At 45.1% G+C, this 72089-nt stretch overlaps 3 protein-coding genes across 4 annotated transcripts in view; 1 reads left to right on the top strand and 2 right to left on the bottom strand.

Annotated features, from left to right (window-relative positions):
- Positions 1 to 19423: 19423 nt before the first annotated feature.
- Positions 19424 to 44819, bottom strand: LOC119401295 (protein MEMO1). The gene is made up of 9 exons (XM_037667988.2): positions 44632 to 44819; positions 42490 to 42574; positions 42318 to 42386; positions 38626 to 38738; positions 36229 to 36340; positions 28744 to 28880; positions 26958 to 27034; positions 26098 to 26202; positions 19424 to 23490 (listed from the first exon to the last, which is right to left on the bottom strand). Exons 1-9 carry the CDS (start codon positions 44690 to 44692, stop codon positions 23353 to 23355), a joined length of 897 nt encoding a protein of 298 aa, XP_037523916.1. The 5' UTR covers positions 44693 to 44819; the 3' UTR covers positions 19424 to 23352.
- Positions 44820 to 45977: 1158 nt separating this feature from the next.
- On the bottom strand, positions 45978 to 49244 carry LOC119401292 (trifunctional purine biosynthetic protein adenosine-3-like). Its single transcript, XM_037667985.2, is given in 3 exon segments — positions 45978 to 47050; positions 47052 to 47504; positions 47506 to 49244. Coding segments are annotated over 3 exon segments (2985 nt in total). The 5' UTR covers positions 49009 to 49244; the 3' UTR covers positions 45978 to 46021.
- Positions 49245 to 55181: 5937 nt separating this feature from the next.
- Positions 55182 to 72089, top strand: part of LOC119401291 (uncharacterized) — a 51374-nt gene continuing 34466 nt past the window's right edge. For both annotated transcript variants that reach the window (XM_037667984.2, XM_037667983.2), the window contains exons 1-10: positions 55182 to 55407; positions 57258 to 57423; positions 58445 to 58642; positions 59619 to 59752; positions 61135 to 61261; positions 62029 to 62191; positions 64178 to 64461; positions 65805 to 66004; positions 68535 to 68817; positions 71519 to 71666. In XM_037667984.2, the coding sequence (XP_037523912.1) occupies positions 55258 to 55407; positions 57258 to 57423; positions 58445 to 58642; positions 59619 to 59752; positions 61135 to 61261; positions 62029 to 62191; positions 64178 to 64461; positions 65805 to 66004; positions 68535 to 68817; positions 71519 to 71666 (1853 nt within the window). In that variant the 5' untranslated portion in view covers positions 55182 to 55257. The remainder of the gene's footprint in view (positions 55408 to 57257; positions 57424 to 58444; positions 58643 to 59618; positions 59753 to 61134; positions 61262 to 62028; positions 62192 to 64177; positions 64462 to 65804; positions 66005 to 68534; positions 68818 to 71518; positions 71667 to 72089) is intronic.

Raw genomic sequence — 72089 nt, 5'->3', positions numbered from 1 at the left:
ATAATCTGAACGTATAATACATTCTTCATATGCTCACCTATGTTTTGAAACGAAGATAAAGTTACGGAGGCGTAGCACCTCAATGTAGTCTGAAAGTAGTCTACCGTCCCTGCAGTCTCATAGGGATGTTGCACAACTCTGCTTACTACACAAAATAATATACAGTCACCGTCAGGCCACACTGCCTCTTATAAGACCACATCGCTCCTCAAGCCGTTTAAATAATGGCGCGAGTTATCAACGACTATCTGGTCGAACGCATGAGTTTAATCATTCCGCTTTGCCGCGAGGGATTAAACTTTGGAGCAGGCTATAATATACGTGACCCAACAGTATTTAGAAGTGAGCTAACTCTTCCTTTTTCTGAATTGATCTCACGCATGTAGAATGCTACACAAATTTATCGCACCAACCTATTTCTACTATCACTAGTTTGTATAGCAAGAACTTTGTTTTTTACTAATATATTCATATTTATAAAGTGTATGCTTACATTATTTTGCTATACATCTATGCTGTCATACACATGTTCCTGTTCTCACTTGTTTCTTTCCGAGATTGTTTCGCTATCTTCATCTTTAATTTGTATACATTGTAATAAACCTCCTCACGAAATATTCTAGACATGTGAAGTATGTGTATAAGTGAATAGATAAGTAAATAACTTCGCCATTGTTTTCAATTTCGACATATACGAGATAAAAAGAGAACAGCGTAACTACGTGAACCCCCGCAGCCAAAGGGAACCCATTATAAAGATGCACTTATGCACGCAGCTTTTCTGGACACCAGCGGTTTAGTTCGCGTGAGCGACACCACGTGGTGTATCGACCTTAAAGAATTCAAAAGTCCCCACCGTAAGGTATGCAGTGACGCGGCACTAAATAAAAGAGAATCAAAAAGAAAGAGTACACACACCCTGAGACAGGTCGCTTCACCTCAGTACGCAGAAAAGGAGAGCGCTGTGTGTCGGCGTTATCTCGAAGGCGACGACTGGCAATGAAATGACAATTTTTCTAGACATTCTGTGCCAGACAGCTCGCCGCATTCCGCACGAGATGTCTGGCCGTGATAGCTGCACCCTCGATACTTCCAGTGAATCATTTCTTTATTTGTGCTTCATTCTTGGCTTCTGCACTGCCGTAGCGGCGGGATATTGCAACAGCGTGCTGCTTCCTTAGTTCTTTTGCAGAACCAGCGTGAAACATAATGTTCCGGTACGAACAAGATATTTTGTAGCAGAGTTCCTTGGGAAAACCAGTAAGGTGTTTGCGTGTTGCATTACATCAAAGTAAAGCTATGTAAATTAGAGAATGCTATGAGTGTGAGTAGAAAACCGGATTGCTAATACTGATGCTACAGGGTGCACTATGGCCAAGCGCTTGTTAATTTCCCGTATTTAGTGCTTTCGGGACAATTAGGAACATTGTAGCCACTTGCATGACGACCGTCTCATTTCATAGGGCACGAAATGGGCACAATACGGACTTTGAAGTCTCGAGATCATTGGGGCATCCCTATGGGAGGAACACTTATTGGCGGACCACTGTGGCGTGACCTTTAATGTTCGAAAGGAATCATGATATATCATTGCGCCTTTTTAACCGTATTTTGTAACGAGGTCTGAGTATTTTTTGTGTTTTCGATAAAGTCATTTGTCCGTGTGTGTATGTGTGTGCGTGTATATATATATATATATATATATATATATATATATATATATATATATATATATATATATATATATATATATATATATATATATATATATATATATATATATATGTGTGTGGTGTGTGTGTGTGTGTGTGTGTGTGTGTGTGTGTGTGTGTGTGTGTGTGTGTGTGTGTGTGTGTGTGTGTGTGTGCGCGCGCACGCGCTCTTTGGGCGGTTTTTTGGACTTCAAGGCAATACACCAGCTCAACCGATCCGGCCAACTTTTCAAAAGGTAATATCTAGCTATATCAGCTAACAACGCGCACAGGACACTGCCTCGTACGAGGAAATGCAACTACACTCAAAATATTTTCCCACGTAGCAAGCGTGAGTGGGGGCAATTTTTTGCACGCTTGTCCTAAACGTGGTGTACTTTCACGCTGAAAAATCACGCTTCCTGAGCATGACTTGCGGGGTGGATAACGCTTGCGAAGTGTGAGTGGGAGCGATTTTTTGCACGCTTGCTCTAAGCGTGGTGCGCTGCACGCTAAGCGCTCACGCTTGCCAACCGTGACTGGCGACCTCTCTAACGCTTAGAGAAGCTGTACGTAAGAGAGGAGTTTTCCTTACCTAATGCGGCATTCTCCCGCTCCTTGAGATGCCTTTCTGACCGTCAGAAATTACCCTAAAAAAGCTGTGCTGTATGGGCTTGGCGGCTGCTTGAAAAGTATGTATACTGATGCTCGGCATTAATTAGCTAATTGCGAAAATAAACTTTCACTTTTCATTTTAGACATGTGCAAACTATAGAATGCTACGCGGCGACAGCGTAAGATGAGCTTGCTAGCTGGAATATAAATATGGAATACGGTTTATAGTAAGTAAGCAAGAGATAAAAGACAAGCTTTCATTAATTCACATTCTACTCTTTCCATGTTGTACCTAAGGGCGCATATTGCGTGCCTACCCGCGGCTCAAGATCGGCAATGCATTCCGTATTTACGGTGCAGCTGGCGAGCTCATGTTACACTGTCGCAGTGGAATGTTCCACAGTTCACACATGCGCAAGATGAAAATTGAAAGTTGATTTTTTTAATTAAGTATTTAATGCCGGGCTCAGCATACATACCCTCGAAGCAGCCGCCAAGCAACAACAAATACTTGACATCTGTGTACTTGTTATCGCTTAGCGGCAGCATGCTCGCGCGTTCGATTTTTCATCCCCACTGAGTTCGTCAAAAGCTGTTGCAACAGCGTTGCCTTCCCCAGGATGAGAAAAAACGCTAAATGTTATTTACCGATGGTCCCACAATACTTGTCCTCCGACAGGGACACCGGGTCTATCGTCTATGAAACTCGGTTTTCATTCAGCACCTCCATAGGCGTGCGCATGGTCGGGCAAAGTTAGCCCCATACTTTCACTTAATAGGGGAGGAGGGGCGCTGCGATGAACCTCCCCCCCCCCTGAAGGGGAACCCTGCGCACGCCTATGAGTACCTCAGAACCAATGTCCCTGTAGAGCGAGGAGTCTGAAGAGGTCAACATGCAGAGAACAGGCGTGCAAAATAACCAAGTTTTGAGCCACTGAAATACGTGCGTTTAAAACCGCTCTAGCACGAAATGCCCGCACGTTTGTTATTAATACAGCCATTAAAGCGTTGCATATTTACAAATTTCATATTCGTACGAACGCAGGAAAAAGTACACACTTTCATGTTTCACCTAATATGCACTTTGTTTCGTCGACACAGGACCTCATTTTCTAAAAGCTTGTTATTGATAGCTTGTATGTTATATGTTAATGTATGTTATATGATAGCTTGTATGTTATATGTTATTGATAGCTTGTATATATATATATATATATATATATATATATATATATATATATATATATATATATATATATATATATATATATATATATACAACGTGCCAAAACTACGATATGATTACGACGCACGCAGTAGTCATAATACTTTAGTCAAAAATTAAAAAGGTATGGCATTCGCGGCATCCCACTATTCCTCTTGAAATCTTACTTTAAGTTCTTACTTTAAGTTCCGTTCGCAATATGCAAAAATTAACGATTAATTATCTTCTCTCCAGGCAATAACTACAGAGGTTCCGCAAGGTAGCATTTTATGCCACTACTTTTCAACGTATACATGCATGACATGGTCAAGATCAGTGATAAGCTTGAGTACATATTGTACGCAAATGACACTATAGTCTTTTCTTCACAGGTGACGATATGGATACCATGACCACACTTATAAGTACTTCGTAAGAAAGTTTAAACGCATAGAGTGAACGAAATTTCTTACTCATTAATGCAACAAAGACAAAAGCTGTTGTTTTCACTCGGGAAAACGCATTGCTTTTACTGACAGTAGATTACGTATAGGTAACGCGGCAACTGAAGTTGTAGGTGGCATAAGAACTTTAGGATTATTTTTTTAATTCCATAATGTCATGGGAACCTCAGATTAATAATCTAATTACTGATCTTTCAAAATGTGTGGGCATAATGAAGGGACAAGGGGGCAACGCTAAGACGAACACAAAGGACGAGATGAAGACAGGACATGCGCTGTAACTGTTCAGCGCATGTCCTGTCTTCATCTCGTCCTTTGTGTTCGTCTTGGCGCTGCCCCCTTGTCCATTCATCATGAACCCAAACCAACTCGCCCACCTATCTGTGATTCTGTGTGGGCATACTTGCACGAATGCGATTCTTTTTTCCAGTTTCTGTTACGCAAACACTTTATAACAGCTTGTTTTTGTCGCATGTCATTAATTGTCTCTTGGTTTTGGCAAGTACAACAGCAACCAACATTAATAAAATATACCGACTACAAAAGAAAGGGATTACGTATATAGCAAATGTCAACAACTAAGCAAACACGGATGAACTGTTTAGGCACTTTAATGTCGTCCCAATTCACAAACATGAGTAAACGATAATTCGGGCATTAATGAAACTGTCTATGTATACTGTACTTTGTGTTGATGTATGTCCTAAACTGTACTTTGCAAATTGGGTAGCAAGGAAGCCGTCGATGTATATTACGATTTGTGCGCATAACATTGTTGTTCATTTATACTGCATTTTTTGTTCCTGATAGTTTACATTGTACTTCGGAATCTGTGCAGTAAGAAACTGCTTACGTGTTTCACAGTTTATGTGTACAACATAGTTGGTCCTGCATGTTTTCACATGTACTGCGCAAAAACTTTCATAGTTTTTCGTTGATCCGTGAGCCATATGTCGTTGTTGCTTTTCATGTATCAGGGAAGCTCGCGTTCTCCTCAAGTGACAAACGTCACTTTTCTACCAAACCTGCCCTCATCCTTGAGATGAAATAAAATTGAATTGAATCGAATGACCTCGCGGCACATTGCAAACGATGTTCATGCACGCCGAAGTTGCTAGCACGTGGTGGCGACAAAGATACCAGAGAGATAAAAGAAGCCCTTTTCATCATAGCTGCAAAAGAGGAATGCATCAGCACACCCTCGTTACATTTAACGCAGGCAGGAATAAAATTCCTAGAAAGTGAACACTGATATGCTGAAAATTTGTCTGTGCTTGCAAAGGCATATGCTATATTCTTGCATCTTTGTTTTCATCTAGTCTTTTCGCGATGTCTCGCCCTTCACCTTATCCATCCTATCTGATTGTTAACCTTTATTTCACACTTCGCAAGATGTGAATATAGTTGTGAGAATTGCGCACCAGCTGTCCCCGTCTCGTCCTCGTCTCGTAATCCGAAGCGCCACAAGAAATCGTGAGCCAACTAGCCCAATTCATCGCTCTGCTAATCAAATGACGTCATCGTGTGATGTCATTATGACCAGTGTGTCGGAACAGAACGAAAACCAAGAACGAAAAACGAAAAAAAAACGATATTTTTGACCGGAACGAAAACGCAGCCGACACTTTATCATTATTTCGTTCCGGAGTGAAACCGCAATTTCTTAAATCGTTTATCGGTTCACGAGAAAACTTGGCAATCCGGCACAACTGAGCTCATGCAACGTGAGCAGTTATGCATAACTCAGGGCACAGTGTTAACGCGTACCTCAGGCAGGAATTCCAAAGCAAAGATATGTTCAAATTATCCGAAAAACGAAAACAGTGGCAACCAGAGATGTTTACATTAGCGCAAGTCGACTTTTGCGTGCCTGTCCCGCAGGCGAGCGTGGAGAGGGCATTCTCGGCGCTGAAGTCTGTAATAGCGAAAGCTGTTGTGAGATCACAACAGCAGATTTTGGCGCCATAGTTGTCCGCCACCGCCGGTGTCCGTAACCGCTATCGCGTGAAATAAGAAGAAATTAAATGAGAAACAAATTTCTAGGATGATATGGGATTTGAACCCGCGCTCTCTGCGTGGCAGTCGAGTATTCTACCACAGAGCCACGCTGGTGCTTGTAATGCCTTCGAAAAAACACTCTATACAGGCGTCATGTCAGGCAAGGAATCGTGTTAACATATGTAATATACCGTGGCAGAAAAGTAAAACAACAACCTGGCGTCACACAATGCGGATTGCGCAACAAGTCGGTCGTTAAATGCCTCCAACCCATTACAAAGGACTCAGCCATAATTCTCCATCGTCATCAGTCACAAAGTGCACATAATGCCTTACAGACGTGTAGCGGGTACCACGATTATCTGAAGAATGACGAAAAGTGGCATAGTCGGTGCTTCCCTACGTCAGAAAGACTACGATGATTTATAGCATAGTGGGCTGCTTGCATGCGACTTGTATTAGTTGCCCCAAGAGAGTCTACAACGGGCTCTAGAAAGGCCGCTCTTCCAGCCTTCGCTGCGACTGTGCTGCGTGCTCCGTGCAAGCCTGGCGATTTATTTATCAGAACAGCGGTCTCGCACATCAGAGAGTGCACTCAATGACATGCTGCTTCTGAGATCGTGCTCACTACCTTGACACAAAGCATTGAGCCCACAAAAAAAATTCTTCATTGGCTTTTGAGAAAATAAATACTATGAGTTTGAAGGGTACTGGTTTGTGCTGGTTGGTAGAATTCGTGGTACAGTTAATTCCGCTCCTCTGAAGAACGTGGGAAGAACGTGTTTTACCCCTGTCCCACTTTCTTAAGAGGAGCTGCGCAACTATACCCCAAATCCAATGTTTTTATGATTACTTTAACTTCAAATTCTTGCAGACAAATAAAAATCGTTACGAACTGCTACGGAACTTTTTTTTCGTTCCGGAGCAGAAACAGAACGGAACTCTTTGCGGTGAAACGAAACTAAAACCGAAACAAAAAAACATTTCTTTCCGACACCCTGATTGGACGGCGCATAAGATGGCGTCACGTAATGATGTCATCATAGAAAATCATGGCATGGTCAAAGACGTGCCGACTTCGGATGCAGCGCAAAACTGAGGCGCAGAAACCTTTCGGGGTGTTGAGGGCAAGGATCAACACACTGACTGACAAAAAACGAAGATGGTAGGCAGTTAATCACAAGTTTACAAACACAACCAGTGCGAGTGCCACTCTCAGAACCCTAAGTCTTGCATTAGGTTTGCGTTACCTTTTATCTTGATACACGTTTAAAAGGGCGCCTTACTGCGGTACGTTGAGGTCGGCTGCCAGAGCCTGCCAAAAGCTATTGGATTGCCGGACCTTAGGCTTTCATCCGCTAACGTCATATCACACGGACCTACTCGATGCAGCGCACAGCACTTTACGATGTTAAACAAAGAAAGCATGCTGACCTTCTTATGATCACATGCAACGATGAATATGACAACAGATGAATAACAGACGATTCAGATAAATAATGAAATAATAGGATTTGTAGAATATAACTTTTTTAACAGCAGGAATAGATCAAGATGGCTGCTAAACTGGTGGAAATCAGCGAAGCAGAGCATTAGGGATAGGATCAAAGGGGAACATTCAAAGGTTATGAGACACTTGTGTCAACTGCGAAAATTTCTAACTTTGGGATTTCATTCCTATGCCGCCTTTACAGTGGCTTCTATAGGCTTCGTTCACTGTACGTTGCTGGATTGTATATAGGAACCTGAGAAGAACACAGTGAAATCGTGAGAACTGAGAAATAAGTTTCAAACACAGTACGCGTACAGTTGTACGGAAAAATTTCTTTACGTAGACCAATTAATCGCGCGTTCTCCTCCTTAAGTTGTTTAAAAGGATAAAGCATAAATTATAAATCAGACCTCAACACCCTAGTACGTGCGGGGGTCTAAAAATACAAAATACAGTTCAGACCTCCCCCCCCCTTAATTTTTAGATTTTTGATGTGTGTAAATATGCAGGCACACATACAAACTCACTCGCGAATATACATAAAGGGGAGTCGGACCCTCCAATGCCCACCCCTGAAACAATTTTTCTGGCTACACGCCTGGTTTGCGCCGCGTTTCCTCGTCACCATGAACCAAAGCAATTACCCGTTTTGCATCTGCGTCTTGCATAATGCGATATCACAAGCTCCTTGCAGAAAGGTACAAAACACTAAAAAAAAGGGAAATTGCGTAGCAAGAACGCGGTCTTCATGGGCAATGAAACAACTTGGATGCACGGGTGCTGAGCCTCGCGTGATCCTGTGGTGACTTTGCATGCGACAGCCTTGCTGCTGACAGTGAGCATAGAAATTTAGAACCCTTCCCGCCACGGTGGTCTAGTGCATGGTTATGGCGCTCGACTGCTGACCCGAAGGTCGCGGGATCGAATCCCGGCCGCGGCGGCTGCATTTTCGATGGAGGCGAAAATGTTTGAGGCCCATGTACTTAGATTTAGGTGCACGTTAAAGAACCCCAGGTGGTCGAAATTTGCGGAGTCCTCCACTACGGCGTCCCTCATAATCATATCGTGGTTTTGGGACGTTAAAGGGACACTAAAGATAAACAATGAGTTGGTTTAGATTGATAAAGTGTGCTCGGAGAACTCTTGTGTAGTTTATTTCACCACCATAGGTTTATTATTAGAGGAGAAAACCGAGTTCAAAGTTTCATTTTTAAATTTCGCGCCGAACTTTGTAATTCGTGACGTAAAAGGCTTCAAAGAGCATTTAACGTATTTTGGCGCCATTGGCTCGACGAAATTTCCACAAACTCGTTATGTCAAGTCTCTGGCCCCCTCAGAGGACAATGTACTTCGATTTAACCGATTAGGAACTACGTAGGCCCAAGCAGGCGCCGTCAAAAATATGCGACGTCGCGGCAAATGGTGCGGGAATTCCAAGGTGGCGTCGCCACCTGTATTTTCTTTTTGCGCGTTTTCTCGCTTATTAAGCATCTTCTCGCAGCAAGCGTGGTGTTTTTGGCAGTGGCGTACCAACTCGTTTGCGAGTAGGGGGGCTGGCATATATATATATATATATATATATATATATATATATACCCACCGCCGAAACGTCGAAATAAACTGTGCTCCGTACGTCGTTTCAACACTGCCTGTTTTAAATCAAGGAAGAATATGCACAAACAGATTGTGCACGCTGGGCCGCTCTATACCGCGACAACATAGCAGTGTTTAATAACATTTTGGAAATATTACCGTGGAGTTTAAGAAGTACAATCAAATTTAACCTCATCATCTGAACATTGCGTCAGCAAACTTGCCAGTCTTTCTTTGGCGTTGTAGATACGATGAGTGTAAAGAACCTGCTATGACTCTAGTACCTTAAATTCTCACTTACTAAACAAAACATGTGGCTGACAAAGCAAGGTACTTCGCAGAAGTCTTCAGGATAAGCCGAGTGCCAATTTCGTTACTGTTAGAGGCCTCTAATATAGTCTTTTTCAAAAAGAAGACCAAGTTCAGTCGAATAATACTTAATCAAACCACATTTAGCTGCTCGTGTAGAGTTATAAGATTATAAATGACTACGAATTTATATACTAGGTGTCGTTCCTTGCCCTCCTACTTATCCCAGCTGGGGTGGGGGGTGGACGGAAAAGCGGTGAAGTGGCCCTTTACTCCTCCCCTCCGGTCCCTCCAAGTAAATAGCCTACGCAAACTGAGGAAGCTCAAATTTTCCTTGAAAAAATATGGGCGATTATAACGTTGAACTACTCCACGTTAGTGATTGGTCGAAATTTTCTGGGTCATGCTCACAGCACCTGCTCGTAAAACGACGCAACAAATGACGCATAAGTGATCCACCGCGTAATTACCACGCATGCATGACTGCCTTAAAAAATAATAATAATGAACTATTTTGAATACGGCGTATTGTTTGTCATTGATTCTTCGCTATTCGTCAAAAATTTCAATATGCCATAAAATCACCTCCTTGTTACGCGACGTCACAAGTCTGCGAAAAGTCGCGGCGTTACAATGAAGTGTGCACAATAAGCAGCACATTACTGTGCCGAACAATAACTCTTTTTTTTTTTGGAATAGCCAGACAGTGTCTCTTTCTGAACGTAATTTAAGACGGCGGCCCGCCAATCACATTGGCAGTGGCTGCTTATAGCAGCGGGCGAGATGGATTCATATTAATAGATACTTTCAGTTGTAGATACTTTCAGTTGTTTTTGCGCGTGTACAACTCTCTGTAAACTCATCGTTGCTGACAAAGAGGTAGAGAGAGAAATAAACATTATTAGGAACAGACACAATCTTTTGCAGGTAGGCAACCTTCTCAGTGAGGTAGATCAAGCAACGGGGTAAACTTGAAAGCTGGTCCTCTCAATGTGCTGAAGTCCACTGCCTTGTTACAAGCAGCCACGATCGCTGCAGGCTACCATATGATAAGCCATATGAAGCAGGCTAATGGGAGACTAAAGTGGGAATTTTAGCTGTCCTGGCTAGGCACAACTAAAATACTGGACACTTCTGCCCTCTCATCACCTCACAGCAGCTTGGATATGGAGCAGTGGCGATGCTATTCGTTTTCAAATAAGCTGAATTCCTGATAAAGGAGAGCGTTTGATCGGGCTATAAAAACGCCAGGCCTGCGCTGAAACCGCAGCACAGTCACAGCGAAAGCTGGAAGAGCGGCGTTTCTAGAGCCCGTTGTAAGCTCTCTTGGGGCTACAGTACAAGTACTCTAGAAAGGTACCCACCACGCCATAAATCACAATTTTTGTGAAGTTGGGAAGCACCTACTAAGCCATTATTCTTCATTCTGCGGAGAAGCGAGGCACCAAGTACACGTCTGTAAGGCATTATGTGCAGTTTGTTGACGCGACGACTGATGACGATGAAGAAATATGGCTCAGTCCTTTGTAATGGGTTGGAAGCTTTAAACGGCCCACCAGTTATGTAATTTGCATTGGGTGACGCTCGGTCGCTATTTCCCTATCCCGTCATGCTGTATAACATAAGTTGACGTGGGAGAGAGACGGAAGGGGGGGGGGGGGCGAAGAACTTTACTGAGGCCCCAAGGAAATGGATCATGCGCTTATGGGCTTTCTTGGCAACCAATACAAGTGCACTTACGAGGAACCCACTACGCTATAAATCATTGTAATTTTACTGAGACCCCGAGGAAATGGATCATGCGCTTATGAGCTTCATTGGCAACCAATACAAGTGCACTTGCGATGGACCTGCTACGCTTTAAATCATTGAAATTTTTGAGAAGTAGGGCAGCAGGCACTGTGCCATTTTTCGTCATTCTACGGAGAGCCGTGGTACCTGCTAAACGCATGTAAGGCATTATGCACACTTTGTTGATGCTGTGCCTGATGACGACGAAGAATTATGGCAGAGCCCTTTGTAATGGGTTGGAAGCATTCAACAACCTACTCGTTGCGCAATTCGCATTGTGTGACGCCTGGTTACCGAATTCGCGGTGTGCGACGCTTGGTGCTTATTTTACTCTTCTACCACGCCATATTGCATATGCTAATGTGGTTCCTTCCCGACATGAAGCCTGTATAGGACCTTTTTGCAAAGCGGTTTCAAGCACCAGCGTGGCTCAGACAAAAAGCGAATACTTAGAATCACCTCCTTGTTAGATTTTCTAATGCGTATCTGTTCTCAGTGTCACGTAAAAAGCTGTACAAAGATGTGTGTGATGCAATTTTACCCGTCCCTCTGTACAGAGCCATGCACAGTAGAGGCCAAGGGCAGGACGTGCTAAAAAGGGTTAAAAGAATGCAAGTGGCGCCTTCCACGAAGTCCTTCTTCTTTAAGCTTTACACAGGCACATTGCATTTCAAGGTATTTCTTGAGGAGCGTGGTTTTTTCTTACCTTGGGGCTCAGACTGCCTTATCTGTAATAAGCCAGAAACTATTGACCATGTTTTCTTACATTGCTGGGAGGGCGTGTACTTTTGGGATGTACTACAGAGGACAATCAAGAAGGAATTCCCGTTAGATCAATACGGTATCAGGTTTCTCCCAATAGATAATGAGAATGGATTGCCGTTAGACTTAATAATGTTAACCGGCCTCCACTGTCTATGGCGGGCTCGTATGGCAGGATTTCACCGCGATCCAGATGCAAGGCCCGCAAGAATGTACTTTCGAGAGTGTATGTCGAAATTTGTTGAATTGCAGAAAACGCAGGAGATTGTACCTGAGTGGTTATCGAGAGTGGAACCCTTGACAGTGCTCAAGGAATTTTAAAATTGATGTCTGTCCAGTAGGACGGACAACATTTGATGTTATTTATTCTATGTGTTTGTGATGTGGTTTATGTCTGGAAGCAGGCAATAAAGCAAAAAAAAAAAAACCGGCGTGGCTCAGAGGTTGAATACTGGGCTCCCACGCAGAGGGCCCAGGTTCAAACCTCGTTCCATCCTGGAATTTTTTTCTTCGTATTTTTTTTTTTCTTATTTCGAGCGATACTGGTTACGGACACCGGCGGCGGCGGCGGCGGCGGACAACTACGGCGCCAAAAACGGCCGGTGAAATTATCTCATAACAGCTTTCGCTCTAAAACGTTTACTGGTTCCTGCCCATATCTGCGTCGCCGATTACTTGAAAGGCAGAGCAAAATAAAATCATGACAGATTGCTGTAATGTTACAGAGCCCCTGTTGAGCGATAGCCTCCTCTGCAGTGCTCGAGCGCAAGACTCACAAGCGTGGAATAGGCAGCCCACACCGCAGGTAGCCTACAATGCGTGGTCATGACACACGGAGGACAGTCGTTACAGCAGAATCGTAAGACAAATTTTATTACAAAATTACGTTATTGTTGTGTTCAAGTAAAACTTTGCCTGAATTGTTACTTTCCCAGTCTGCAGCCGACAATAGCCACTGTCGAAAGTGAGGGGGCGGAGCCCCCCCAACATTTCTCAGTGGGGGGGCTCGCGCCCCCCTTGCCCCCCCCCCCCCCGGTAGATACGCCTATGGTTTTTGGTATCGTGGAAGACTACTTTACTAATGCGAGAAAAATTGTTTTGCTCTTTAGTGTCGGCTCGGATGACCATGCTCTTCCTGATGGACCATACACGCATAGCCGATAGGCTCCCAAACATCTTGAGGCCCAACCACCTTACGATAGACTAAATAAAAATGTTACCCATCCATAAATCGTGTAGTATTAATTAGGGCTGCAAAAAGATGAACAACACACCATAAACATTTACATATTTTGTACGCAGCCTATTGCTACAGCAAATTACAATCGGCACTCATGTTAGAAAGCTCTATCACTACACGCACAGTGCTAGTTTAGTAACGCGATAGCATTAAAGAGCTCGTTTCGCAGAAATTCCGGTGTCGGTGTCGGAGACGGCGTCGTTGGTTGTGAGCAAAACGTCAGCGTTGTCCATGAGCGAAAATTCGAGGTAGATGCAAGTGAAGTTATCATAGCAAAATCTTTTTCGAGTGAGACCGGGAATTCGAACTTGCGACCCCTCGCTCCGTGGCTCGATGCATTTAGCCGTTCGGCCACCACGCATACATCCTCTAGCATACTAACGGCGAGCGATTTATATACACCATTTACCCTTGGTGGTGCGCACATCCCGGAGGTGCTTCAGCGTGGCAGAGGCTTGACTATCACCCGCGAGATGGCGGAAAGGGTCCACGGGCACGCTTGAAACAGCATCGTCGCGCTGCATGCATGGATGTAGGAGCCGGAGGGCGTCCGCACTTTGGCTTTCCTTGTGGCACGATTTAGGTCTCCACCGAGAAGCGAAGCCCAGAGATGTGTAATGGATGTCTCCCCAACTAATGTACGTTGACTCTTGTGTGCGGCGAATGCGTGGTACACGGCCATTTTTGTATTTCACCCGCATGACAATGCAGCCGGTAATCGAGCCCGGGACTTCGTGCTCAGAACCGAAACGTCATAGCCACTGATACAAAGCTGAGGATCCACCATCTCAGACGAGCGGTTATGCGTCGCACGTTCGATTCCGCGGCCAAAAGAGCATTAAAGGGACACTAAAGAGCAATGCGATATTCCTCGCATTAGTAAAGTAGTCTTCCACAATAACAAAAACACCACGCTTGCTGCGAGAAGACGATTAATAAGCGAGAAAACGAGCAAAAAGAAAATACAGGTGGCGACGCCACCTTGGAATTCCCGCACCATTTGTCGTGACGTCACATATTTTTGACGGCACCTGCTTGGGCCTACGAGTTCCTAATCGGTTAAATCGAAGTACATTGTCCTCTGAGGGGGCCAGAGACTTTACATAACGAGCTTGTGGAAATTTCGTAGAGCCAGTGGCGCCAAAATACGTTAAATGCTCTTGGAAATCTTTTACGTCACGAATTACAAAGTTCGGCGCGAAATTTAAAAATGAAACTTTGAACTTGGTTTTCTCCTCTAATAAACCTATGGTGGTGAAATAAACTACACAAGAGTTCTCCGAGCACACTTTATCAATCTAAACCAATTCATTGTTTCTCTTTAGTGTCCCTTTAAAATCCATCATCTCGTAAAGGCCTTTGGCGATGCCTTCTACATCCTTCTAAAGGCCTTCGTCCTGCTGTTATATGTTTTGCACTCGATTATGGGCTGTATTATGTTTTGGAGAGAGGGGGGGTAGAGTATTGTTTTTTTTCCTCTTACAGCTATATTATGTGTTGCACTCTCCTATGAGCTGTATTATTTTTTTATCTGGGCAGGTTGGGCTGGTTTCTTTTAATGGTTCTAGATACACTAATACGTTTGCTTTGTTGTTGTTGTTGTTTTGTTTTTGTGAGCTTGTGTGCGTTGCGGCTTCTTTCGTGTATGTAACTTTGCAACTGTACAAACGGTTTCCCACCTGCATGGTCCTTCGTGACCGCAGTATACTGTAAATAAAATGAAAATAAAAGCTCCTTTGTAACAACTCTAGCTGTGAAGCGTTATCTTCCATCAACCGTTATCATCTGCTGCGAAACGAAGACCTGCCATTTCTTTATCCCGCTACACTCATTTGTAATCTATAACGCAATTCATCTCCCCGAAATCTTTTCCAGCAATACTCTTAGCATATTTATTTCATTCCCATTAGCCATAGCTAGATGCGTGCGCAATGGGGGGAGGGGGCACCTCCCTTTAATCACTTGAAGTGGGGCGCCAATTCAGCCCCATACCTTTACTCAGTCGGATCTTTCGCGCCATTTTTTATTGCGCAGGTCATGGCTACGCATGCTTTTTGACGGTCATGGCGACCGAGGATCCCTAACAATAATAATAATAATAATATCTGGGGTTTAACGTGCCAAAACCACAATATGATTATGAGAGACGCCGTAGTGGAGGGCTCCGGCAATTTCGACCACTTCGGGTTCTTTAACGTGCACCTAAATCTAAGTACACGGGCCTCAAACATTTTCGCCTCCATCGAAAATGCAGCCGCTGCGGCCGGGATTCGATCCCGCGACCTTCGGGTCAGCAGTCGAGCGCCATAACCACTAGACCACCGTGGTGGGGACCACCGAGGACTCCAGATGTTGAATTCAAAGAACGGTATACTTCCCACGTTTACCTGCGGAGAGCCGGGGGACCAATGACAGGTCGCTGTGAGAAGCACGTCATCGCTCCATTTTTATTTTGGCATTCGTGGCGGAGCTTGTTTTCTTTCGAACTCGACTAAAAGAGTCGAGGGCGCTGCGAACTTGTCCCGCTAATGGAGAACACTGCGCACGCCTATGATCCTAACGCAATTCGTATCCCCGAAAATCCTTTCGAACAATGCCTTTAGCCTACTTATATTCCATTCCTATTACCCACAGCCAAACTGGCGAGATGAAGCTGTTCGTATACCCGCAAATTACTCACGTTACTCACTTCGATGAGCTCGATGATCCAATAAGAAGAGTTGGAGAGCACTACGCCGAGCACAGTCCTATGTAGACGCAGGTGCGCAGGAACTGGTCTTTCCCGCCACTTAACGAACAGCGCAGACTTGCAAACACCGTCACGAGACTTCAATCGCAATACGGCGGAATTAAGGGGAGTATCAGCACCTTCGTAAGCAATAGGCGTACGTCGTCGAAAGGCGCGCTTGCAGAGAGCGATTGCTTACTGTCGGTACGCACTGGCGGATCGCACGACCCTCACGTGACCCTCGCTCTCGCAAACGACAGAACGGGCACCGCCATTATGGAGCCGGCGACGCATTCGATACTGGCCTATCGAATGGCGCGTCGCTTCTCGAAGGCTGCGGACAACACCAGGTTTGTGTCTCGGCGCGGGGACTGGCACCGCGTGCAGACATAATACTCGTGCCTTTCTGTCTTGGCGACGCATGGATGCCGTGAGACAGTCGGCATACGAAAGATATGTGAGACGCCTTAAAGTTACACTAAAGAGAAAAACGTTTCGTTTTTTTTTTTTTCTTATATTAGTAATATTACTCTTGCACAATTTCAAAATCACCACGCTCGCCACGAGAAGACGCGCGGTAAGCGAGAAACCTCGCGAAAAGAACATGCGGGTGGCGACGCCACCTTGCAACTCCCGCACCAAACGCCGTGACGTCATAGAAATTGACGGCGTCTACTAGGTCCTACGTAGTGAAAAATGAAGTACATGGCCCTCAGGGGGGGGGGGGGGGTCATACCTTACATACTAAGTTTCATGAAATTTCGTTGAGCCAATGTCGCCAAAATACGCTTTGAAATCAGTGATGTCGCGCGCGGAGATTTTGGCGCAAAATTTAAAAATGAACAAGACTGATTTGGGCGAGTTGGTACATGCTTAGCTGGGGAAAAACAGCGCAATAAAGGACGGAGACGCAGGAGCACAGTAGACTGGACGAGCGCAGAAGATCATCAGTAGCAGAAGAGTGGTAAGTTGGGATTTTTCAGTTTTGCTTGCGTATATATACACGCGCACATACAAACGCACGCACGAACATACATAAAGTATGGTTGAACCCCCCTCCCCCGAAAAAAATTTCTGGCTACGCCCCTGGCGAGTTGGTAATGATCTATTATCAAAGAGCGCGTGAACATGTTGAGGCCGCGCACATTCATAAGCAATCTGAGTATTGCGTCAGTGTTCCCTCTGTTGCTTTACATGAAAAAGAGTTATGTTATCTTGGTCCTGTATGACGGGCGTGCTATGGTTGATGTGCCCTGGGTTTTTGTTGATATGGGTCCCTCTTGGCTTTTCCTCCTCCCCCTTTGCCCTTTCTTGCCTGTATGCTGTCCTTTATATTGCCTTGTTCTTGCAATAAAGCTTCAGTTGATAGTCTGCGCCTGTTTGTGCTTTCCTCTCCTCTTGTGTCACCGTCCGTTTTTTGCGCAGTTACATAATGGATACTCAGTAGACTGGACGATCATCAGCGCTCGTCCAGTCTACTGTGTTCCTGCGTCCTTTATTGCGCTGTTTTTCCCCCAGTTGAAGCTTTTACCTCTATTTTATCATCTACTGATAAAAACAATTTTGAAATTCTAGTTTTCAGAGTACAACCTTAGCCGATTCATTGTTAAGCACCCCTTTAAATCGTTGTCGACAGTTCTCTACCACAACCGTGAGCTTCCATGTACTACGGCGAGGGGAAAGCTACGTATACCCACATTAAAGACATAAGCATGTCGACCACCTGCTTACATCAAATCTAAAGAAGAAGAAAACAGACCGCATGTTTTCTACATCGTGGAACAACGGTTCATTTGAACGCTGTCTTCGTTGCAGCATCGAAGGTTACGTTGGCAACTGATCCCGTCCTGCACACGATACCGTCGCTCCTCCGTCTCTAATCACAGAGCTTTCGCGCGACATGCGACGGACTGGGCACTTTTCAATTCAAATTACCACAAAGCCCATAGCAGCAGTTGTACACGAAGAGTCGTCCCGCACGGCTCAAGTCCTCGTGAAGATCACCTTTCGCAAATTAAGTGCCTAAATCCAGTAGCGTGGCCAGAAATTTTTCATCTCCGTGTGTGCGTTTGTATGTTTGCGTGTATATTACACATGCAAAATTGAAATATTTAAGTCCTGGCTACGCCAGGACTTAAAGCATATCACAGTCTACGTGCTGGCTGCTCTTCGTCTCGTCTAGCCAAACCGCCGTGGTAGCTTTAGAATGTAAGGTGTCGGGCTTCTGAGCTCGAGGGCGCGAGTTCGATTCCCGGCCATGGCGGCCGCCATGTGCTTAGACTTAGGTCACGTCAATGAAACGTAGATTGCAAAAAAATTAATTTGATGCCCCCCATTATGACGTGCCTGATCATAAGCCTAAGCAAGATTAGGCCTAAACATAGGCCTAATCTTGGCCGGCATTAGCCTTACGTCGAGAAATAGTGGTTATACACACTGGGCAGCACTGGTTGTGCCACATTCAAAGCAGTGAACTCTCACTGAGAGAGTTCATAGGATTGTAAGACCATTGTATTAGTTTCATTTCAAGCCCTGTAATTAAATCAATTGCTTCGTATGACGCAGTCACTCACACAGAGCACAATTAGAATTGATCAAGCACACAGAACTGGTAGAAAATTCTGCACCATTCCTTCATTTTTCTACACTCTTCGTGTCGTACAGGTCGTTCGAGCAGACAACCGCTTTTTTGGAATTGACAGCACACTTCGCACCCATACATACATTGAAAACAGAAATGCAAGCTTAGTGTAACTGTAAAACTGATGGTTATATCAGTGATGTAACAGGCTAAGATGCCTTCTAAATACAGAATATTTCTCCCCCCTCAAAAAAAAAAAAAAAAAGATAGGTTTATCCGTCACAGTGTGCCAATCACTTAAAGGAGTATTGACACATGTTTTCGAAGTTGCAGAATGTCTACCACACGCTTCTCACTTGAAAAATGATGACACTTAAAATAAAGGCAGCGACACCAAAGTTGGTCGATCCTAAACTTGGTCTCCGAATGCCAAGCCTGTCAACATTATTGTGACATCGTGACCCAAAGCAAGATTTCTTGATGTTGTGAAGCAGTAGTGGTAACTATGACGCTGCTACTCATAAAAAAATATAAACGAGAGTGCTGCATACGTTTTTTCTAGCTGCATATGCACGTGGCAGCTATCACAGGAACAGAACAAGCCGCTACGATAATGTCATGACACATCCACCTTTTGTATGCCGCAAGCGAAAATTGCTGGCAGATATATGTATGTGTTACAGTAAAAACACTCCAGCACTTGCCAGTATTTTTCCCAATTTTTGAAGTGTCTGGACTTTACCTTAATGCAAGATCAAAAAGAAAGCAAGTAGAAAATACTTCGTCAGTTCTTTTTTAATCTAACCGTAGTCGACAAAATAAACTTTAACATCAGTTCTGAAACACACGCTGCGATACTAGTTGATACATGACAGTAAATAACTAAATTTTAGCAAGAAACAGAAAACCACAAAGTGTACTGTACACAGAGATGAACAAATACTTTTCTTTAAACTTGTTTTTTCCTTTATCAAGTGCTTCTCCACAATACAGGAAACAAAATATACATGTAATTTTTCACACAAGCACGACACGCTGACCATTCATTTGTTATCACCGGTTCATTGTTCCATATTTACGTTCAGTACAGTCAATGACAAATACTTCAGACACCTTCACAATACATTTGTTTAGATGCAGAAACCCTTCCCAATTCTAGTTTCCGGCTTTTTGCAGTTATTGCAGGTTCGAAATCGCATTATTCAAAGTCACTACCGCTGACCTGTTCATTACATCGCAGCCTGCTAACAGCACTCTCATGTGACAATTTGCTTGCAGCTGTAGCAGTCCCCAATATTCAGCTTCACCGCAATGCAGATGTGTTATGCGGTCAAGAATATGCAACATATCGCAGTGAAGCATAGCAAGAATAGAGGGGCCGCTGTCACAGGAAACAGCATGTTCTTTCTTGTTTCTTTTTTTAATATTTATATACATGTGTGCAACTGCTGTCGTCTGTCACAGTACAAGCATCAAGATGCCTATAGTCGGATAGAACAAAGGTGGATGCACACAGGCTTGGCCCAATGGGCGAGCACTCTCTACAGTGACGTCATAAGCCGGGTGGCCGGTGACCCCGCCTTCGAAGAACGATGCCAGCTGCAAGAGCGGGACTATTTCTTCAGTCGCGGGGGCCATCGGCTGCCACGCTTCAATCATTTGAGCGGGGCCTCTCCGGACTTAAGTTGTATCCGACTATAGAAAATGACCGGCCTTGAGAACTATTTCGGACACAGCTGTGGCGACACAAGCCTTTGAGGGCGCTAAAAAGGTATGCGTCAAATTTTCTATGTACACAATTTCTCAAACTACTTCACAGCTCCTAGGAAGTCTAAAAATTGGACACTAACCACTGCATTTATTTACCATTACGTGTTTGATATTATCAACAAATGAGGACATACACATCACCCATGGCCGCCAATATTGTTAGCTGACCATTTTCTGCTCACCATGGCCAGTTAGAGGGCAGCACACAAAGGGTACCATATATTCACTAATACTGCCAGCATAACATAACAAAGTCTACTCTCTGACTCCAACAATTAAGTTCCTCAACTGCAAAACCTATCATAAGCTGCATTTGCTTCCACATCATCTTCAGCGACAAATTATGACGGACCTTCAGTTAATGTGTCGAACTTGTACTATGTTCCAAGGTACATCCAATACCAGCAAAAGAAAATCAAGGTAGAACAATATTTAGTTGTACACCTTCTAGTGCATCTCATAATTAAAGTAATTAAGCCCCTATTTACTTCACAATCACCAGTGTACGTCTTTTACACAATCACAGCCTCAATGGCCCTGCAAACGTTAATTACTGGCTACAAGGAACGACAGAAAGAAGCATTCCTTCATGCTGCTGACAGAACGTGATGCATCTAAAAAAAACAAGAGAATGCCTTCAGCAAAGGGGTCAGGTACAGCAATACTCTGCCCACTAGAGTGCAATGGAGCCACATTATCTCAACAGCAAAATCAATTGAACCACAGCTCATGCTTTTTTTTGTACATGTCTTCATTTATGCATTGCTGGACAAAATCTTGTTCATAAGTCGTGCACCCGACTACATATGCTGCGACTGAAGTAAATATTCAGATGCAACATAATTTCTTGTTTATTGACTAGTGTTAAATTTAGAGGACATGCAATTGCTTTAAAGACAAGTGTATGACACCCGAAAAATACATCAACTTCACATAAGTTACCAATTTACGTTGGCATAAAACATTTGGGTGGTCAGCACAATTTTAGAGAAAACGGTAGACGTTTCCTTTCATGGCATCATATTTGTTCTCCCATGAAAAGAGTGCTGCACTTCTTGGTACAACTGCTTTGACAAGTAGCTAAAATTAATTCACACCACTGCTGCTCCTTGTGTAGGTGAGTGTGAGCATAGCAGTGAACAAAAATCATTCTGCTAAAATTGTCTAACAGCACCCCTGTAAGAAAGTTATTATGGGATCAGATTTCTCATGCAGAATAAAAATTCAGAAAGGTAACCACGCCCTGGCCAACCAACATCCATCATCATCATCATCAGACTACTTCATGTCCACTGCAGGACGAAGGCCTCTGCCAATGATCTCCAATTCACCCTATCCCGCACAAAGAGATCCTATTCTATCTCTGCAAACTTTTTAATTTCCCTACCCTGCTTAACTCGCTGCCGTCCTCAGCCGAGTTTCCCATCCCTCGGTAACCATTAGGTTGCTCTAACTGACCACTGGTTGTCTGCCCTACTGTGTCACTGCGCCACTGTGTCAGAATATCCATTGATTTTATGAGGTTAAACTGTACCTTCAATGGGTCCAATGCCTGCTATAAGCATATGACAGTGAGAAAAAGCATAAATATAGATTGCTTTATGTGATGACTACTATTTTACATGGAAAACCATACAAGCTTGTCTGTTGTGGTTCCGATGCAAACATTAACAAATGATAGGGTTTTACATCCAAAATCTACACATAGTCTGTAGAGTGAGGAGTCAGATTAATTTTGATAACAAAGGATTCTCTAGTGTGCAGCTAAATTTTATTGCTCTAGCATATAGTACGAAGCTGTGGCTCCGGATCCCACCAATGGAAAGGGTGCTTTTTCGTCCACTGTAATTCCTTTCAACTTAGGTCATAACCAAAACACTACAGTTAAAAACAACAAATAACGTCCCCTATGCTTTCCTAGGCTTAACTGTCTATTAGTTTCATTTGTTGCACTAGCATACTAGCACTGTGACCACTCCCCCCTCCCCCCCCCCTTCAATTCAAAGTGTGGCTGCCAAGGTAAATGACTGGTAAATGGACCTGCAATCTTGTGCTCCGCAGTAGAATGCTTTAACCAGATCATTAAATTTATTCATTAACATCTTTCGGTTCTCATTTTATCTTTCATTTTCATTTTTCACACTAGTGTGTACAAGCCTACGCTTGCATACTGTACAATGGGAATGGCGATCTCTCTTATCCACAGCAATAGCAGACTTCTGATACATCACACACGCTCTTTCCTATACTAGGTAATCTACCGGAACACCACACTGACCTTTGGCCTACAGTTGTGGTCACTAGCAAACCACAAATACCAAGCTTGCAGCTTTCAGCGCATCACATGTTGTGTTCAACAATGCGAGTGTGCAGCAATACTTTGCTTGAATGAACAACAAGAGATCGAGAAAGCAGTTACTGCCGCACATTCAGCACACTTAACATATAAATTTGTAATATCAGCTTGAGTAACTTATTACAGTCATCAAAGTGAACTGCTACATTCAAATTGCTGTTTCCACGCCACTCCAACTGCCGAAGTGAAAGAGTACACTCTAATCAATAGCAACCCCATTGCGAGTCAATTCAGCATAAAATAGCTTCAGTGCACACAAATTTCCAAGCCCGAAATTGCAACTGGAGTCAAAGTAGTATCACAGGTTTGGGCACACGGGGAGGTTCAGCATGGCTGATGTTCAATCGCTCTCACAATTAACCATAAATTGTTTGTCTTTTTTATTTCAAGCTGCTGAACCAGTGAGGCACTAACAATCACTGCCTGTCAAAGCTGTTGCCTCTGTACCATCATCAGCAATGAGAATAGTAATTATTTCGCTCAGAGCTGTTTCAAATGAGACAAAATAACTAGTGTTCATTCAAGAAAGGTTTCACTGTGGTGATGTGGATATGACATGTTCAAATCACTCCTTCTCACAGGCCATCCACTCACACTGCGTGATTGCTCAGATATAAAAAAGTGAACAACACCCACCACACTAATCACGCATCCAAAATCCATCGTTAAATGAAAGATATTGTGGAAACCAACAGAAAAACAAACTGGTGAGTATAAGCGCGTGCACAAAGAAACAGAAAAACTTTGGCATTCAAATATCACTCGAGGCGGAGAGCCGCTGAAGCGTAGCTGACGGAAGAGTCGCTCATGCTCATACACTGACTGGACTGGGCATACTTCAGGAACTTGAGCGCCATCCTGTGGCCATTTCCAGAATTCTGGAGTGTGTCCACAGCCTGCAAAGACAGCAGTGTTAAAGGGGCGCTGCAACACTTTTCCAAGTAATGATCAAATGACTTCATTAAATGAGCTCATTGCCTCACGAATCGACTGCCGCATGCTTTAAATGCTCTCTCTCTCTCCTTTCATACCAGCGAGTGCGTTACACAGGGGTGATGTGCTACACAAGCGTGCTGAAAGCTACACAAGGGGGCAAGAAGCTATGTCCATTAGTCAGCACGCGTCATGATCTTGAGCAGTTTCTTTCCTCTTTTTTTTCTTTGGATGCGCGGCTTTCAGTTTGGCCAAGAGCGCGCACATGGGCACGTGGCAGCCTCTCGCAGAATCCGCGGTAACTATGCAGCTCACAATGCTCAAATGAGCCAATGGCTGTGGGTTTTGTACTTATGACGCTGTCGTTTTATTTGGTTGGTGCCGTCACCGTCACGTCCCGTATATGTATATGTATGTATATGTATGTATGTGTATATATATATATATATATATATATATATATATATATATATATATATATATATATATATATATATATATATGTATAAAAGCCACAAAATAATTCATAAGAAAAATTTCTTGAAGCACGAGACCAGGGATTGAGACCTGCGATCCCTTGCTCCGCAGCGCGCGGCGTTTAACGACTCGGCCACGGAGCATGCGTCCTCCAGCACACTAATGGTGAGCTATTTATATACACCATTTAGCGCTGACGGTACGCAGAGCTCGGAAGCGCTTCAGCGTGTTCTCTTTATCACCAATCACCAGCGAGATGGCGCGAAGGGCAACGTGGCCGTCCCGCTCATTGCTAGGGTGCTTGACGCACGTTTTATTCGAGGTGCACGCATCGAAGCACACTAGCTTGTTGCGATGTGCACGCGCCTTCTACCTCTACCGCCTGTACATTGCCCTACAGGGCGCGGTCACCCGAGCGCGTGCACTTATCTCGTGATGGGGGCGATTTGTATCTCTTATGCTTTCACCGCAATGTTTGCGTTGAAGTTAGAGAGTGCATGAAGGTCACTTCGCTCACTGCAGAGGCCACGTTTGCGAAAGGAGCATGCTGCTCAAACACAAAGATGTAACAACTGTGACAGTTGTTAGTTCGCGCTCGTCCTTTGTATACCTGTGCGTTCATTTCGTGCGTCCTTTGTGTTTGAGCAGCACGCTTTAAGTGTCAAGCTGTGACAATTGTTAGTTCGCGCTCGTTCTATGTGTGTTCCTTTTGTGCGTCCTTCGTGCTTGAGCAGCACGCTGCAAGTTTCAAGCTGCTGGCCGTTCTTTATGTGACATTCCAATTTGTTGCTATCGCTCTCATTGCTTCGTCCTTGTGGCGAAACTATGACTTTTTGGATTCTGGCATCATCTGTCGAGATAAGAGCGAAGGAAATGAGATGATTTTCAAGGGCTCGTTTTATCTTTGTTAGACACAATATTAAGGAGAACGAACAGACAATAACGCCAAGGAAAGTACAGGGGGTGTCATCTGTAGTATTTAGAATATAAATGTGAAGAAAGTAAAGTGGACGAAAAGATGACTTGCCGCCGGCAGGGACCGAACCTGCGACCTTCGAATAACGCGTCCCGATGCTCTACCACTGAGCTACGGCGGCGGTCATCCTCCCGTCCACTTTGTGGGGTATATATGTTGATTTAAACCTAGGAGTGTTGGTCAGCGCCAATCGCAGCCATGGCGGCGAGTGTGGAACACTCTTTCTTTGCCTATTGGCGTCACGTAGCGCGTGATCTTTTTACGAGCTGGCATTCACGTAGCGCGTGATCTTTTTACGAGCGAGCAATTTCTAGCTGACTTTAAGAATCAATTGTAAATTACAGGCCGCATGCTCACACGTTCGCAGGAGCCTCGAACACCAATCAGCAGCGTTTGCTGACCATGCTCAAAAAGTCTTGCATAGTCCCTTTAAAGCAATCATTCTTACCATCCCTACTTTGCACAACCACAGCATTGTCAGACTTCTGAAGACAAAAGTCTCGCTAGGCCTACTCCACCCTTATTCTGCAACATGATACAATCTCAGATTTATGACTAAATATACGCACCTGCCAAGACATGCTCCCACAGACACACCCTCAAGCAAGAGAAGAATATTCAAAGAAGAATATTCAAAGAAGAATATTCAGAGTAGGCTTAGTGCAATCCACTAACACTTCACACGCACAAACAACCAGCATGTGCACCTGGGGTTGCCTCGTTACACTCACATGATGGCTTGCCATGCCGACTGTTCTCGGTATTACATGCCAGTTTAAAGCTCCATAACAAAACTGCACAAGGGTAGACCAGGACAACGGTCAGAAACGGCAATTATGCGTACTGCACATTAACTCACATTGACTGATAGAGGACACCTTCCTTCTAGGAAAAGGTGAACAGACCTCAGGCTATAAGCTATCAATTAATCTGACAGTAATCTTAAGGTGCTGCATCGCAGTGTTAAATTGAAGCCAATATGTCGACAAGTCTAAGTGTTGGCTGCAGCAATGCAGCTTTTCATCACTTCAAGCCTTCACACTGCCCTGATCTTGTTTAAAACTGAGATGTGAAGTTGAGCTCCTTTAGAGATGCTGGGGTTTTCATGCAAGCTTACATTAAGCAGGACCCCAATGGGATGGCGGCCGCAGATGGTGTTTCCATACTTCTTGAGGTACGCGGTGAACGCAGTCGGAGAAAGCTCCTCGATTATGCTCATCCCCTAGGAATGCAAGAAATAAACGAGCACACAGCTTGAAGATATGCACCCTTGATGGTAGTGTACTTCCACAGCTGAGCGTTCACATGGCACATAAAACAACATGCTCATATCGAAAAAAATTACATGAACACTCCAGTCAACAACAAACACCCTGCTATAAAGGTGTCCTGAATCTAATGCAAGCACAATTTTCATGGTTTTAACATAAGCAAGCCATATGCACTGGAATTTAGTACACACCCAGTTTTTATTACTAGAACAAAGCAGCATGTCACAAGATTTTTGCAACAAGAGAAGAAAAATTACGTCTGGATATACTGTCAGAAAATAAATTTATTAGCACTTAAATGACCATCGTCATCATCATCATTATCACTGTCAGGCAGCACTTCGTCAGTGCGAACTTCTACTGTACCATCCTCCATGATGACCACTGCATTTTAAATTCTTAATTTCTTGAATGACCTCCACACAAAAGTTCTGAATGCGATGGTGGCCCATGTCTTGACCAACCTCTTCACCAGCTCAAACAGCAAAACACTTATGCAAGAAGTTTTTGAATATGAATATTTCATGGACTAAAACGTATGTTAACTTTTTATAGTTTATTAGTGCTTCTTAGGCTTCTTCTAGCTCATAACATTCATCACACCGCTTTTCTGCGCTTCTTTTTGGTCTGCAGTTGCCAAGCGATTATTTGGACGCATCACTGCGAGCAGAACAAAAGACAAGCAAATTATAATACAAGCACTTACCTGTTTGTCCAGCTTTTCAATGGACTGATGGATGTTGCCCCAGGACTTGTCGTAGAACTGATAGTGAAACCTAGCCCCTGCAAGCCATGCGAGAAAAGTAAGAAAAACAAGGCAACAGGAGCCCTGCAACAACATGCACCATACCACCCATTTCTGTGCAGTTTCTAAATAGCAGCATATGCAGTGAAACAATACAAATGGCATTACGCTGCAAAAAGCTACTTCAGTAGCATAACCAGTACAAAGCTACAATGTTGCGTAAGCAGTACAAACAACATCATCACCATAAAATTTCAGCTATCATAAATAAAGTAATTAGACACCGTTAAATTCTCTTGCGTTCCACAAAAACAACCTCACCTCAAGTAGCAAGCCAAGGTTCTAAAAAGAAGTCCAGACGTAACAAAGGACAGTGCTAGCAACAACATTTTATGCCTTCTGAATATCATTTTACACTGCATATTCACTTATGATAACTGCTAACAGCCATTCCTGTCTATGTTGCAGTGTATCGTTTCTTTCAGCGAGTAGTAACAGGTCAAAGCATATGCGTACTACAGCTCAGCCCAGCCTCTCTTCTTTTCTGGAAATAAACCTTTGTCACTCGCTCTCTTTCTAGAATAAAAGCAGAGCACAGTTTGATGGCTTCACATTTGTGCACCAGTGCCCATTCTAAATCTTTCAAGGGCAGGGGCGTAGGCAGAGCTTTTTTTTTTGGGGGGGGGGGGTCCTCCTTGATCTGGAGTGGGGGCCATGCAGGCAGATGTGGTCTAGTGTCATTTTGGGCTCTGTATGCCATGGCAAAAAAAAATTTCACGGGGAGGGGGGGCATTTTATTTTTTCCACAACCTCGATGCAATTGTAATCTTTTGATAAATATCAGCTAATTACTGGAAGCTAATTTTTACCTTCCAAGTTTGAAAATTATTTCTAATCAAGGAAATAGCTGTTCTGACATCTAATTTGCTTCAGCCTATGGGTTGGACCTTTTAGAAGCACATAGTACTGAAAAGTAACCTTTTGCATTGCAAGTTACCATAACGACCCGTAAAAAATTACCTACTTAAAACGTAGAAGTTTGTCATTACTTCCTTTCTAAATGAGATATCTAAAATCAGTTTGCAGATTTTAAATTGACATTCAATGATACACATGCATGCCAATTTTCATTAAGGTAGGATAATAAAGGACTTTTCCAAGACTGTCAGATAAAAAGGCCCGCTCCCAAAGACCATTGCTACGTTACTGCGCACCGCTTAGAGGATGAGGAATGAACAGCACAGACACGAGCGCAAACTTTCAACTGTATTTATTGGGTGAACAAACAATGCTTTTATATACATTGCATGTATGATGTATCTTGAATCGCTTCTTGACATACACATCTCTAATCATGGACACAACACCACACATACCCGTGTGGTCACTATAACATCGAAGCCTTTCACACATTTAAATAAACAACAAAATGAAGGAGGAATGGTATAATACTGAAAGCCACCCATTCCAAAGAAATGCACCTATCGCCTAGCTCTACATGATGAATTTCGATATGTAATTTCTTTCTGCGTCAGTTACAGAGAAGCCACGCTGACGCAGTCTTTCCCCAGGAAAATAATATCGGACACCTCAATGATTTCAGGCCTCGTCCGATTATTGTGCGCGGCCACTACCTTGCTTTCTGTCCTCTATGCGGTGTGCAATAACCTAGCAAGGAATAGATACCAACTACCCCAAACAATTAACCTCCCAGAGGCCATTTAGGAAGAAGATAGGGATGACCAACCCCAGTGGCAGAAGTCTGAGGATATGACGAAAAGGTTGTCCGCATCAGCAAGGTACTTGCTCAGCAGTCGGCCGTAAAAAGCCTCGTTTTCGGGACTCAGCGATCCCACAATGATGGGCACAATGGTGAACTCCTGGCTGGTTTCACAGAAAAAAAATACAAACAACCAAAACACTCAACATATCAGCAGAACAACTAACACAGTCTCATCATAAGCCACAGCCAAGAAAAAAAGCTGATTAAAAAAACCACATCCAGATAAAAAAAACCTTCATTACTCTATCTGATATTCGTTAAAGGGACACTAAAGTGAAATAATAAATTAGTGTAGACTGATAAATTGTACTCTAAAAACTACAGTGTCAATAATTTCGCGATCATAAGTTTAATTATAGAGGTGAAAATCGAGGTTAATGTTTCTAAATTTCGCGTCAAAATGTCCAGGCATGATGTCACAGATTTCAAAGTGTATTTGTTGTATTTTGGAGACATTGGCTCAACTTGGTATTCTAAGTCTATAGAACCCTCAGAGGTCAATGTACTTCATTTTCATCGATCAGGAACCACATAGGAGACAGAAGACGCAGTCGAAATCTATGGCATCACTATGTTTGTTGCAGGAAAGCAGATGATTTTTCACAATATTAATGAGAACGAACAGACAATAACGCCAAGGAAAGTACAGGGGGTGTCATCTGTAGTATTTAGAATATAAATGTGAAGAAAGTAAAGTGGACGAAAAGATGACTTGCCGCCGGCAGGGACCGAACCTGCGACCTTCGAATAACGCGTCCGATGCTCTACCACTGAGCTACGGCGGCGGTCATCCTCCCGTCCACTTTCTGGGGTATATATGTTGATTTAAACCTAGGAGTGTTAGTCAGCGCCAATCGCAGCCATGGCGGCGAGTGTGGAACACTCTTCTTTTTGCCTGTTGGCGTCACGTAGCACGTGATCTTTTTACGAGTTGGCAGCTGACCAATAATCCCTCGCATACTACCTGAAGGCATTAAGTCTGCCAGGACGAGACCCTCGCTATGAATGAAGGAAAGCAGATGATTTTTCAAGGGCTCGTTTATCTTTTGTTAGACACAATATTAATGAGAACGAACAGACAATAACGCCAAGGAAAGTACAGGGGGTGTCATCTGTAGTATTTAGAATATAATGTGAAGAAGTAAAGTGGACGAAAAGATGACTTGCCGCCGGCAGGGACCGAACCTGCGACCTTCGAATAACGCGTCCGATGCTCTACCACTGAGCTACGGCGGCGGTCATCCTCCGTCCACTTTCTGGGGTATATATGTTGATTTAAACCTAGGAGTGTTAGTCAGCGCCAATCGCAGCCATGGCGGCGAGTGTGGAACACTCTTCTTTTGCCTGTTGGCGTCACGTAGCACGTGATCTTTTTACGAGTTGGCAGCTGACCAATAATCCCTCGCATACTACCTGAAGGCATTAAGTCTGCCAGGACGAGACCCTCGCTATGAATGAAGGAAAGCAGATGATTTTTCAAGGGCTCGTTTATCTTTTGTTAGACACAATATTAATGAGAACGAACAGACAATAACGCCAAGGAAAGTACAGGGGGTGTCATCTGTAGTATTTAGAATATAAATGTGAAGAAAGTAAAGTGGACGAAAAGATGACTTGCCGCCGGCAGGGACCGAACCTGCGACCTTCGAATAACGCGTCCGATGCTCTACCACTGAGCTACGGCGGCGGTCATCCTCCCGTCCACTTTCTGGGGTATATATGTTGATTTAAACCTAGGAGTGTTAGTCAGCGCCAATCGCAGCCATGGCGGCGAGTGTGGAACACTCTTCTTTTTGCCTGTTGGCGTCACGTAGCACGTGATCTTTTTACGAGTTGGCAGCTGACCAATAATCCCTCGCATACTACCTGAAGGCATTAAGTCTGCCAGGACGAGACCCTCGCTATGAATGAAGGAAAGCAGATGATTTTTCAAGGGCTCGTTTATCTTTTGTTAGACACAATATTAATGAGAACGAACAGACAATAACGCCAAGGAAAGTACAGGGGGTGTCATCTGTAGTATTTAGAATATAAATGTGAAGAAAGTAAAGTGGACGAAAAGATGACTTGCCGCCGGCAGGGACCGAACCTGCGACCTTCGAATAACGCGTCCGATGCTCTACCACTGAGCTACGGCGGCGGTCATCCTCCCGTCCACTTTCTGGGGTATATATGTTGATTTAAACCTAGGAGTGTTAGTCAGCGCCAATCGCAGCCATGGCGGCGAGTGTGGAACACTCTTCTTTTTGCCTGTTGGCGTCACGTAGCACGTGATCTTTTTACGAGTTGGCAGCTGACCAATAATCCCTCGCATACTACCTGAAGGCATTAAGTCTGCCAGGACGAGACCCTCGCTATGAATGAAGGAAAGCAGATGATTTTTCAAGGGCTCGTTTATCTTTTGTTAGACACAATATTAATGAGAACGAACAGACAATAACGCCAAGGAAAGTACAGGGGGTGTCATCTGTAGTATTTAGAATATAAATGTGAAGAAAGTAAAGTGGACGAAAAGATGACTTGCCGCCGGCAGGGACCGAACCTGCGACCTTCGAATAACGCGTCCGATGCTCTACCACTGAGCTACGGCGGCGGTCATCCTCCCGTCCACTTTCTGGGGTATATATGTTGATTTAAACCTAGGAGTGTTAGTCAGCGCCAATCGCAGCCATGGCGGCGAGTGTGGAACACTCTTCTTTTTGCCTGTTGGCGTCACGTAGCACGTGATCTTTTTACGAGTTGGCAGCTGACCAATAATCCCTCGCATACTACCTGAAGGCATTAAGTCTGCCAGGACGAGACCCTCGCTATGAATGAAGGAAAGCAGATGATTTTTCAAGGGCTCGTTTATCTTTTGTTAGACACAATATTAATGAGAACGAACAGACAATAACGCCAAGGAAAGTACAGGGGGTGTCATCTGTAGTATTTAGAATATAAATGTGAAGAAAGTAAAGTGGACGAAAAAATGACTTGCCGCCGGCAGGGACCGAACCTGCGACCTTCGAATAACGCGTCCGATGCTCTACCACTGAGCTACGGCGGCGGTCATCCTCCCGTCCACTTTCTGGGGTATATATGTTGATTTAAACCTAGGAGTGTTAGTCAGCGCCAATCGCAGCCATGGCGGCGAGTGTGGAACACTCTTCTTTTTGCCTGTTGGCGTCACGTAGCACGTGATCTTTTTACGAGTTGGCAGCTGACCAATAATCCCTCGCATACTACCTGAAGGCATTAAGTCTGCCAGGACGAGACCCTCGCTATGAATGAAGGAAAGCAGATGATTTTTCAAGGGCTCGTTTATCTTTTGTTAGACACAATATTAATGAGAACGAACAGACAATAACGCCAAGGAAAGTACAGGGGGTGTCATCTGTAGTATTTAGAATATAAATGTGAAGAAAGTAAAGTGGACGAAAAGATGACTTGCCGCCGGCAGGGACCGAACCTGCGACCTTCGAATAACGCGTCCGATGCTCTACCACTGAGCTACGGCGGCGGTCATCCTCCCGTCCACTTTCTGGGGTATATATGTTGATTTAAACCTAGGAGTGTTAGTCAGCGCCAATCGCAGCCATGGCGGCGAGTGTGGAACACTCTTCTTTTTGCCTGTTGGCGTCACGTAGCACGTGATCTTTTTACGAGTTGGCAGCTGACCAATAATCCCTCGCATACTACCTGAAGGCATTAAGTCTGCCAGGACGAGACCCTCGCTATGAATGAAGGAAAGGTCGCAGGTTCGGTCCCTGCCGGCGGCAAGTCATCTTTTCGTCCACTTTACTTTCTTCACATTTATATTCTAAATACTACAGATGACACCCCCTGTACTTTCCTTGGCGTTATTGTCTGTTCGTTCTCATTAATATTGTGTCTAACAAAAGATAAACGAGCCCTTGAAAAATCATCGCTTTCCTTCATTCATAGCGAGGGTCTCGTCCTGGCAGACTTAATGCCTTCAGGTAGTATGCGAGGGATTATTGGTCAGCTGCCAACTCGTAAAAAGATCACGTGCTACGTGACGCCAACAGGCAAAAAGAAGAGTGTTCCACACTCGCCGCCATGGCTGCGATTGGCGCTGACTAACACTCCTAGGTTTAAATCAACATATATACCCCAGAAAGTGGACGGGAGGATGACCGCCGCCGTAGCTCAGTGGTAGAGCATCGGACGCGTTATTCGAAGGTCGCAGGTTCGGTCCCTGCCGGCGGCAAGTCATCTTTTCGTCCACTTTACTTTCTTCACATTTATATTCTAAATACTACAGATGACACCCCCTGTACTTTCCTTGGCGTTATTGTCTGTTCGTTCTCATTAATATTGTGTCTAACAAAAGATAAACGAGCCCTTGAAAAATCATCTGCTTTCCTTCATTCATAGCGAGGGTCTCGTCCTGGCAGACTTAATGCCTTCAGGTAGTATGCGAGGGATTATTGGTCAGCTGCCAACTCGTAAAAAGATCACGTGCTACGTGACGCCAACAGGCAAAAAGAAGAGTGTTCCACACTCGCCGCCATGGCTGCGATTGGCGCTGACTAACACTCCTAGGTTTAAATCAACATATATACCCCAGAAAGTGGACGGGAGGATGACCGCCGCCGTAGCTCAGTGGTAGAGCATCGGAAGCGTTATTCGAAGGTCGCAGGTTCGGTCCCTGCCGGCGGCAAGTCATCTTTCGTCCACTTTACTTTCTTCACATTTATATTCTAAATACTACAGATGACACCCCCTGTACTTTCCTTGGCGTTATTGTCTGTTCGTTCTCATTAATATTGTGTCTAACAAAAGATAAACGAGCCCTTGAAAAATCATCTGCTTTCCTTCATTCATAGCGAGGGTCTCGTCCTGGCAGACTTAATGCCTTCAGGTAGTATGCGAGGGATTATTGGTCAGCTGCCAACTCGTAAAAAGATCACGTGCTACGTGACGCCAACAGGCAAAAAGAAGAGTGTTCCACACTCGCCGCCATGGCTGCGATTGGCGCTGACTAACACTCCTAGGTTTAAATCAACATATATACCCCAGAAAGTGGACGGGAGGATGACCGCCGCCGTAGCTCAGTGGTAGAGCATCGGACGCGTTATTCGAAGGTCGCAGGTTCGGTCCCTGCCGGCGGCAAGTCATCTTTTCGTCCACTTTACTTTCTTCACATTTATATTCTAAATACTACAGATGACACCCCCTGTACTTTCCTTGGCGTTATTGTCTGTTCGTTCTCATTAATATTGTGTCTAACAAAAGATAAACGAGCCCCTGAAAAATCATCTGCTTTCCTTCATTCATAGCGAGGGTCTCGTCCTGGCTGACTTAATGCCTTCAGGTAGTATGCGAGGGATTATTGGTCAGCTGCCAACTCGTAAAAAGATCACGTGCTACGTGACGCCAACAGGCAAAAAGAAGAGTGTTCCACACTCGCCGCCATGGCTGCGATTGGCGCTGACTAACACTCCTAGGTTTAAATCAACATATATACCCCACAAAGTGGACGGGAGGATGACCGCCGCCGTAGCTCAGTGGTAGAGCATCGGACGCGTTATTCGAAGGTCGCAGGTTCGGTCCCTGCCGGCGGCAAGTCATCTTTTCGTCCACTTTACTTTCTTCACATTTATATTCTAAATACTACAGATGACACCCCCTGTACTTTCCTTGGCGTTATTGTCTGTTCGTTCTCATTAATATTATGTTTGTTGCAGTAATTTCAAGGTGGCATCGCAACCCACAATTTCTTTTTGCGTGTTTTGTCGCTTATCAAGTGTTTGCTCACAACAAGCGTGGTGCTTATGGAACTGTGAAAGAGCATTTACTAATACGAGAAAAATCTTTTTCCTCTTTAGTGTCCCCTTTAAACGCACACGTGCTCGTACCAGCAAGAAAAAAGGAAAAAAAACTAGTTTTTGGATTACCTTGTTATATCTTATAATTTGTTACATCTGTGCGTGTTGCATCGAGGTTGTACTGCATAAAGAAAACTCCGCAGATTTCTTCGCTGTCACCTCGAATGCACTGATCGCATATACATCGGCCATACTTTCCAACGTTCCATCCCATCTTTCATTCTTTATTGGCTCTTTGTTGTTGCCTTTAATGTGACTTGCACGTAGAAGCTTGTAAAGCATGGTAAATTAAGGAAATAAATAAACGTGAAGCCACATCTCTGATGGCCATCCTTCATATAACTCAACCAAGCGGTAAAGTTTTCTTTACAGATATCTCTGCTGAAGTAAGCATCAGTACTTATGGTATTTTAAGGCATGAAGCTGTGTGGCATCATGGGAGCAGCAATATTCAAAATGTGAATACACATAGAAAGGACTCTGCCCACAATGTTCATAATATTTTGATTGCGAGAATACAAATTTTGAATGTACATGGTCTGGCCTCTTCAACATGCATTAACCGTACATTGCCTTGACTAAACTAACTGTACACAATCAAAAAATTGTACACAAATCTGTATGCAAGCTGTGGCATAGTGTGCAAGCATAATGTATTATTTCATTAGTTCTTAATTTTTCACAGATTTTTATTTTTTTTTCTATTTTGCCCTTATTCTGTAATTTTGTCAGTTTATTGATTTTTCATGACTTCCTTTGTTCTAAAGCCATGTTAGGACCCCAACATCATGCACTCCGAGAAGAACCCACGTTTTCTTGTGACAGATTTTCCAGAGAACCTGCCATATTACTAAAATCACATGCAAGGTTCACTTGCTTAAAATGTACTTGTGGGCTAGTTGGTTGGTCATATTTACGATAAATGGCAGCACGCACTGAGTTGGGACACGTACACGAAACACAGAAAAAGGACGACACAAGCGCTGAACTTCAACTGATTTTTATTGATGACACATTTGCTTAAATAGCATTTTTTTGCGCATGCGTGCTGCATATGGCTAGAGCGTAATCCTAAGACAATCTTAAGAGCAATAAAAACCCAGGAGCCGCAATCAAAACACAATGCAAGAGCGAAAGGATTCAAGATAGCAAAAAAACCTAAAAAAACAAAAACCCAGAAAAACCAAAACCACATCACATGTTAATACCTAAAAACCTCCTCTCTTTTGAAGATACAGCGACCGATGGGCAGCTAATGCAGAAATTTTCGAGAGGAGGAAAGACTGCATTAGCCATGCTCTAGCCATATGCAACACGCATGCACAAGAAAATGCTATTTAAGCAAATGTGGTCATCAATAAAGATCAGGTGAAGTTCAGCGCTTGTGTCGTCCTTTTTTTGTGTTTCGTGTACGTGTCCCAACTCGGTGTGCGCTGCCATTTATCGTAAAGGTTCACTTTTTTTTTGTTCATAGATTATACACTTTAAAAATCAGTGAAGGAAACAGTAAACAGTAGACAAAGACACCATCAGAATTCTGTACTGTAGTTCTAATACAGTTGTTACATCAAGGAAATTAGACCTGTCGTTAGATGATAATTAGTTTTAGCATACTCACTTTTCCATGACCTTCGCAATGTAAGGCAGGTGCATTTCTAGACTGTGCTCATTCTCGTCAACATGAATCGATACCTCTTCAAATGCACCCGTCTCGTAAAGTTCTTCATAAACTGCAAACGTGAATGTGCATAATTACAGGCAGGTCAACACAGCGTTGGAATTCACGAGCAGCGCACTGATGCAAGAACCACTGACATATCAAAACCACTGTACCACTGCTCACGATGCTCCCATTTCAATTATTCTGCTGCCATCACGGTTAAGTCCAGCATAAATTTTTTAAAGTAATGTTACATTACTGTTACTCATTAATGTTACAAAACAGAATACAGAGACTACAAACACGCAGAAAAATTAATCACCTTGTATTACTACACAATACTCTTGCTGAGAAAAATATGGCGTTACACTCTTTTGTATGTCGGCTCACTACAAGACGAACAAGAAACAGTCATGAATATTTGTTTGTGAAAATTTAAGCCAGAACAAATGCTTACAAGCACAAATTTTTTTCCCTTGAATGGTGAGAGTGTGGAATTCCCTTTCCATTGATGCATTTGAGTTGAATGATTTCATGGCTGCTTTGAAACCGTTTTTGTGAATTTTAGCGATGTGGAAGTGTGATTCCTGCTTTTTGTATGCATTATGGTTATTTTATGCAGCATTGTTTATGCATGTTTGTATTTTCCTTTTTTTGCTGTAATGCCCCTCTTGCTTGGCCTGCAGTATTACTAAATAAATAAATAAAATGATGGTCCCAAGGTTCAGCACTGAGCAGACATGTTTTTTAACTTGAATCTTCTCCGTGTCACTGTACATCCAGATAAATTGTTGGAGCATGGTTATGGGAGCATAGACTGTGTGGGAGCGCTGGTTAGTTGTAAGAGATACCATAGCGGAGTGCTCCGAACTAAACTGGACTACTTGGCATACTTCAATGTGCACCCAATGCATGGTACGTAAGCAGGCTTGCATCCCCCCCCCCTACAGAATGCGGCTGGCGCAGCTTGGAATTGAGCCCACAACCTCGTACTCAGCAGCATGTGACAGCCACTGTGGCAGATGGTGATGAGTATCAAAGGGCCACTGCAAACATTGAACTCCAGTGACAGCTTATGGAAACATTAAATATCTATAGTCGAGTACTACTTAAGAAGGCAGGAGAGGCCCCACCCACATCAACCAAGAACGGCAGCTGATTGCCTCCGCTACTCAAGAAACAGCCTTGCTAACATTCTCAACCACATGGTGTGCGCCCATCGGTGCAGGCCTGTGTGCATTCACATTTCAGGTGGAAATGCTGATGCCTTCTAATACCCCTGTCACACGGCAAATTTAATGTCATTTACAGCAAATGCCATTCATTTGCAATGTCATTTGTTTGATGTCACACGGGGGAAGTAATACCATTCGATGAAAATGACATTTTCTATCGAATGAGTTCACAAAGCACATTCGCATTTGATTTCGGACCGAATGGGTAGTCTGAACGCCAGGGACCTTTTAAGGAGATCGCTACTGACTTATGTATATGTAACTTTTGTAATTAGTAAATCACTTATTTTTTACAATCGAGACTATAACTGCTGGTTTGATGACGTAATAACATGCACTAATGTTTCTAAAGAAGCTACTCTCAACTATAGCGGCTGGACGCCGGCCATGTTTCATTTGTGCTCTGTTGTCATTGTTGCCTGCATCGCGGCGTTGATCATCCAATTGCATGTGTTTTGGGGATCAAGGTGGTGACTGCACAAAGTAACTGCCACCATCTCATTTCCACAGCCCACGCTCCATCATGTCGTCGGCCATGTTGATTTTTGATTGGCTCTTGGCTTGACTAGCAGCTTGACTTCGCTTGTGTTGCGCAGCTGTCGCAAATTGTGTAAAACGGCTGCGCCTGTACTGTTGTAGCAGTTTTTAGTGATAAAAAATTATTTTCAAAGATACACGCCTGTTACGTGCAAATTTTGATATATTTTTGTTTTTTCCTAAGTCACGGCTCAGGAGGCCTGGCTAAGCTCATGGTCACCATTTTAAAATGATATTAGTTTTCGTCGTGTGATAGTAGGCAACTAAAATGACATTAAGTTCACCTAATGCCATTCGTTGCAAATGACGTCAGATTTGCCGTGTGACAGGGGTATCCCTACTATAGCTGCAAGGCCACCTGTGTTATGAACAGTAGCTACATTTGCCCAAAGTATTCTTTTGATATTCTGGCAAAAAAGCATATCTGCCATGTGGCCTCTCTCATACCCTCACACACATGCACACACCTAAGGTGAGTAACAATTAAGGGGCAAGAAATGAGACATCACAAACCTCATTTGTCTTGCACCTATCAAACTCGCGTTTGCCAATGAAACAACTAGCTCGCATGCAACGTACGCACCTTCCTGGTTTATGGTGAGATCGTACAATGGTGTTCTGTAGGATTTGGCTGGGGAAAGACCACATCCCCCGATGCGGGCATGGTGGGAAGGTCCCAGGATGAAGACACGTCGCCTGCAGGTTGCAAACATTACCCTTCAGTGCAAAGCAATGCATGCATATGCATCAGAAGGTAGGTTATTTAATGGTAGCCATCATGCAGCAAGTATCAGCATTTTCAAGATACAACAAGCAAGCTGGGAGAGTATGAAATGGGCCCTACAATATCTTCACAACTGAGAAAAAAGCACATTTCAGCATCTTTCATAGGATAAACTCCAGCCAAGGAACCTAAAAGTTGGAATATGAAGAGAGCAATGTTTACACTTTCAATTCATTGTGAACATGTTTTCGTCTACATTCAATAGCAATTCCCTCCCAGGCACTTCCTTCTTTCTTCTTTATGCAGCACACTTATGGTAACCATTTAATGGATACTGACACGGCTATTTTATTATTATTTTATTTGCAACTATTCCCTTTCTCTGTGAAAGGGACACTAAAGTGAAACAATGAACCGGTTTAGATTGATAAAATCGTACTCTGAAAACACTAACGTCGCTAATTTCACCATCATAGGAATATTAATAGAGGAGAAAATCAAGGTTAAATTTTAATTTCTAAGTCTCATGCCGAAATTTCCGCACGTGAGATCACGAATTTCAAAGTGAATTTTTCGTATTTTGGCAACATTGGCGCGACAAAATTCATTGAAACTTGGAATGTTATTTCTCTGGCCCTCTCAGACGACAATGTACTTAATTTTTAAAGACAAAAAACTACGTAGGCTGTAGTACACGCCAGGGGCGTAGCCAGAAATTTTTTTCGGGGGGGGTTCAACCATACTTTATGTATGTTCGTGCGTGCGTTTGTATGTGTGCGTGCCTATATACGCAAGGAAAACTGAAAAATTTTGGCGGGGTTTGAACCCCCCAACCCCCCCCTTGGCTACGCCCCTGGTACACGCCATCAAAATCTACGATGTCACGGCAATCGGTGCAGGAATTTCAAGCTGGTGTGGCCACCCATGTTTTCTTTTTTGCACGTTTTTTTGCTTACCAAGGATCTTCTTGCAGCAAGCGTGGCAATTTTGGTATTGTGAAAGAGTACTTTAATAATACGAGAAAAATAATTATTCTCTTTACTGTCTCTTCAAATGAAACTACAGGACCTCAAACCCACACAAAGAAATACTGCCAAGCCTCAGAGAGACGTGAATAATTTATATAGCTGTGTTTCTAATAGCAGTTTGCATTTTGAAACTGTATCATAATGCCATGACCCAGACAGGGATCGTGTGGGAGCAGCCCAAGTAGCATTGTGATATTCACTCTGGCTCACTCAATCAATGGCTACATCAGTCATCCCAAGTAAGAGCATAAAAGGTGATTAAGCGAGCCAGAGCGAGTATCCAAATGCTGCAACGAGCTGCTCCCACATGATCCCTATCTGGGTCACGATGTGACAGTACAGTGTAACCTCTGAAACCTAAAGTGGCTTTAGAAGCACAACTATATAAATTATTCAGAGCACTCCGAGGCCTGGCAATATTTTTTCTACGTGTTTGGGGTCCCTTCATTTAACATTGAAAAGGCATATTTTCAAGAAACGTCTCAGTACTCCTAAAAAGCTTCAATTTGAAGGAGTACTGACAAGCTTTCAATTTTCACTTCGCCTGTGTGTGTTTTTTTAAATAAAATCAGTTGACAGAGTCTACTCGTACTGCACTTTGTCTAGACAGAGGCAGACTAAGCTTTTGTCTATGGGTAGATGCCAATTTAGTCAAAAAATTCGGCAGATCCCACGTACCGTGGGAATCGATGTTATGCGAAGCATGCGCGGGAAAGTGACTATGGCGCAATTTTTCACATTGAGAAAAACGTGACTGAACGACGATAGAGAAATGTACAAATGGTATACACACAGACATATATGTTGAAAAATCGCACGTGTGTTATTAACCAGTTGTTTACAGTTGCGCAACGATGCCAACAGCTACATGGGAAGCTTATATGTAGTGCTTATAATCTTCAATATTGGATAGCATGGATTCGAACAGGACAAAGAAGGAACACAGATGCACAGGACAGGCGCTACGCGCAACTAAGCTATCTTAAGAAAAAATTCTCTAGATATATACACAGCCGAGTGGTATGCGCAGGCGCACTGCACGTACGTTACACTCACAGTTACAGTTGTTACAGTTGCGCTTCAGTTGATATGCTTATACTTGTCCCTTATGACGGACAACGCACGCACATTTCACGAACTCGTGTGCATGTGCGAAAGGGGTTTTTGACAGTTCTTGAACAAGGTCATCATCACCGTGATCAGTGAGCACCAGCAGCTGGACTGGACTTGTTATCGAATCCGTTCGTGATCGCGGCTACGAGGGGTCCAAGTGTAGTGAAGTGCAAGGTATAGTACAGCTGGTGGAAATCATGGATGCTTCTTACGAAGATGCCTCCTGTCCTGTACCTGGCAACGAGGTCTTGTGATGCCCTGTTCACATCCAAGCCGTCTTTCATGTAGTGTAAGAAGCAGGCGTTGTTGGGTTTTGATAAATCAATGTTCAAGTCCCCGTCAATGATGAGTGGCATGGTCCCCTCGGCAGAATTATTGTAGGAAGCACTGACCGTGATTTTTGTGCAATCCACGTAGTACACGTTGCGGACCACGTGAACGAGTGGATGGTAGTCGAGCGTCTTCCAGTGGTGTTTTGTCTTCAGCTCCCTCAATTTCGTTGCGTCCGCCGCGGTGGTGTAGCGGTTACGGTGCTCGGTTGATAAGCCGAAGGTCGCGGGTTCGATCCCGGCCGCGGTGGTTGCATTTCGATGGAGGCGGTATGATAAAGGCCCATGTGCTTTGCGATGTCAGTGCACGTTAAAGAACACTAATTAAACGCTGGTTAAAGTTGGTTATCACTTTCTTCGCGTGCCAATGTGTATGTTCGCGGTTTCTGTGTTGATTGAAACTCCGTATCACCTGTGGCACATACCCGCACAACATGAACTCTGGTATTCGGATATGTGCCACACGTGTCTGAGAGAAAGGGTTTCAAGACGTACGTGACAGGTATTTTGCGTTATTCATGTCATGACCAGTGAGCCGTGTTGTTCATGCATTGATCCTCTGCTAGGCCAATTTTGTTATATTACAACCTATGGAGGCGACCAGGAGTGCCCAGACGTAGGCGGCATATATATATATATATATATATATATATATATATATATATATATATATATATATATATATATATATATATATATATATATATATATATATATATATATATATATTATAAAGACGTTTATTAGCGGGCACTCGGCGACGATAAACGACTGCGACAGTCAAGGCGGGGTGCCGACTCTGAGCGCGAGGAGCGTGCTGTCTCAGAAGAGCGGAAGAGGACGACCCACTAGTAAGCGCTCGAGAGGGCGACCCATTAGAGGCTTCCAACGCTTCGCTACAATATATATATATATATATATATATATATATATATATATATATATATATATTTATACAGACAGACAGACAGACAGACAGACAGACAGACAGACAGATAGATAGATAGATAGATAGATAGATAGATAGAAACGGCCAAGGTGCCTGAGGTTCGCTAAGAAATGCTTCGCATTTGATACCCACACAGCAGTAGGGTCGACTTGCTTGTAGGCATGTGCGGCACAGGCACCACAGTACTGGTAGCCAGCATGCCTGCAACAAGGGACAACACATATGTTTACGTCACTGTTTTTCACTCAATGGGAGCTGAAATCTTCAATAAAATAGATTATATCGAACAGGACTCTGTACTTACGGTGCTATAATTGCCCTTGCTGGCCCAAATGTTGGTGGCCCCGCAGCCGAAAGCCAGTTTTCAAGCTGATACCTTAATTCTCGTGCTGAAAGACCAACAACAATGATCATCATCATCAGCCTCACTTATGTCCAATACAGGTCCAAGGACTGTCCCAACAATCTTCAATTAACCCTATTTTGTGCGTTCCACTCCATTTTATGCCTTCAAAAATTTTATCACTCTTTCTAACTCGCTGCCATCTTCCGCTGCATTTCCCATCTTTTGGGAAACATCTCATTCGTCTGACCACCAGTTGTCTGTCCTATGCAATGCATGGCCTTCGCAGGTTCCTTTTTTTGCTTAATTTCAACTAGATCTAGTTCATCACCTACCCCTGTTTGTTCTCCGATCTATTCTGCTGTTCTGTGATATGTTATGCCTGTCATTTTCCATTCCGTCGCACGTTGCACGGTTTTTAAACTCTTCTCAAGTTTCCTTGTTATTCACCAAGTTCTTGCCCCGTATGTTGGTTTACTGGCAAAATGCAATGGTCGTAGACTTTTTGCTTTTCGGACAGCGATGAGTTGATAAGTCGCGATTTGGAATGGCTGCCATATGCGCTCCAGCCCATCCTCATTTATTGGGTAAATTTCTTTTCCGAGTAGACTCCCCTGCTAGTGACTGGCCTTGATATACATACTCTCGTACAGATTCTAGGGGCTGGTCGCCAATCTTGAATTCTTGTTCACTCGCCAGGCTATTGAGAGATCAACTATTGAAAGATGAACAATAACAAAATAGTGACTCAGGAACACCAACAACAACACACATCTGTCACTGTAGAGTGTTTCACTTGTTTTTGCTTTTCGTCTCTTCTTTTTTTTTCTGCGGTTCTTAAATATTTGCAGACAGTGAGGACCAGCTAAACAAACTTAAATGCTGTACACAAAAATACTGTTTGTATGGGAAGTCAGTTTGCATAAATAAGGCTGAAACTTGAGCAACAGAACACACATATACCGCATATGCCTCATTATCATCATCCACTTATGCCCACTGCAGGACCTCTCCCAATGAGCTCCAATTTACCTTAGCTCTCCTTCAATTTTTAACCTGCAAACTTCCCGACTTTGTCATCGCCCATATCCCTTGGTATCCTTTCCGATGCTCTAATTGACCATCGGTTATCTGTCCTTTTCATGAAGTGACATGCACAGACCTATTTCTTTTTCTTAATATCTATTAGGATATTGGCTACCCCTGTTTGTTCTCTGATCCACTCTGCTGTCTTCACATCTCTTAGAGGTATGCTCATCATAAATACATACAAGCTAAAAAGGCTCACTCGTTTTTATTTCAGTAGCATCATTAACTAGAGAGGAGAAAACAAAAAGCGAGAGAGAAGTCATGATGAAATAGGGAGGTTAGCCAGGCAACATTTGGCTACCATGCGCTGGGAAAGGGGGCGAGGTGGAGAGAAGTTCGCACGTCGCACACGCACACGAAGCCGCGTTCATCTACCGGTTCGTCACAAGCGATCATACAGGAAGACATCTCATGGTCGAGTGCCAACGTTAAGGCCTGTCGGCGATAACGTTTAGTTGAAACGTCAAGAACGAGTACCAACGCTTCCCGCAATATATATCTTTTTTTCTTAGCACCTAATACTTGGCGAGAGTATGACCATAAAAGGCGTGCGCGAAACGCCCGTCAACGTTCTGTCACGTCTACATGAAACATGCTATGCCATAACATTGGCCTGTAAATAAAAACAGGCTGCAGCTATCCAATACACAGGATACGGTCCTTGCCGTGCGAAACCGAAACAGCAGACTAACCTTTCCTGACTTTGCTATTTTCCTCGCCAAATCATAATTGAGCTATGGCATTACGCGGAAGCTGTCAAACAGACGTCGCGAGGTGGTGCTAATTTTCCGAGCGGTAACCGTGACAGCGTTCCCGTTTTAAAACGCAGAATACAAGCGGCTTGCAAGGCGATCGAAATGGAAAGCGTTTTGCCAATGCTTAGGCCACTTACTCGTCCGATATATAATGAATGAATTGTCTTACTCAGCAAGAAATGCGCACTTAAGGAAACAAAAGCCTTTGTAGAAACAGCTGTGCCCGTTTAAAAGGCACGCGAGCACTAGTTTGTCTTACCCGAGTCGGTGTACCAACTACCAGCGTGCGACGCTTTTCTCACCAGGCGTTGAGATGACATTACAGTGCCAATTTTGGTAAACTGTGTTCCCTATAAATTAAAGTAGAGGGTAGTGGAAAAATGTCCCAATCGCGTACACCACAGATCCAAACAAAAACCAGCACGCTCGGCACAGACGCCCTCTCCTGGGAGATTCAGCGGAGACTGAAAACGAAACTGAATAGTATTTCGAGCAATGTCGTCGGGATAAGGGGAGTTTCACGACCAAAACAACACCACAACGAAAAAATTACATTCCAAGACAGATATGCTTAATAAGAACTTGTGTTCGCGCTATTCATCTTAGCGCTAAAAGGACAAAATAACGGAGAGCTGAGCTAGTTGGTAATTAAAAGACAGGGCATGCAAACACGGACACAAGAGAGAAGTCAAGGCGTTTGTGGTGTCTTGACTTCTCTCTTGTGTCCGTGTTTGCACGCCCTGTCTCTTTAACATGATAAGGACAAACACATGCCCTGTTGTCTCTCGTATGTTTGTCCTTTTAGTGCTAAAATGGAGATGTCAAAACTGACAAAACTGAGACATAATTTGAATTCTTGCAAAATGTCTCAGCAGCACAGTGATATGAAGCCTCCTGATAGAAGGCCCAAGGCAAGTGGACCTCGGAACATCCACCGGCTCCATAGAGAAGGAAAAAAAGTTTTCTTTTCTTTCTCTATGCCGGCTCTCTGTCGCAAATAATGGGTACCGTCATGGAGTATCATCATCATCATCTCGCGGGAATGCGACAGGCATGAGGTCGAACCAGCGACCTTCACCGACCACCACTGAAAGCTTCAACCTCCTGCTGCTTAAATTTGATGATGCGCCGATCTCGTGTTCCAGTAATGATTAAAACGTATCGTCATCTAACTCGGGCGGTTCGTACCCAAGGAGGTTTAAAGAATTTTTTTTTTAACCTCCTTGTTCGTACCCCATGCCACTTTTTCGCTGCTAGTTAACGTGCACGATACAACCTCGCAGCAGCTTAACGGCCAACGCTAAAAGCAAGTTGAAAGTAAATTTTTCTGCTAAAACACCCCCAGTGAGAGCTCATGTGGCTTTGAGCAGTGCAAACAAGTAAATGTACAAGAGGTAGGTCAACTCCTCCATTATCATTCTCAAGTAATGCTGGGAAGAGCAGGTCAATTTCAACTGTAATTGCATTCGTGCTGTATAGAGGATGAAACAAGCTTAAGCAAATAGCACTCCTCAGTAAAATAAAAGAAGGTTTACAACTTGATGTGTTTGGCAGACAAAGCTGCACTATTCTGCAAACAGATATAAACACCATTTTAGATAAAAGATTTAATTCATGTCATGTACTTGACTCACGAAGCACATACAACTTCAGTCATTTCTAGTGAAGACAATCTTGCCATCAGGTTGAAGGAAAACCTTGCCTTGTGCCACCATTTCCATAGCTTCTGGGAAAACTCTGTGCTCAACCTTCTTCACGCGCTCTTGCAAAGTTTCCTCAGTGTCGTCTATTTCCACAGTTGTTGCTCCCTGTGCAATTATTGCACCAGAATCAATTTCAGGCACCACAAAGTGAACGGTGCAGCCCGTAATCTTCACCCCAGCAGCCAAAACTTGCCTGTGAGCATCATGTCCCTTGAAGGAAGGCAGCAAAGATGGATGGATGTTGATGATCTTGCCAGGCCACTTGTTAATAAACTCTGCTGTTATGATCCTCATGAAACCTGCTAAGATAATGAATTCTACTCCTGCTGCTGTTAGTGCTTCATGCAGTTTCATGTCATACTCAGCCCTCACTTTATAACCCTTGTGGCTGATGACCTTAGTTGGGATTCCAGCTCTTTGAGCCCTACGAAGGCCTTCCACACCGTCCACATTTGAGATGACAAGGACAATTTCAGCTGCACTTCGCCCATTCATGTGCTCGATGTGATCAATAAGAGCCTGAAGGTTTGTTCCCGACCCTGAAATGAGCACTCCAAACTTTTTCTTCACAATTTTGTCAGCACGAGTGTTTAGAGATTCCTGAAAGTTTCGAACGTTAACCTTTGGAGAGCCCTCTTCAATGGCCAAGATCTGTCCAACAATACGTCCTTGTCCTTCAGACTCATCAATGATGGCTTGAGCATCTGACGGAGATGCAATGGCAACCATACCAATGCCACAGTTGAATGTTCTCAGCATTTCCTCATCACCAATGTTGCCTTCATTGGCAATCCACTTGAACACTGGCTGAATTACCCAGTTGTTGCAGTCCAAAAATGCACCATAGCCAGGTGGCAATACCCTTGGTATGTTTTCAGTGAGGCCACCACCAGTGATGTGAGCAAGGGCTTTGATATATCCTTTCTTCACAGCATTGAGCAGCATCTTGATGTAAATCTTCGTCGGTGTCAGCAGCTACTTCACCAAGCTTTTTTGATTCCTCAAAAGGCGCTCGGTCACCATAACGAAGGCCTGCACGCTCCACCACTTTGCGCACCAAGCTGTAGCCATTGCTATGGATACCAGATGATGGAAATCCAATGATGACATCACCATCCTTGATGTCACTTCTAGGGAGGACTCTGTCTCGTTCCACAGCTCCAACAGAAAATCCAGCCAAATCATAGTCACCAATGGCATACATTCCTGGCATTTCTGCCGTTTCACCACCAATCAATGAGCACTTGGCCTGCCTGCAACCTTCAGCGATTCCAGCAATCACTTGCTTGGCAACTCCAGGATCCAGCTTACCACAGGCAAAGTAATCCAGAAAGAACAGAGGCTCTGCACCCTGAGCTAGGATGTCATTTACACACATTGCAACAAGGTCAATACCAATTGTGTCATGGAAGTGAAAGCTCTGAGCAATTTTCAAGTTTTGTGCCAACGCCATCAGTGCCTGAGACAAGAATAGGATCTGTATAGCCTGCAGCTTTCAAGTCAAACAGTCCTCCAAATCCACCGATCGATCCCATTGTACCAGGCCGTTTGGTCGAATCGGTCAGCGCAGTGATGCTTTTTACCAGACGATCGCCAGCCGCAATGTCCACTCCAGACATTGAGTATGTCAGCGGATCTTTCTTTGACACACGGCCAATGGCCCTGAAGGCAATGTCATGCCGGAAGAACTTTCCTTCGAAGTGCACAATCTCTGCACCGAGCTGTGCAAGCTGCTTTGCAGTTCGGAGGTCACTGTGAGTAGCAAGGCAGACCATTACACGTCCACCAGATGTCACAATGTGATTCTCACTCTTTGTTGTGCCAGCATGAAATATCTGCACGCCATGCTCCCTGGCTTTCTCAAGGCCTGTGATGATCTTGCCTTTCGGATAGCTTTGAGGGTAGCCACCACTGGCAAGGACAACACCAACGGCATACAGGTTCTTCTTCCAAACGGGAAGAGCTCGTGGAAGGTTGCCTTCAGTGCAAGCTAGCATTGTCTCATAGAGGTCTGACTCAAGCAAAGGCAATACAGATTCCGTTTCGGGGTCTCCAAATCTACAGTTGAATTCCAGAACCTTGGGCCCAGACTTTGTCAGCATGATTCCGGCAAAAAGCACACCTACAAACTTTCTTCCATCTTTGCGCATGCCATCCAGGGTTCTTTGCACGACCTCGACTCTGATCTGCTCCATGACTTGATCGGAAACGAGTGGACAAGGACAGTACGCCCCCATCCCGCCAGTGTTAGGCCCCTGGTCGCCATCTTTGAGCCTCTTGTGGTCCTGGGCTGGTGGCATGACGGAGTAGTTGACGCCATCAGAAAAGACCAGCACGGAGATCTCGTCACCGTCGAGCAGCTCCTCGACTACGACGGTGTCCCCAGCTGACCCGAGGACCTTGTCCTTCATGATAGTGTCGATGGCAGCAATGGCTTCAGTCTTATCAGCAGCGACAATGACCCCTTTGCCGGCGGCCAGACCACTTGCCTTGACGACGAGAGCCGGGAAGTCGGCGTTTCGGATGTAGGTTTTGGCGCTCTCCGCATTCTCGAAGTTCTGGTACTGCGCTGTCGGGATGCCGTGCTTGGCCATGAAATCCTTCGAGAACGCCTTGCTCGCTTCGATTTCCGCTGCCTTGGCGCTGGGGCCGAAGCATTTGACACCGGCCGCTTCGAGATCATCCGCAAGACCGCGACACAGGTACTCCTCCGGGCCGATGGCTACGAGGGCGATGCCATTCGCTTTGCACCAATCGACGACCGTCTTATTGCTCTTCACGTCTATGTCGACGTTGACAGCCTTGGATTCGGTGCTGGTGCCGGCGTTTCCCGGTGCAACGTAGATGGTTTGGATGCGAGGCGACTGCGCGAGCTTCCACACGATGGCGTGCTCGCGGCCACCGTTCCCGATGACCAAGACCTTGTCGTACATGGCTGACGACGCTCGGCGTAGCTTCGCAAAAAGTTCGTAGTTGACCTCTTCCTCCACGCGACGCACTCGAAGGGGCACCGAGCGAAAGTGGCCAGTCTTCGCTTGCACCCTGTCGCCCGCTGCGTCTGGAATGATGGGAACCAGAGGGCAATTGAAGCGGCTCAGACCATACGTGATAAGATAGCGAGACGGCGGGCAGGCCCCCCGTGCATCGGCGGCCAACGCACGGACGTTTCACGAGTTTCACCACCGCGCGCTCCCAACCGCGCGGCCGCGCCACGCGATTACGCGATAACAACTTGGACCGGTAGCGCCATCCGGTGTCGGTATTGTCGTGCTAGTTGTAACCTAAACTGATTTCGCTGTAGCCACACCGAGAGCACTAGCGGCACATTAATTAAGCAGTACCCGTAGACGATACGCAGTGTTCGAGTGGTATAGGCTTCATGTGCAGGTTGTAAACCACCGAAGAAACGGACGACCGTGTGACGCGGTACTATTATGGATGTTTGCTTCTCCTCCGTTTTTCCCGCGTCCACGCGTATCGCAATGGCCTTGGGGCAAGGAGGAGAGGGAGAAAGCGGTCCGTCGGGGACATTTATTCCTCCGTGCCGTCGGGTACCTGCCAGGAATACGATACACGCGCGAGGAAGGCGAGAGCTTTGGCGCGCAGAAGACTACGCACTTCTGCGGGCACCTTGATGCGGTAGCCAATACGCGTATAATCAGCGCCCGAAGGAATAACGATTTCCACCTCGAATTATACCCCAGTGCCTTTGCTAACGATCCTGTTTGGCGGTACAGAGTAGGCAGCTCGATCCACTTGCGTCGATCGACATAACCGGTTGGCATTTCTTCTGTGCCATCCGTGAGAGCCATTGGCGTAGCCAAGTGGAACCGCCCCCCCCCCCCCCCCTTTTCCCCTTCGAAATTTCTCACTTTTGCAAGTGTATATGAACACACGCATGAACATACATAAAAGGTAGCCCCCCCCCCCCCCCCCCCACTACCACCACCACCACTACATTAAAAAAAGTATCCTGGCTACGCCCCTGGTGAAAACAGCGGCCCTTTGCAGTTCCTGTAAATTTTTCAAAAGTAGTCGAGCTGGATCTTGACAAAAACTGTTCAAAGCAGCAGTTACGGAAATCTTTCATTTTTCTAAATGCTGGTTGGGTTTATCGAAACTCCATAATGTGCGATACTTAACAGAATGTCGCAATCAGCTTCACGTATATAATCGAAAACGCACTGATGAAGTTCAACCGTCACTTGTGTTATAACAGATCGCATCGTTTTGTTTTCTTCCTGCATTTCTTTTTTTCTTATGCCGTGTCTCAGAGCCCTAGACGACGTCGGTATAGCATTGCAGCGATTGCCCAGCATGCGAGCCATTCATCCTGATAATATCGCGTAGTCTATACTCTACGAAGCAGCGCAACAGAGCAAGAAGACCGCTGTGTTTTTTCACCGTCCCTCCTTTCCCTCAACTACTTTTTTTTTTTCAGTCTTAAAATTTATGCACGTGCCATGGTAGCTTAGCAGGCAACGTAGCATATACGAGTCTCGCTGCTAGCTAAGCTCGAGGACTCGGGTGCGATTCCTGGTCACGGCGGCCGGATTTCGAAACGGGGCGAAATGCAGGGACATCTGTGTACCTAAATTCAACCAAATGCACGTTAAAGAACCTCAGGTGGTCAGAATTAATTCGGACTAATCCGGTGTAAATAGGATCACCTTGTGAAGTAAGATGCTTAGTTAATATGTTTGTTGTTGTATAGTTGCTTGGTAGCGTACATTGTATTACCCCAGTCTGCATAAGATTGCGTCTAGCGTTTGTGTAAGTTACATTGACGCAATTTATAAGTATTTAGTTTATAAACGACTCATGCGCTTGCGTGTACAGGTTCAACAAACTTTCCTTTGTGACAGACGCACAGAACAGACGTTTCGACCCGCTTCGTTTTCCGGTCAACGACCCTACATGATGCTCCAGTTGGCCCAACATTCAGCGTTTCTGGACATCATATATATCGTGGTTTGCAGGGGCGTAGCCAGAAATTTTTTTCGGGGGGGGGTTCAACCATACTTTATGTATGTTCGTGCGTGCGTTTGTATGTGTGCGTGTATATATACGCAAGCAAAACTGAAAAATTTCGGGGGGTAAAATATTGGTAAAATACCCACATTTTACCAATATTCCCATGTTCCACTTAAATTATCATTACATAGCAGATCTGCATGTTTAGATGATTTTTTTAAATGATTACACAACGAGAGAAACTACAATTTCGCACAGTTTCGATGTTGCAACTTGTATTGCAAGCAGCGCATGGAAGCTCATATAAGTTTAAATGACGAGAAACAGCGCCTTTGAAGGCTTCCAATCAAAGTGCTTGCTTGAAATGCGAGCGCTTAACGTAGACAAGGACTTAATGACACACGGGCAGGCGCTTACTACCAACTGAAGGTTTAATGGGAAAATGAGACACATATATACACATATATACTTCCAATCGAACGAGCGAATGTTACCGCAGGCGCGGGACAGGTACTACACGGGAAACGTTGCTTGTTTGCGTAACATAACAGTGTAGCAAAACGCTTTCTGTGTGCGGAATTTCAACTACTATAAGATGAATGTAAGTTGTATCCAATCCGTGCAGGGGCGCATTTAGCCAGCAATGTTTTTGATGGGCGGGTGCGTGTGTGTGTGGGGGGGGGGGGGGGGGGCTTAAAGCCCGCAAGCTACCCCCCCCCCCCCCCTCCCATTCCGCTACAACAACGTTTCAAGTGACGCGCGGACGCCGCGCCATATTTTCGTAGTGTTCGCTGCTCTTCTATACACAACAATGCTATCGAGGAGACATCAAGACAGCCGTTCGCTACAATACACGCAGACACAGCTGAGCTATCCGTGTTTTCTGATAGTGGCGACGCTGCCCTCCGCTCTTATCGTTATCTCCTGCAGACGGGCTCTTCACCGGCATCTGCTTTCGACGTCGCACGAGCAGAGATGACGGGACAGAATTTGTACGTGCCGCCGGGCGAGACAGCCGCCTGTAGATAATCAATTCGCCGGCATGGATGCTCTGACGTATGTGTCTACACTCCTACCGAACTCAAGCACACATTAACGAGAAAAACGATATTTCTCGCATTAGTTTAACTACTCTTTCACGATACCAAAATCACCGCGCTTGTTGCGGGAAGGCGCTTGGCAAAAAAAAAAAAAAAAAATACGCGCAAAAAGAAAATGCGGGTGGCGACGCCACCTTGAAGTTCCCGCAACAAACGCCGTGGCGTCATAGATTTTGACGGCGTCTACTAGGTGCTACGTAGTTCCTAATCTTTAAAAATGAAGTACATTGTCCTCGGAAGGGGCCATAGGCTTAACATAGCAAGTTTCGGGAGCTTTCGTAGAGCCAATGTCGCGAAAATACGAAAAATGCACCTTGAAATCCGTTACGTCATGCGCAGAGATTTCAGCGCGAAATTTGAAAATGAGACTATGATCTTGCTTTTCTCCACTATTAAAAGACCTATGATGGCGAAATAAACGACATCAGAGTTCTCAGGCTACAATTTATCATTCTGAACCGATTCACTGTTTCACTTTAGTGTCCCTTTAATGACCAGGGATGATTACATCGTGCAGTACATGGTGCCGTGTAATTTGTTACGATTAGTTCTCCTTCTCGGACAAAGCTTTTTTATTGAAAACCAATGAAATTTCTCGGTTTCTTCGATTGCGGGAGGTGACGAGACGGTTAGTCGGCCAGGAGTCCCTGCTTCATGGCGGCTGCTTCTGCCCGACCCGTGACCCAGACCTGCTCGTCTCGGTCGGAGCCAGGGTTGCCACTGACTTTCGAGTAAATGTCGCCAAACGACGAGCAGAAAGTCGCCAAAAGTCGCCATTTTTTTTTTACGAATTTCGCCAAAAAAGTCGCCATTCTAGTTATGTGCGGCATATCCTAGTAATAAGAATTTGCACTGATGTATAGCCCCGTAGAATACAGTGCCATTCAAAGCCCTTAAAGTATATTGACATTTCTCAATGCCAGGCGCATCGCCCCTTCACCATGGGAGTGCTTGGTGCACCTGGTTCTCCGACTAGCCGCAAGATGTGCGCGGAGGAGCAAGTATGAAAGGATAAAACGCTCATGATATCCTTTCATCCCTGTTCGCTCGTTTCAAAGGTAAAAGTGTGGTAAACCTTAGGCGAAAGCCGCGAAGGCGTTGTTTGTAGACAGCTTTACATCCCCTCATATGAAAAAAAGGATTAACAGGTTTATTCAAAGTAGTAAGACAGTATTGTTACAGGTATCGTTCATTAGTGAGTCTTATGCCTTTCAGTGTGAACTAATATGATACCGGACGCCACTGTCCCTTTCATATATAATGAAAGGGACAGTGGCGTCCTACCCGCGTCAATCCAGTGCGTTATAATTGAACAGGTAGACATTGTAAAATGTTATATAGCAATTGTTTTCATTGCACGCGCTCACCGAGAACAGTAGAAAATGCCTGAATAAATGATTTTTTATTGCATGAACACCCGCGTATCTGCCCATCTTCGCTATACGAGCTCGATTAGCGGATACTGCAGCGGTGAATAGGTCGTCAAGCTATTCAGAACAGTTGGAGCTTTGGCGGAACAAATGGCGGGAACACACGACCAACCCCTCATCCAGCCCCTTCAGAAGCGAAACTTTAGCGAAGCTCTGAAGCATCTAGATGAATCTAGATGAATTGAGTTAGAAGCATCTCGATGAATTGAGGAGATACACACGAGTTACAGGACGGACATACAGAACGGCGCGCAATGTGCACCTCAAAACCCAGAAAAATACAGAGAATAGTGCCGCTCATTCGTTGGGAAGGCACTGAGCTTAGGATGCATAACTCAGTGGAGACCTAAGCTGAAAATCGCCAAAAATTCGCCATGTCGCCATTCATAATTTTAGGTCGCCACGGGCCTCTCAAATTCGCCAATTTGGCGAAAAGTAGCCACCATTGGCAGCCCTGGTCGGAGCTGAGCGCTGTGGCCTCCTGTATGCTGCTGCTTCGGTCTGTGATGTAGCCTCGTTATCCGAGGAAAATCCTAGAGGATTGTGTGGCTTGTGAACCGATGAGGAAGGATGAAAACAGAGGAGCGCATAATTTTTACTGTCAGAACTTGCCTTGTGTAAATTTTTCGGGCTGTGATATTATCGTGCTTTTTCGAGCAGTCCGTGAAGTAAATGAGCGCGTTGCAGTATTTATTTATTTATTTATTTATTTATTTATTTATTTATTTATTTATTTATTTATTTATTTATTTATTTATTACTTTTTGCGGTTGCATTAAAGCTCGGCTAGCGAGAAAGGGTAGCTGGCCTCACTAATGATACCAACATCTACGCGCATATAAGCAAATGCAGGAAGCTTCACAGAAGCCCTGCCTCGACACGCCCTTCAAGTTGCTTGAGCCATGTTGAGGAAAATGTAGCACATCAGGGAACATGTGCAAGTGCATGGTAGGCATCAAGTTAACTTATGCTAATTGATAAACATTTACATATGCTCCACTGTACAGATTTGCGAAGATTTGCAAAGAGGAGCTGTGCACGGGGTTAAGTTCATCCTATCTTCAATGCATCCTTATAATATAGAAGAGTGCGTATAATTGTACGTTTATATTGCGTGTATACATACGCATGCAAAAGTGATAAATTTAGGGACCCCACCACCCCCCAGCTTCCCCTCCCCTGGCCACACCAGTGGCAATAAGCGCTGTATTCCCACGTACAACATTGCCTCCGTAAAATCATGTGTCGACCGCTATGTAAAAATAAAGAAATAGTGCAGGGCGGACCTTTTGCTTCCTCTTGTTATTTCATAACCACCGCACAAAAAAAAAAAGAAAATAGCTACTGTACACGCCCTCTAAAAGCAACAAAAAAGAAAAGCGATAAGAATTCACCGTAGTTTGGTTGCGGGGTGACGTCATCGGTGGCTCTTCATTCCAGACGGTGCCCTGATTCCCCTGGCTTGCGGTCATTGGCTGTCATAAGGGCCACGAGCTCACTTAAAAACTAGACGAGGGGCGTTGCTTGCCGTTTGCAACTCTGTTCAGCGTTGCGGCGGTGCTGTGCGACAGTCTTCCAGGACAGTGTCGCTGTTCTAGGAGACTCTGAACTCGCGCGCCAGCTCAAGAACATCGGAAGAACCGTTGTGCACGAGTGTACCAAAAAGAACTACGACAGAATGCTTGTTAAGAGAAAGCGAGACAGTCGCGTTGCTTCTGAAGCGGTCGCTGTTTCGACGAAGCCGAAGAGGCTGATGAGGATGGACAACCTGACGATATACGTGCTTGGAGCATTCCTGCAGGCGTGCTTGTGGGACTGTGGTGCAGCAGTGAGTAATTGAGTAAACATTGCCTTTTAGAAACTTTCCTCTGGCCTACCAGGCCTCCTGTCCGAAAGGCATAGCGTGGCTTTGTTAGCGTTGGTACTTGTTGATGCGCGTTTGTAGAGCTGCCTCAAGTTGTTTTATTTCTTTGCTCAGCTTACATTTCATGCGGTATGTCGTCTCCTTAAGTGTGCTCTACTGAACATTCTGCTGCAAGGTGCCTTGCTGTATCATGTGCTGCCTATATCTGTAGGCGTTGGACGTTTGCTTGATAGAACAACCGTGGTGATACGTACTGTTGCGTTGACGGCACACATTTCATTACTTTTTTCACTTGTGAGCTCTTGCTACAGTTCGAGTTCTGGTAACCAGATGAGTTAGTAAGCCCCGCCCATCTCTTCCGTCTTTCAAATACTTAGGTATAAAACTTGAGTATTAGTGAAGGCGTGCCCCAGACAAGACCCGCACACAAAGTATGTGGTGTTGGAACTTTGTGTTTATGGTCTTCGGCTTAAGCATAGCGCAGGCTAGGCGGCGACATGCAAAGTGCAATGTATTGACATTCTCCTGTCGCCGTTCAACCTGCGTTGTACAACCCGAAAGTGGACGTCTCTTGTGCTTGCCTCCCTTGTACAAAAGTGGTTACCACGACTATGCGTACCACTGCATGCTGTCTAGAGGCTATGCACATGGCGCGGTGGCTCAACGGCGCTCAGCAGTACTCGCGGATTGAAATGCGACAGTGGGAGTGCGTGGCAGCTGGTAAAAGGAGCACCGAAAATGGACGCCGGCAGAAGCAGGCTGTTGCATTATGGTATTCTTGGCGCATTCTTACTGTGTCCGGACTCCAGTGAGCAGTTATATATGGTTCACTGTGGGGTCAGCGACATGCGCTGCAAGCCTGGGGCGCTGCAAATGACTGTGCGCAATGCCGATCACTTCGGTCTATATGATGAGCGCACCAAGATTGCAGCGCACTGCTGGCGCTACGGCTCGATCATTCGAGAACGGAAGTATAGTAATCATGCGTCAAGCACACTCTCGCCTTCGCGCTATGCCACGATGCAACAACTTGGTTTTACTGGCGTCCACGCGCGACGTTCCCCGTACCAGCAGCCACGCGCTCATACTGTCGCATTTCAATCACTGATTATTGTACAGACCCTGTGCTTACATATGCTGAGCAGGTGACGGGTGCGATGCCCGGTAGCGGTCACTGCGCCTTGAAAATGGTATTAAAGAACGCCGGCTTACCTTGTTTTGAGTTGTCCGCGAGTTAGTTACGAACGAGTCCGACCTATCAAAATTAGTGCATAGCACTCCACTAATCCCTCGTAACCCGTATGATGCTGCCTTAGAACAATTCTACATCAAGGAAAACTAACTACTCGTTCACCTCACCAACCTGAGCAGTATTTGTAAGATAAGCATTAAATGTTATTGGTGCTTTTGCTTTATCTAGTAATTAGTCTGTTGGACTACCTGAAGAGTTGCTCTAGCGAATAAATATAGGCAGTGTGTTGGGTTTTAATTAAGTACCTGAACAAGAATTTTGATGCCCCAGAGCAGATTGGCATGAATGGCAAAAATTTTTTTCGGAGGGAGAGCGAGTTTAATTACGCTCTGTGTGTGTGCGCGCGTGTGTGTGTTTGTGTGTGTGTGCACACGACACATGCACTACTAATTTTCAAGGAGTTCGACCCCCCCCCCCCCCCCGCCCCCCGCCACCACCACCTGGCTATGCCAGTGGTGGGCACTACAAGGTTAACCTGTCAATCTAGCGCGTGAACTAGCAGCGTAAAATTGCTAGTAACACGTTCGAACAGCCATGTTACGTTTTCTTTATCGTCTCCTAGACTGTATTGCCCGCTGCGATGGAGTCCCGGCTGTCTCAGGCAGCGCTACAAGTCATTCGCAGCCACACGACATATCCGAGCTCTAGCCTGGTTCCGCAGTTCGTCAGCGACGAGCGGCTCATGCACTCAAACTTCAGGACCAAGTCCAGCATAGGAGACCGAGAAGGTAACTCACTTCAACACGGCTTTGTCATTTCTCACTGCAATTGCGGTTAATTCGTTTAACTGACATTTAATGTCGGACGTAATTACGACATTTAACAACGAAATGCGTAAGTTGTCACAATTTACATTTTCTTTAGTGGTCTAGCGAGCATTGACTGATTCTGTACGAACCACGTCGGAACCCTGTTCAATCGCTCAGTGGCAGTAGTTTGTCTAAATTAATCACCAACAAATATCTCTGCTGTATCAACCCCGTATTTTACGGCTTTAAGGCTAATCGTTGCGCAAATAAGTCGCTGACATATATTTTGAACAAAACTGGCCTAATGAGCGAATTCTGGGATACCCCCGTAAAAAAAGTGCATGCAGAAGACTCGGTCATTCAGCACGACAGTTCATAAACTACGCAGTTTTAACAATGAAGCATTGTGGTTTTCACGGTCGAAAGTTCGTATTCTGTAAGAATAATTCTACGACTATTTTATCACTTAGCACTTCAGTAATGTTTCGCGTTAGAAATTTTACAGCAGTAGCTGTTGATCTGCTTGATTGGAACCCATACTGGGGACGTCCTAGTAAATTAACTTCGTGCAACACGAAAACGGTCGCTCACCGTGAAAGAAGGCTAGCCAATACAGAACGAACTGGTGATACACCAGAACAATACACCAGAACAAAGAACTGGTGATAACGCCACCCTCGAGCTCCCGCCTCACCAATGACGTCATGGATCCTGACAGCTTTTTCCCGGTCCTACTTTTTTATCGGTGAAGACTAAATATGTTGCAGGCCAAAGGAGCCAACTGGTGTCACAATGACGTGGCAGCGTTGCCCTTCGATGTCAAATTTAAATATAGAACTTTGACCAACGTATTTCTCTTCTGCTAACCGACATATTACCTCAAGGTCAAGTATAATTTTTAGCGACTGCTTTATGGGTCTAAAGTGATCTCCTTTTTGTTGTCTTCTTAAGGAAACGTAAGTAAACGTTGCTTTCGCTGAATGCGTTTTTTTTTATCCAGAGCTGCAAGTGACGAAGCTTATGCTTTCTGGAGTGAAGACTGACGTGTACGGTGCCGTTCGCTGGACGCATCTTCATCACAACCACTCCGATCACGTCATGGCCGTGGCTCGAAACAACGTCCACCTCTGGCGATTCACCAACCCGAACGTGGAGCTCCTAACTAGGAACGCCATTTTCCGTTTCAGCTCTGGATCAGGTGAGAAAGCGTTCGAGAGCGCGATATTACGATACATTCATTTCCGCCCAGTACTATATTACACCCGCCACGGTGGTCAAGTGGTTATGGTGCTTGACTGCCGACCCGAAGGTCGCGGGAATCCCGGCCGCAGGCGGCCGCATTTCGATAGAGGCAAAATGCTAGAGGACCGTGTACTTAGATTTAGGTGCACGTTAAAGAACCCTAGGTGGTCGAAATTTCTGGAGCCCTCCACTACGGTGTCTCTCAGAATCATATCGGGGTTTTAGGACGTAAAACCCCAACAATTATCAATATATTTAAAAAAAGGGGGACAGGGGGTGAAAGCTCTTCACGAGGTTCCCACCCCTTTTAGAGCAGGAGATTGTGGTCTTGCATAAAAGCACATGGTCAGTTTAGTTCAACTTACAGTGTACAGTAATATATAAACGATAGTTGCGTATCGTCTTGGGCAGTTCACGAAAACACGAAAATATAAAAATATTGGAGCCATCCCACTCCTCGAATGTGGATGACTAGCGAAGCTGTGGTACATTACACAGGGTTAGACATTGGCACATGTATTTTCATAATTTGGTAATGGCAGTGACGATAGCTTTGTGATCACTGTTGTATATCAACAGGGAAATAAGCTTCAAGAGACGTTCAAACACATAGAGCATCAGTCTGCCGAAATTTGTTGCAATCACGTTAGAATATTTTTAATGCCTCGATCACAATTTCTGTACAAACTGATTTACTACGCACTCTGTTGCACTATTGCTAAAACTGTACTGCGGTTTATTTGTGCTCGTTTTAGTGTTTAGTTTGTCCACAGGTGCTTTTCTTTAACGCTTCGAACCTGTTCATGTAGTTCTCACGGTTATAAAGCCACCGCAGTGAAAACTGCGTAATATTTACTCCGCATTAGTCACATATATTTCGCAGGTCAATATTGTAATCACAGGCGTCGCCTCCTCTCGTGCACGCTTTTCAGATGACATCGTCGATGCCACCGTGTTCCTCCGCAACGAAAAGAACTTCCATACCATGTTCCTTGTCCTTATCATTCGCACTGGCCTCACTGCCAAGCTGGTCGCCTACGAAGTGGACGCCGCTGGAGAATCATTGGTCAGTTCTACAAGTTACAAGCACGCCCGGCATGTTCGCGCCCTGTTTGCTACGTGTGCCGAAATGGCGCTTCTAATCACGTTACCCATGACGTAATGCCGTTGCAGTTGCTAGGAAATTTTAGTGAGATGGAAACATTCTGTCGAACAGACAAATGACAGGTCTGGTTCGCTTCCGCTTCAGTTAAACTGGGGTTTTTGCCGGGATCACGACCGGAGTTAACTATTACGGCGTACTTTTGCCAGCCCTCGATGTTGCGGAAAAACTCCACAATTCCGCGTATCTGCGCGCCTATAAAAATATTGCAATATGAGAGTGAAACCGGGCGAGCTTGATAATCGATGAGCCCAGTTACATGCACTTCACTCCCGTTCGAATGATGAGGCGCTTACGTCAGAGGCGTAGCCAGAATTTTTCGGGGGGGGGGGGTTCAACCATACTTTATGTATGTTCGTGCGTGCGTTTGTATGTGTGCGTGTATATATACGCAAGCAAAATTGAAAAATATCGGGGGGGGGGGGGGGGGCTGAACCCCCCAACCCCCCCCCCCCCCCTGGCTTACGTGACACGTAACTGTTTTGCAAATATGTCTTGCCGGTGTGGTTGACTGGGGTGCTGTCGAGTCTGGCCGGTAAGCTTTAAATTCGTAAACATTTCTGGATACCTGGGCAAGTACCTCGCGAACACGGTGTCGGTAACGCGGAAAAGCGTGACACTTTGTACCCCGTAAGAATACATAGGGCTCCATAGAAAATGCACGGTAAAGCCCGTGTTGGGGACTGTGTCAACGTAAAGTTTTGTGGGTGTGCCAGCTTGAAATGTTTTCTCGATCGGATAGAAGCACGTGACATGAGTGCCATGAGGGCGCACATGCGTACAGCTAAGTGAGCGATTTTCGATCTGTAACTGTTCTCACACATCCATATAGCCCAACGAGTTGATATATAGCCCGGCGATTTTGTTCAACAGCCTTAAACTCTACCACTTAGCTACAAAGCTTTGCGTGAAGGCAGACATCTTGGGAGGCTGCATATGCGCATTCGCGTGACGGTTTGCACTTGTATGCCATGTCCTGTTTGTATATTATGAATTGGAGGTGATCATTTCTTCAGGTTCAGCTTGCTTTCATAACGCAGTTATAGAATTATAGACATGCGTTCTATACATGTCGTATGCATTTCAGTTGCAATGCTAGCTCGAATTTCCATCGCCGCCTGGCGTTACGCTTCTAGTCGCATTACATTTGTGAAAATACAGGACTAGCTACGTCAAATAAAACTCGGTCATCAAAAACATTACTGTGTGCTATGTTCCACTTGTAATTGTTTTAGATCTCCTCATAATGTCGTGTTCGTTTACCTCTCTCTCTCCCTGCCGGACAGCTCTACTCTCTGCAAATGAACGAGGTTCCCACCAAGGTTCGCTGGCTCCAGTCCCAGCAGGAAGGGGCGCTCGTGCTGCTCTTTCCTTCCGTGTACGCGGACGTCGGTTTCACAGACATACGCCAAGGTGACGGTCCATTTCTGCCATAACACCCGGGCCTCTTCATATTGGAGCGCTTCTGTTCAGACCATATTGTTATTCACCCGAGTTTGAGTGTCGACTAAATTAATCTGTCTTCGAAATTGACGGCCTCCCAATTACTCGTAATACTTTCAGCTGTTTTTTCAAATTCCGTTAACTACGTGTTGTTAGTTACGTTAGCTGCGTTAGTTACGTGTTGCGTAACTGTCATTCGGGTGTTTGTACCGTGTTTTCTTAGGCAATATCTTTTTTTCGATCGCCTGTGAATTTGATGAAGCGCAGTCACTGAGCTCGAATACTTTCACAGTGAACTTAACTTTCTTTCTTGCCCTTTTGACCTTGCCTTCACTACGCTCGTGCCTTAACATGTCAGACCAACTAGCCCATTGCATCGTGCTGAGGTTTTAGGAAATTTGTTGATAGCATGATAGAGCTAGGTCTTCACATGCAAAACTGAGAAGGGAAGCGGAGGAAGGGTACTTGTTTCGGTTGCCAGTCCTTCCTTTCTTAAACTGCGGACACGTATTAGTCTATATTAAACATAATACTCGCTAGTAGAGACTGCAGCTGGCGTTGTTGGTCTTTCTGCTAGTCCGTGTCCTCGTTTGCCAGTACTATGTTCCATAGTTATAACCTTGAAATACTACCTTAGTTATGACCTTGAAATACCAGTACTATGTTCCATAGTTACAACCTCACTTGAAATGTTCACTCCACTGTCAATAACTCGAGTTACTCCCGATGCCACACAGGTGGCACGGTATTGAGCCACGTCGTCAAAATCCACGTTCCGATGGCCGTGGACATGGAGACCACCACCATATCCGGTTACGGCTACGTCGCAGTCAACAACGCGTCCTCTGTGCTGGTCTACCGTGCCGACGACCTCGCAAGCAACTTCAAGGTCTTCGACGTGTGAGTACCGCTTTTCGGACAGCTTTAAGTCTTTGGTTAGGGCGCTGCATACTTCAGAAAGGTTTTCCTTCCTATCTGCTGTGAACATGTATACTTTGTGCTCTGCTTGCCTCCACAAGAATGACTACGAGCTAACTTTTTAACGCCTCGGGTGTCAAGCGCGACAGTTTATTTGATGGACATCCGCACAGTATTATATCTATTAGACGGTAACCTTGAACAATATTCAGAGACCATAGTTTTGCACGCCGCAGCAACAAAACGCAAAGAAAAGCACGGCTGCGATATTTCAAGATTAGTGGTCTGATCGATTGTCCGTGACATAGAGTGTCACTGCGTCGGCGAAATTGGTAGACTTTCTTTTATCAATTATACTGCTGACCCGCAGGTCGCGGGATCGAATCCCAGCCGTGGCGGCCGCAATTTCGATGGAGGCGAAAATGCTTGAGGCCCGTGTACTTAGATTTAGTTACCCCAGGTGGTCGAAATTTCCAGAGCCCTCCACTACGGACGTCCCTCAAAATCATATCGTGGTTTTGGGACGTTAAACCCCAACAGTATTATAATATATTATCAATAATTACCTCCCATTTCCCATTGCCCGGTGCAGACTGCCCACCTGCCTTTGTATTGACTAACCACCGTGGATTTAAACTGCGTTCAATAGAGATAATATTTCCTACGTATGTTACAGGGTTGTTGTATCCTCGCTTTTTGGTATGTAGTGCCGCAACTGCTCAGAAAGCACGGCGGATTCTCGTGTATTCTGCAAGCGCTTCGGTGCCTCTAACGGGTGAACATTTGAAATAAAGAACAGCGCTATCCTTCATGCAGTCCTGCTAGTTTCCATTTGTGCACGTCTCTACTGTGGCTGGCCATCAATTTTCTATCTGGCGTCATCGCCATGTTTACCTGAAAGAACAGATATTTGAAAAACGCTGTCATCATCCGTTTGAAGTGCCAAACTACAAGGAGAGCATAAGTTTCTTGTGAAGTGCAGCATGGCGTATTTGTCCGGACCAGGACACATCTTCCTCGCAAGCAGAGCTTTCTTTCCGAGAAACCTTACACGTTTGCTTGTAGTTTCGTGCAGGTGATAAGCAATCGTTGAACAGGGAATGGCGCTGGAGCCGACGTTTAGACAAATTGCCTTGACGAAAACGAGTCCACTTGTCGAAACGTCGGCTCTAGCGGCATTCGGTGTTCAATGATTTCTCATCGCTTCAAGCCTCCGTGTTCCCTTGAACTTGTTTTTCTGGATAACAGGTAGAGCAATTTCTGTTTTATGAACCTTCCTTTCTATTTCTAGCTTGCAAAGATCTGAATTTATAATTTCTTCAGGTATACTTATACGTTTCCGTTAACATGCGGATCTCCATTTCATCGTGCCATCACCGTAAGTCCTCTTCACATCCTTGCCCATTCGTGCAGTATATAGCTATAGGCCAGACGCACTGCACATAATGGGCGGCCGACCTCTCCGCCTTTCTGTCGTTGTTTCTCCCTCCGCAGTTACTGTGTTCTTCCCATTCTCCGTCCTTCCTCGTGCTTAAAGGGACGCTGAAGTGAACTATGAATCGGTTTACATTGGTAAATTACACTCCGAGAACTCTAATGCCGCTAATTTCACCGTCATAGGTTTATTAAGGGGAAAAAAAATCAGTCAGTTTCATTTTTAAATTGTGCGCCGACATCTCCGCGCGAAATTTCCCGAAACTTAGCATGTCCCCTCAGAGGGCAATGTATTTCATTTTTACTGATTGGGAACTAAGTAGGATTTAGTTGACGCCGTCCAAATCTACGACGTCACGGCGTTTGCTGCGGGAATGTCAAGCTGACGTCGCCTACCGCATTTTCTTTGTGCGCGTTTTCTCGCTTACCAAACTTCTTCCCGCGGCAAGCAGGGTGATTTTTGACTTGTAATTTACTGAGATCAGAAAAATAGTTTTCTCTCGCGTCCCTTCAAAAGCAGCGCGCATAATGCAGGTTACACGGTGCCGATCTGACGGACGTGTCCCTGTTCCGCGTGGGCTTCGACAACGTGCTGGCCGTGGCGGGTCTCCGGGAGCAGTTCCTGTACGTCTGGCGCGGTGGCGGCTTCTTCCTGCGACAGGTGCTCAAGGTGCCGCGTGCCATCCAGTGGCACCCCGTGGGCGTGGACTCGTGTCGCGATGACGTCATACTCGCCCTGGCCACCATGGACGCCTCGTATCCTCTGCGGCTTCACACCTGGTCCTCCAGGCTCAGGCGATTCCAGGAGGTGGACAGAGGCAAGTCGGCCGTTTTTTGGCAATTCAGTGAAGCCATAGCGCTAAAAACACAGGGACCAAGGAAGAGGACAGGACGCGCGTACGTCCTGTCCTCTTCCTTGGTCCCTGTGTTTTCAGCGCTATGGCTTCATTGAATGTACCGAACCAAGTAACCCATGGGTGTGTGCTAATGGTTTTTGGCGAGCCTGTGTGCAGAAACGGCATCAGACTCAAAGCCCTTCTTCGAAACTAATTGAATGCTACTTAAGTTTTTAGCGGTTCTTCTGGGAAGCGCATTTTCTCTCCAGGTAACGAACGCAGAGGTCAAGAGGAACAGAGGATATCTTTTTGTCTGTTTGTTACAACCACTGAAATAAACTCGCAGGGTCCCTCTTGCATTCGTCTAAGGCGAGTCGAAGGCTAAAGCACTCCAGTATGGCTATTTTACCGTTCACTGTATATCGACGTCAAGCTTTCAGTAATTAACTCGCTGATTACATTCGGTAATTAGTTAGAACTTTTAGTCATTAAACTCTCACTAATTAACTCACTCAGTTTGCATTGATATAATTAGCACGCTGATCACTTAGTTTACTTTGATTATCGTCGTGTGTATGCGCTGTCATGCTTCACTCGCTTTCGTACGGCTTTCGCTCCCTTGGACGTCGCGTGATCTTTTTGCTTCACTTCTCTCGTGCCCGGCCACGGTGGCCGCATTTCGATGCGGGCGAGAACACTCGTGTCCTTAGATTTAGCTGCACATTAAAGAACCCCAGGTGGTCGAAATTGACCCGGAGCGCCTCTCCCTACGGTGTGCCTCATCATTTTTTTAACAATACTGTGGGCATTTGAGGCACTTCATCGTCTGTACATGACCATCATTACATGGTGTTTTTCATCATCGCTTGTGGGGGACACATCTTGAGATTGTTCTGTGCCTCGATGTGATCGGTTCACCGCGTTTTCAAGGCGTATTAAAGCGCGTCAAATGCAAGTGGAGGTGCGGGGTAACTGCGGCTACTTGTGCGTACGTTGGTGGGGGCGGACCTCTCGTCCCTAGGCTGTCTTTCTTGCGAGGGTCTTTACAGAGAGGCAGGGCCCGTAGCCAGGAATTTTTTTCGGGGGGGGGGGGGGGAGCATATTTATCGTTTATCGTTGGATCTAGAAATCATAGTGGTTTGAAGCATCACGTAAAACGCGAGCAATCATTTATTACTTCTTCCACGCCTGCTTTTCGTTCACGCTCGCATGAGGTATGCAAGGCTTTTACCTTAATAAACCTTGAATGTTTGAAAACGGGTATTTGTCCCACTCATTTATATCGGCATGAACTAACGGTGATCTCCTCTGATTCGCGGTTTCAGGTACCGTCCCCTTCGGCGGTTTTGTCCTTCTCAAGGACAGTCTGTCATCGTTCAGCATCAAGGACAACGCTTGGATGTTTTTCACCGATGCCACCAAGGGCACTCCCAAATCAATCATGGTCTCCACCAAGGTCATACTTCTGTCAAACCCGGTTCAAGAAAAAGGCTCTCAACTGGTACTTCGCATGACAATGCTCAAGGTCAGTGGCACGCATACTTGACCTTTGTTTAGAATAAGAGAGCTAAGCTATACTTGGAACGTATTCATGTTAGAGACAGGGCGCGCAAACACGGACACAAGAGAGAAGTCAAGAGACCACAAACGCCGTGGTTTCTTGACTTCTCTTGTGTCCATGTTTGCACGCCCTGTCTTTTTAACGTGAATAACCGTTGCATCTTTCTAAAGCTTCGCATAGGCCAAGGGTCTCAATCCTCAGCCCGCGGGCCGAATTCACGAAGTCTCCCACAAGGGCTGGGATAGCGCAGGGGGAGGATGGCTCAGCAAAACGTCAGCTCGTGTTGCCATTTGAAAGGCCTTTCCCATATATCATGTATGGGTCCTTTCTGAATATGATTTAACGTCAGGTTTCGAGAAACTTGTGACACATGAGGACCGCATGGGGTGCCTCACGAAAACAATGCTTGAGACCAGACACGTCAGTGGAGCTCAGCTATTCAGAAAAAATGAATGGGATGAAGACGGTCATGTGCGAGCCGGGCCTCTTGCGGCATGCGGGCCGCGTGTTTGAGACCCCCGGCAAAAGCGAATTCACGCAGTACAAAGCTGCTTTCTTAGGTGTAACTACATTCGAATGATAGTTGTTTTTTTTAACACGAAAGTGTTTTATGCCGGGGTCCACCAAGGCTTCAGTGACGTATTTCCGTCACGGAAATGACGTCAAAAAATATACACGATCAGATGGCAAAGAAAGAGTTCCGTCAACGGGCATCGAACCCACGACCGCTCGGTCCGCAACAACAGATGCCGGGCACGCTATCCACTGCGCCACGGTCACAGACTCCAGAGGCTTTACAAACGCGCCTTTTATATCTACCACTCTCCCGGTCGGCGGGGTGGTGTTGCCCTCTGGGAGCGGTAAAGTAAAGTAATTCGTCATTACTGTGGCCTCCACGATTAGCACCTGCAACGCCTCACACGTCCCTCCCATTCAGCGCGTTTTCAATAGAAGTTCAATTTTGTCAATGCCTTAACACACCGCGAGGTGGCGACCTTAGCCAAGCGTCGTAAAAGCGTCGGCCTCAATCATAGCTCTGCAACGCGCGCCTGCCGCGCGTTGCAGCCGCGGCCGGGCTACCGGGGCAGCGCGACGCGCTTTGCGTTTCCCTCTAGTCCGGCCGTGATGTTCAATGACATTTTAACATGCCGCGTGATGGCGGCCAACAGTTCTTCAATCATACTTGGGCGACCAAGTCCTGCGTCCAATATGCGACGCTCTTCTGGCTATCACAACTAGTTCTCTGATTACGCTTTCACCGTTACCTACTACAGCTACCACAAGGGTTTGTTAATCATTTAGCAGGAACGTTAGTCGTCGGGATGGAGATGTACCACCAATCATCAAAGTGGGCACATCCACGTTAAACGGTGCTGTAGCTGCCAGACATAAATATACATCGTGTAAACTCTCTTATAGCTATGTACAGCAAACATTCAGTTACTTCGGTAAGGGCACGCTTTACTTTCGTGTTATTCCGATTCCTATGACGGAGGGATCAACCATGTTTTTTTTCTTGAGCTTTATATGCTACTGCTGTCCAACATCCGAGGAGATACTTACGCCACACGCTAATGACACAACGGTTCCGGCGTGACTTTTCTGCTGCACCGCACAGAAGGTGCTACTGCCCTCTTCGAAGCCAGTTATTGGAAATTGGACATCATTGGCCTTTATTCTGTTATTAAAAACCACAAAACATTTATTACAACGCATGTCAGTAGTCCATATAGTAACCTTACGACTGTGATGGACTGGTTGCTAGAATATTCAGCTGCTAAGCATAAGGGCGCGGGTTCGATCCCTGGCCACGGGGGTCGCACTGCGATGACTGCAAAACTCGGAAAAACCTGTACACTTACATTTAGGTGGGCATTAAATAATCTTAGCTGGTCGAAATTAATCCGCATTCTCTCATTACGACTTTTACGAATTGCCTTACAATCATATTGTGACGGTGGATCGCGTTTATTCACGAAATGTGGTAGTTGGGTAAAGTAGGTTCTTAAACTGTGGCGCGCTCACAGACCGGGGGAATTGGCCATGAACCGCGCAGTAGTGGGCGGTAATGCAGTGGTATAGCTCAGCTTCGGTCTCCTCTCCGTCCAGTCAACGCTAGCCCATTTCGCTATTCTGGCTTTGGCCCATATATCTTTATGCAGTTTTATTCCATAGTGGCCTCTCGACTGGCCTTTCTTTAATATGTTAGCCGCAGTGAACCCCCTGGTATCTGCTGTCGTTATTAGCTTCAAGGTTCAGTTTACCGTGGTCACAACAGATAACGAGCAACTTTAGGAAAACATGACCTTGCATAACGTAGTTATACTAGTGGCTTGCCCTCATGTGGCCGCTGACCAACACGCGTGTCACAAATAGTCTCCGTACATTGTTGCTAGTTTCCAGGCTTGTTTTGCCGGGTTAATTGATGCAATAGATTTGTTTGTCATTTAGTTTTGCATTGCGGAATCTCACCGGGCCTTTTCCCACCGGCCAGGATCAACTGGACAAGCAGCAGGCTCTCTTAGGGCAAGCGTCCAACACCCTGCGGCATGCCGTATCGACCAAGGCCGCGGTGAACGTGGTCCAGGTGAAACAGGTCGTCAGGTCTGTCCTCGTCAATGGCCCAGTCTCCATGGGGTTCGCCAAGTTGCCCCAAGGCTTGTCCATGGAGGGCTCTAAGGTCTCCATGAGTGAGCTCCACAGCAAGATGCCCGAGCTCCAGAAGGCGATGAGCGACATCGGGTTCCGAATCCGCAAGCTCATTTCGGCTCTCAAAGGTCATTTACCTGCCGTTTATCTCCTTCAATCACGGTTGACAGATCTCACTGCGCGATTTGTATTTGCCCATTCTGCCTAGTAGATCCTCAAAGAAACACTCCCCTTAATGTGCTCTCGCATTCAACAACCGGCGAACCCAATGCGATTCTGGTTCGCTTCAAACTGCGCAGTATCCTACATGGTCACTTTACTAAAGGCGATACCACGTCTGCCGGGGTTTCTGACGTGCCACGCTCCGTCAGCGATGGTGACGGAATAGTCGTTAATTGGAGGGGTTCGAAGCGAGGTGACGGTTGGGGAGTTAGAAACTATTCGTTAACGTCGAATTTCGAAATAAATACTTTCAGTAGTGGAATTGGCATTCGTTTTATGCAGAGAAATATTTTTTTTAATTGGATCTTGACAAAAAGTTTACTCGGTAGTCTATTTTCAAGGTATTATAATTCAGAGCATGACGTTAATTCCGCCGATTCGACTTTTGCTCCATGGTCTGTTGTAATTGGGGGTGCAAATACTGCCAAAGTAGGGCAAGTTTTGTTACCATAGATTGCGTGTATAATCCACTCTAAAACGTAAAAAAAATTGCTTGCTGGGCTAGTTGTTTCATTGCAACACGTGTGACAGCGCGAAAAAATGGAAAGGGCACTCTGTGTTCCTCCTTTCCACGTTCTCGCGCTGTTACACGAGTTCAGAAAAAATTTATTCGGTGAGAGAATAATTTGCACACTTTTCCTTGTGCCGTGGCTTCACGGCAGCACGTTCTTTATCACCGTGAAGCCACCTTTTCAGGCGAATTGTGCGTGGGAAAGCGTATGTTCTTTTGCTTCGCGAACATTTCGGAAACCAGGAGTACTAGTATTCGAGCCGATGCGAACATTGAATTCTGTATTTGACCAAATATTCGAAAACTCCGAATATTTGCTCAAGTCTAGTGCCGGGAGATGAAAAGAGCAGCCGAGGACGGGAAGGAATAAGTGCCGTGACGAAATTCGCAAGTTTGCAGGCATAAAATATAATCTTTGCCTTGCAGGAATCATAAGATAGAATTAAAATAATTTACGAGTACTCGCGAGAAAACGTGCAAAGAATTTACTTACCATCTCTGCTTTATTGCAACGGTGTCTGAGCCTCGTTTTAAAATTAGTGGCATTTACTACTGAATCGTAACTCGTTCCTGAAAGCGTTGTTATGCAACTTCTCTCCCTTGCTCACTGCCCAAACCGCACAGTTGGCCATAGTAATATCTCCTCTAAAAGTCATCTTGAGTTCTCCGGGACGGAGCGTCGTTGCATTAACATTGGGGCGAGGACTGGAGAGGAAGACATGCTTTGCTCTGTGTATCGACGTTCTGTCGACAGTTTGGTGCGTGTAAATGCACTCATTACAATTAGTCATGTTTTATTCGTGCAATTATGTCAGAAGTAAACAGACAAGCAGCTTTGCAATCGCGAAGGTTGCTTCATGTTGTATTTTCAGCTGCAGAAACTCCTTATCTTATTCTCATGACGTGCCTCGGTTTTGGTTACGCTATATTTGCCCACTTTATTAATTGTAAGAGGTCGTTTTTCAATACAGATGCACCTAAAAATTGCTTCTAATTAGACGCGGTAGCTCCATAGAAAAAAATTAGCGCAGCTTGCAGTAAGTAGCGCAAGGCTGGACCACAGCAGAACTGGTGGGCACCCAAGTGGCCTTGGCGCTAGGCTTTTACCCTCTCGCCCCTTGCTGTACTATAGTGTACTACATGGCTGTGCTTGCTCTCGCCAAGAATTTTTCTCTCTTTCTCTCTCTGTTTCTCTCTCTGTACTCATTCTCTCACCCATCAGTTATTGCATCCCACGCCGGAGAAATGAGCGCACGTGTTGTGGAAGCGAAGCGGAAGACAATGAAGAGATCGCGTGCCAGTTCATGATGACAATTTTTCATCTGCGACACACGGCCTACTTCGAGCGCTACACCTCTGCTGTAAAAACGAGAAACGGCGCGAACCACAGGACAACAGGACAGAGACAAACTACGCGCTGAACTTAAGTCCAGCGCTTAGTCCTGTTGCCCTGTGGTTCGTTCTGTTTCTCCTTTTCTATGGACGTGTACAAACAGGCCGAAATATTCACTAGTGCGGTGACTATATTGACATCGTAACAACCACATAGATCATCGGCAATGGAGTTGAAAAGTTCCGCTGAAATCCTTCAAGAAATGACATCAGTTTTGCTCATTGACAGGATTCCAGCGCACATGGCGCGAATTCATATTGCTGACACTTCAAGCAAACTCTCTTGTAACAAACGTTAGCTACTGAAGTCAAAAGCTGGCGCCATTGCTTTCGATGTCCTTGTCTGTCTACATATTTATAGTTGCAGTTATATGTAGTATTTACATCCTCCTTACCGCCTAATGGGTCGGACGAGGTGTCATCTTATAAACGACTATGCCAGAGAAACTCCGCTAAACCTCATTTCCCAAGTCTCGCTCGAAGTGATCTGCAATCCTAGGCATATATACGTTGTTTATCAATGCTTTAGCTTGTCTCTTTCAATTTGTACATGGCTCTACAGTGTGGTTGTTTCGTTGACTTATATCCCTTCAGTGATGGATCTTAACGCTGTAGTTGCGCACGAAGTCTGTTTCTCCAAGTCTGTCGGGAATATTTTGTACGTCGCTCTGACTGTTCACTGGCGTGCTTACTTGTTTTCACAGATGCTGTGTTCAAGAATAAGCCAGCCACTATCACCGCACCAAAGGTACTTCAAGGTCACTTATCGACGCCACTCTTGAAATCTGTGGAAGCGAACATCGGTTCAATCCACGGCGTATCTGTCGCCGAACTGTTCAGGAACCTTTACTGGTATGTGCCGCACCAGCATCTTTTAATAATATACAGCAAAACGTCATTGCAACTAAATGAGTTATAACGAAGTATTCGATGTTAAGTTAAATATTTTTGAGGTTCACGTAGATACTTGTATTTGAAGCCTCGTTTTAACGAAGTAAAATTGTCGCGTCAATGGAAATAACGAACTTCGTTTCAAACAGAGAAAAAAATTGGCCGCGTATCTGCGTGATTCGCTGCAAATGTCGTCTAAAGACGATAGAAGAGGCGCTGCGTGAGATATGGACGCCATCTGGCAATACGTCGGGAAACATGAGTGTTGTGTTGCGGGCTGGTAGTCCCGGCGCAGCAGCAGGCGAAGACCGGCGGTGACCAACGCGACCGGCGGGGACGCCAGCCAGCCCGAACACGCGATTTGGCGCGAAGCGCTGAAGCAGA

The sequence above is a fragment of the Rhipicephalus sanguineus genome, chromosome 8 (genome assembly GCF_013339695.2).
Source record: "Rhipicephalus sanguineus isolate Rsan-2018 chromosome 8, BIME_Rsan_1.4, whole genome shotgun sequence".
NCBI classification, from domain to species: domain Eukaryota; kingdom Metazoa; phylum Arthropoda; class Arachnida; order Ixodida; family Ixodidae; genus Rhipicephalus; species Rhipicephalus sanguineus.
Note: the sequence above shows the minus strand (reverse complement) of the source record. Positions and strands in the feature narration are given on the sequence as shown.

What these genes read in the sequence shown, in the direction of transcription:
- LOC119401295 (XM_037667988.2), bottom strand. Translation starts at nt 44,692, where the DNA reads ATGTCATCTCAACGCCTGGTGAGAAAAGCGTCGCACGCTGGTAGTTGG. An exon ending in CTCAGACTTCTGCCACTGGG is followed by an intron (nt 27,035 to 28,743) that starts GTTGGTCATCCC and finishes CATGGCTTGCAG; the next exon opens with GGGCTAGGTTTCACTATCAG. An exon ending in TTGAAAAGCTGGACAAACAG is followed by an intron (nt 26,203 to 26,957) that starts GTAAGTGCTTGT and finishes TTGCATTCCTAG; the next exon opens with GGGATGAGCATAATCGAGGA.